At 41.7% G+C, this 72,089-nt stretch overlaps 1 long non-coding RNA gene across 1 annotated transcript; it reads right to left on the reverse strand.

Annotated features, from left to right (window-relative positions):
* Positions 1–26,474: 26,474 nt before the first annotated feature.
* On the reverse strand, positions 26,475–56,775 carry LOC144578867 (uncharacterized). The gene is made up of 2 exons (XR_013525318.1): positions 56,668–56,775; positions 26,475–27,629 (listed from the first exon to the last, which is right to left on the reverse strand). It is a non-coding gene; the product is annotated as an uncharacterized LOC144578867 (long non-coding RNA).
* Between the last annotated feature and the right edge of the window lie 15,314 nt (positions 56,776–72,089).

Raw genomic sequence — 72,089 nt, forward strand, 5'->3', positions numbered from 1 at the left:
ACCTATGCAACTATCTTGCATGTTCTTCACGTGTACCCCAAAACCTAAAATGCAATTAAAAAATAAATAAATAAAAATAAATAAAAATTTCTGATACAAAATAAAATAAAACAAATATCCACATCTATTTAGCATAAAAAAAATAAAAATTTAGTCATGAAACACATATTCATTGAAGGGCAATGGTGTGCAAATCACTGAACTGGGTGCTTAGTCTGTGCTCTCCTGACTTACTATCCAACAGGAAATAAAAAGACATAGCTTATCACTATACAGGCTGATCACTGCAAATAAGGGTAGAGAATCCCATGGGAGAGGATTCATATGGGAGATGCCTCATCCAGTCTTAAGGCATAAGACAGGCTTCCCAGAGAAATCATATCAAATGATATCTAAACTGGTAGCTGATGGACTAGTAAAAGTCAACCAGGGGAAAGAATGGGACTTGGTAAGGATGCAGTGGACATGATCTGCCATTTTAAAACTGCAGAGGAGAGAATGGATGCAGAGTGTTAGTAAGATCAGACAGCTCAGTTGATTTAAGTCAACTGTATCTCGGTGAAAGCTGCCCTGTTATCTCTCCACATCTTTAGAAATGAGATCTCCGTGCAGAGATACTTCCCTTGAAAGAAGAAAGAGCGAGAAGGAAAGAGAAAGAAAGAAAGAAAGAAAGAAAGAGAGAAGAGAGATGGAGAGAGAGAGAGAAGGAAAAAAGAAAGAAAGGAGAGAAAGAAAGAAAGAGAGGAGAGAAAGAGAATGAAAGAGAGAAAGAGAGAAAGGAGAGAAAGAAAGGAGAGAAAGAAAGAAAGAGAAAGAAAGACAGACAGAAAGAAAGAAAGAGAAAAAAGAAAGAAAGAAAGAGGGAGGGAGGGAGGGAGGGAAGAAACGATAAGAAAATTAAGGATTGGCAAGAATTCACAACCAGGTTCATAGGTAACATGTTGCCTCAAACTTGGTAAGATAGTTTGAGGAAAACGTTTCTGAAGGAAGATTGACTCAATATGCATTTTTATACTGATTCACTGTTTATTATTTCAACTTTCTCTTTAGTTTATTAGGCCATAGTTTGTGGGAAAAAATTAGTAGTCATCCAACAAAAGCAAATATTATTTTTCTTAGTTACAAACAAGCAATGTCAGACTCAAGGAAATGAAGTGGCGTTTTTAATCTCATTCGGGCCTATTCTGGGGAAAGGTGGCAAGGTAGACACAAAGAGATGACAATACCTGTTTCATCCTGAACCTAATGAAATGGAATGAACAATAAATAAAGCCAACAAATGATTTAGAAGCAGTGCTTTAATTTTGGAAGTATCTAGAGATGGAAGACTCTAGAAATGGATGTCTGGTTCAACATAAAATTCCTCCAAAAGAGTTCTGTGGATATGATACATAGATAAAATCCAGGAAAAAACCCTTAATCTTGCAATCCTCACCTAACTTCAGTTCTGGGAGTGAGATGTGCTACCCAGTGGTGAAATAATAGAGGTCTTCTCTGATTAGAAGTTCTTCCCTGTTATCTTGGATAAATAGTATTCAACAGTGAAGGAAGAAACCACTAGGTTTACCACTCTAGTTTTTTTCCTCGCTGGAAGGAAGGCAAGATATCTAGTATAAAAAAAATCACCAGGCTGGTCCGAGTGCAGTGGTGTTTATAACTAATTGATCACAACCAGTTACAGATTTCCTTGTTCCTTCTCCATTCCCACTGCTTCACTTGACTAACCTTAAAAAAAAAATCACCAGGAGTTAAATTTTCCACTAGCAAATAGAGCTTTAACAGAATAGGAGGAAAAAAGACATAAAGTCACCGAGGATAGTGATGGTTCAAAGGAAGATGGAAAATGTATAGGAAGCCCCAGTGTACAATAAGGGCACATCATATCCTAAATCCTTACTTTTCTCTTATTTTATTACATTCAAGCAGAGACTGGAGTGGCATTAAGTGCTTGGGGAGGCATGTGAGCCAGGATATTTTTTGTAAAAATGAAGGCAGGTTGTCCTCAAAAGAAGCAATGGCTTGGTGCCCAGCTTGCATGAAGGACTAATCCAGAATTTGAGGGCATCTCTCAGGGAACAAGACATATTTAACCTTTTAACAGAATTCCAGAGAAGAGAGCTGAATCAGAGATCAAATTCACCAGCTGCAATTAAACACAATCTTAGGTTTCCTCCTTCCTCTTGCAGCAGCAAGAGAAAAGCAGAATATAAAACTAAAACTATTAGATCACCAACAGAGGTAAAGGTTGGGAAAGAAGGAAAACTTGATCTATATAATTCTGGGGCAAGTAAAAAGTCTGGATAGAGTTGTCCCTACCAAATAAAAAAAGAGGACATGAAATCTACAAGACAGGAGTTCCAAAATAGATCTTGGTTTAAAGTGAAATTTCTTTTTTTTTTTTTTTTTTTTTGAGATGGAGTTTCGCTCTTGTTACCCAGGCTGGAGTGCAATGGTGAGATCTCGGCTCACCACAACCTCCTCCTCCTGGGTTCAGGCAATTCTCCTGCCTCAGCCTCCTGAGTAGCTGGGATTACAGGCACGCACCACCATGCCCAGCTAATTTTTTGTATTTTTAGTAGAGACGGGGTTTCACCATGTTGACCAGGATGGTCTCGATCTCTTGACCTTGTGATCCACCTGCCTTGGCCTCCCAAAGTGCTGGGATTACAGGTGTGAGCCACTGTGCCCGGCCTAAAGTGAAATATTCTAATAGTTACATAGTATTCTACCTTCCCATTTATGCATATTTATATAGTTCTTATATTTTCATTATTATAAGACAACATGAAGACTGCATTAAAATTTAAAGACCTCTGGATGACAAAACCATTATAAGCAAAGACAAAAACAAGTAACAGACTTGGAAAATATATGCAACATATATAAACTGACAAAGAAATAATATTCAGAATATATAAAGAACTGGGCTAGGTGCAGTGGCTCGCACCTGTAATCCCAGCACTTTGGGACGTCAAGGCAGGATGATCACTTGAAGTCAGGAGTTCAAGACTAGCCTGACCAACATGGTGAAACCACATCTCTACTAAAAATCCAAAAAGTAGCTAGCTGGGTGTGGTGGTGGATGCTTGTAATCCCAACTACCCATGAGGCTGAGGCAGGAGAATCTCTTAAACCCAGGAGGCAGAGGTTGCAGTGAGCTGAGATCATATCACTGCACTCTAGCCTGGGTGACAGAATGTGAATTTGTCTGAAAAGAAAAAAAAACTACAAATCATTAAGAAAAATATGGTCAATTGAGTAGAAACAGTAGACAAAGGTATGTATGAAGAGACAGGCAATTCTAGAAGAGGAAAATCAAATGTCCAGTGAACACATAAAATGATAATCAACCTTACTAGCTAAAAACAACAAATTAGAACAATGGGGTATGCATTCTACTTCTGGAAAGACGAAGTAGGAGTACTTCCTCCCATTTCTCCTGTTAAGTACAGCTAAAAACCCTAGACAGTAGATATCAAACAACATGAGAAGACTGGACAGTGGAGAGAAGAAGGCAGGCAAGCTAGCGATCTCAAAATCCAATAAACAATAGAACAGTTCCCTGGGTTTTATTTTTGCCTCAAAGACCAGATGCTAGAGAAGCAGGTAATCAGGAAATGCCATAGACATAGACCTGGGAAAGCCTGTCTCTCTGGTCAGAAAAGACCATAAGAGGGGCAGCCTAGCAAGACAGAAAACTCTTAGGCATGAGCTGATCTTTCCCAGCAGATACCACAGAAAAAAACTGTGGCCCACTCCACCTCTGCCAGCAAAGTCCAAGAGGGCAACTTAAACTTCCATTCCAAACAAGTTCTACTGAGCACCTCTTGGTTTCCCACAGCTCCTCCCCCTCTGATATGGTTTGGCTGTGTCCCCATTCAAATCTCATCTTGCACTGCAGTCCCCACTGGAGGGAATCCAGTGGGAGGTAATTAGATCATGGGGGCAGTTACTCCCATGCTGTTCTTGTGACAGTGCATTCTCATGAGATCTGATGGTTTCATAAAAGACTTTCACTCTTTGTTCAGCATTTCTACTTCCTGCTGCCATGTGAAGAAGTACGTGTTTGCTTTCCCTTCCACCATGATTGTAAGTTTCCTGAGGCTTCTCCATCCATACTGAATTGTGAGTCAATTAAACCTCTTTCCTTTATAAATTACCACCCCAGGTATGTATTCATTAGCAGTGTGAGAACAGACTAATACACCTTGTTGGGGTGATATCAGAGAAGACCAAGGGAGGAGTCTGGTTTGGACTTTGTCCCCTCCTGGTGGTAATGAACCACTCTCATGTCCATCATCGGGACCACTTAGGGAGCCTGAACTCTCACCCTCTATGTAAGGACTCATATTTAGAATATCAAGATTTATAAAGGACACTCAAATCTCAACTGTGAAACAAACACAAACAATCCAATTATAAAATGGGCAAAAGATATGAAAAGACACTTTATAGAAGTAGACATACAGATGGCAAACAAGCTCATGAAAAGTTGTTCAGCATCAATGGCATTTAGGGAAATGTGATTTAAGACCAGCAAACAATACTACCACACGCCAATTAGAATAACCAAAATAAGACATAGTGCCTACACCAAATGATGGCAAAAATGTGGAGGAATTGATTTCTCACACATCACTGGAAGGAATATAAAATAATACAACCACTCTGGAAAATAGTGTGTCAATTTCTTAAAAAACTAAATGTGTTTATGATGTGACCTAAGCCCTCATTGCACCCCTGGCCATTTCCCAGAGAAGCAAAAACTTATTTCCCCACAAAAACCTGCACATGTTGCTCATAGCACCTTTATTTGTGATACCTCCAAACTAAAAACAACCAAAATGTCCTATAATAGGTGAAGGATTGGACAAAGCGCAGTACTGCCTACCATGAAGTACTACTCGACAATAAAAAGGAACAAATTATCGGTAAACGCAACAACACCTTGGATGGAACTCAAAGGTATTATGCAGCGTCAAAAAAGCCAGTCTCAAAAGGTCACATGCTGTCTGATTGTGTTTCTATAATCGTATGAAAATGACACAATTACAGAAATGGAGAACAGATAAGTAGTTAGAGTTGGTGGGGACAGGTAGGTCTGACGATCCAGGGTGGCATGAGGAAGATCTTTGGGGGGATGAGATAGCTCCATATCTTGATTATGGTTATGTTTACATGGATCTGCACATATAGTAAAATGACATAGAACTATACATACTTTATACCAGTGTTGACTTTCTGGTGTGATACTGTACTATAATTATATTAGATGTAGCCATTGAAAGAAACTGAGTCAAAGGGACCAGGGACCTCACTGAACTATCTTTGAACTTCCTATTAATCAATAATTATTTCAAAATTTAAAAAAACCAGGCAGTCTGATTCTTTATCCATCAAATTGGAAAACACTTTAAAACCTGATTCAATTAAGTTTTGGCAAAGTTCTAGAGAACAAGGATAGTTGTTTTGAAGGAAAATTGATAGTGTTTATTACAACTCAACACATGCACAATCTTCCAAGAGATTGTAGTTCTGTCTGAAAAAAACGTCCATGTGCACTGGAGAGACACATGCAAGACTAGGCATTGTGGCATTGCTTGTAAGAGTGAAAAAATTAAAATAGCCTAAATGTCCATCAAAAGTAGAATAAACAAATTATGATATATTCATATAATAAAATATGGCAATTAAAAGGAATTAATTAGATACACATAGCAGCAAGACAGGATTTCAAAAACAGTGTTGCATGAAAAAAGCAAGATGTAGAATGATGCATGAGAGGTAGTACTTTTAGAACAAACACATAAAGCAGCAGTCTTCTATAGATAAATATATACAAATTATAGAAATGTCAAGATCAATAGTGTAAATACTTCACACAAAAGCCTAACCATGCTCACATCTGGTCAGAAGAAGAGGGGACCGGTGGGGACGACTCAAGATGGCGCTGTGAGAACAACCCAGGATTGAGGCTCTCGCTGGATGCGCGGAGTAGGTGAGTCAGGGATGCATTTCCAGATGGACCTTTGTTGCCCACAGAACGGGGAAATTCCCAGATATAAAACAAACGCGGGACGCCAGCCAGAGATCTTGACTGGTGTAGCCAGCAGCCGGTGCGGCTGCGGCCCGCGCTGGAGCGCAGAGGTGCTCCACAGAGGTCCGCACAAAAGCGCACTGTTCCGGGTGCCCTGTTGAACTGGCAACCTGAGACCTGAGAGGGCTGAACTTGAGACTGAACGGGACTTGAACAGTGAGCCAGCCCAGGACAAAGCGTTAGGGGTAGCGCAGTGCAACAAACAAAACGGGATTCCAAACACTCGCAGTTAGGAGGTTACCTTAAGGCGCAGCTCCCTGCGGGAGGGGTGTCTGCCATTACCGAGGCAATCAGCCCCTACTGAGGTACACGCCCATTGCTGACGCAGCCTGCCGTTGCCGAGGCAACCCGGTACAACAGAGAGACTCCGGCAGCAGAGCCCGCGGCTGCAGGGCGGAGACCACAGAAACAGGGTAAACCTCACACCAGCAGGGCGGAGCCCCGGCAGGACAAGACTGCCTCCTAGCTGGGCAGGACAACCCGGCAGACACTCAAAGATAAAGCACCAACCCCTTCAGAAAGAGCAGCTGAGAAAAAAAGGGCTTTTTTTGAGTTCTGTTGCAGCAGAACTAAACATAGCAGCCTAACAGCCCTGAATGAACATCAGAGCTCACAGCTCAGCACTTGAGCTACTATAAAGTACGGACTGTCTCCTCAAGCAGCTCCCTGACCCCTCTATATCCAAAAGACTGACATTTGGCAGACATCATTCTGGGACAAAAATAGCAGAAAAAGAAACTGGTAGCATCCCTACTGTTCCGCAGCTGCTATAGGTGTACCCCAGACAAGCAGGGCCTGGAGTGGACCTCTGCAGTCGTACAGCAAAGGGGCTAGACTGGTAGAAGGAAAACCAAGTAACAGAAATACTTCATCATCAACAATCTGGGGGTCCACCCAGAGACCCAATCGAAAAGTCAGCAACTACACAGACGACAGGTGGATAAATCCACAAAGATGGGAAGAAACCAGCGCAAAAAGGAGGAAAACACCCGAAACCAGAACACCTCGCCTCCTAGAAAGGAACAAAACTCCTCACCAGCAAGGGAACAAAGCTGGACGGAGAATGACTGTGACGAAATGACGGGATTAGACTTCAGAATGTGGATAGTGAGAAACTTTTGTGAGCTAAAAGAACATGTTTCAAATCAATGCAAAGAAACTAAGAACCTTGAAAAAAGATTTGAGGAAATGATAACAAGAATGGATAACTTAGAGAGGAATATGAATGAAATAAAGGAGATGAAAAACACAATACAAGAACTTCGCGAAGCATGCACAAGTTTCAATAGCCGAACTGACCAAGCAGAAGAAAGAATTTCAGAAGTCGAAGATCAACTCAATGAAATAAAACAAGAAACCAAGATCAGAGAAAAAAGCGCAAAAAGGAATGAACAAAGTCTCCAAGAAATGTGGGACTATGTGAAGAGACCTAACCTACGATTGATAGGGGTACCAGAATGTGACGAAGAGAATGAATCCAAGTTGGAAAATACTCTTCAGGACATTATCCAGGAAAATTTCCCCCACCTAGCAAGACAGGCCAACACTCAACTGCAGGAAATACAGAGAACGCCACATAGATATTCCGCAAGAAGAGCAACCCCAAGGCACATAATCGTCAGATTCAACAAGGTTGAAATAAAGGAGAAAATACTAAGGGCAGCCAGAGAGAAAGGTCAGGTCACCCACAAAGGAAAGCCCATCAGACTCACAGCAGATCTCTCGGCAGAAACTCTACAAGCCAGAAGAGAGTGGGGGCCAATATTCAACATCCTTAAAGAAAAGAACTTTCAACCCAGAATTTCATATCCAGCCAAACTGAGCTTCAGAAGTGAAGGAAAAATAAAATCCTTTGTGAACAAGCAAGTACTCAGAGATTTTGTCACCACCAGGCCTGCTTTACAAGAGCTCCTGAAAGAGGCACTACACATAGAAAGGAACAACCAGTACCAGCCATTCCAAAATCACACTGAATGCTAAAGAGTATCAACATAATGAAGAATCTACAACAACTAACAGGCAAAACAGCCAGCTAGCATCAAAATGGCAGTATCAAATTCACACATAACAATACTAACCCTAAATGTAAATGGACTAAATGCACCAATCAAAAGACACAGACTGGCAAATTGGATAAAAATCCAAAACCCATCAGTGTGCTGTATCCAGGAAACCCATCTCGCATGCAAGGATACACAAAGGCTCAAAATAAAGGGATGTAGGAAGATTTACGAAGCAAATGGAGAGCAAAAAAAAGCAGGAGTTGCAATTCTCATCTCTGATAAAATAGACTTTAAAGCAACAAAGATCAAAAGAGACAAAGACGGCCATTACATAATGATAAAAGGATCGATACAACAAGAAGAGCTAACGATCCTAAACATATATGGAACCAACAGAGGAGCACCCAGATACATAAGGCAAGTTCTTAAAGACTTACAAAGAGACTTAGACTCCCACACAATTATAGTTGGAGACTTTAACACCCCACTGTCAATATTAGACAGATCAACCAGACAGAAAATCAACAAGGATATCCAGGGCTTGAACTCAGACCTGGAGCAAGCAAACCTGATAGACATTTACAGAACTCTCCACCCCAAATCCACAGAATATACATTCTTCTCAGCACCACATCACACCTACTCTAAAATTGACCACATAATTGGAAGTAAAGCACTGCTCAGAAAATGCAAAACAACTGAAATCATAACAAACAGCCTCTCAGACCATAGTGCAATCAAGTTAGAACTCAGAATTCAGAAACCAACCCAGAACCGCACAGCTTCATGGAAACTGAACAACTGGCTCTTGAATGTTGACTGGATAAACAACGAAGTGAAGGCAGAAATAAAGAAGTTCTTCGAAACCAACGAGAATGAAGACACAACGTGCCAGAATCTCTGGGACACATTTAAAGCAGTCTCTAGAGGAAAGTATATAGCAATAACTGCCCATATGAGAAGAATGGAGAGATCCAAAATTGACACCCTATCATCAAAATTGAAAGAGCTAGAGGAGCAAGATCAAAAAAACTCAAAACCAAGCAGAAGACAAGAAATAACTAAGATCAGAGCTGAACTGAAGGAGATTGAGACACGAAAAACCCTCCAAAAAATCAATAAATCCAAGAGCTGGTTTTTTGAAAAGATCAACAAAATAGACAGACCACTAGCTAGATTGATTAAAAATAAAAGAGAGAACAACCAAATAGATGCAATAAAAAATGATAAAGGGGAAATCACCACAGATTCCACAGAAATTCAAACCATCATAAGAGAATATTACAAACAACTCTACGCACATAAGCTAGCAAACCTGGAAGAAATGGATAAATTCCTGGACTCCTGTGTCCTCCCAAGCCTAAACCAGGAGGAAGCTGAAACTATGAATAGACCAATAACAAGGGCAGAAGTCGAGGCAGCAATTAAGAGCCTACCACACAAAAAAAGCCCAGGTCCAGACGGGTTCACAGCCAAATTCTACCAGACACACAAAGAGGAGCTGGTACCATTCCTTCTGAAACTATTCCAAATAATCCAAAAAGAAGGAATCCTTCCCAAATCATTCTATGAGACCAATATCATCCTGATACCAAAACCCGGCAGAGACCCAACAAGAAAAGAAAACTTCAGGCCAATATCCATGATGAACATAGATGTGAAAATCTTCAATAAAATATTGGCAAGCCGATTGCAACAGCAAATCAAGAAACTTATCCATCATGATCAACTAGGATTCATCCCGGGGATGCAAGGCTGGTTCAACATACGCAAGTCTATCAACATAATTCACCACATAAACAGAACCAAAAACAAAAACCACAGGATTATCTCAATTGACGCAGAGAAGGCATTTGACAAAATTCAACAGTCCTTTATGCTAAAAACCCTCAATAAACTCGGTATTGATGGAACATATCTCAAAGTAATAAAAGCTATTTATGACAAACCAACAGCCAATATCATACTGAATGGGCAAAAACTGGAAGCATTCCCTTTGAAATCTGGCACTAGACAAGGATGCCCTCTTTCACCACTCCTATTCAATATAGTACTGGAAGTTCTAGCCATAGCAATCAGGCAAGAAAAAGAAATAAAGGGTATTCAAATAGGAAAAGAGGAAGCCAAATTGTCTCTATTTGCAGACGACATGATAGTATACCTAGAAGACCCCATCACCTCAGCCCAAAAACTCCTGAAACTGATAAGCAACTTCAGCAAAGTCTCAGGATATAAAATCAATGTGCAAAAATCACAAGCCTTCCTCTACACCAATAACAGACTTAAAGAAAGCCAAATCAAGAACGAACTGCCATTCACAATTGCTACAAAAAGAATAAAATACCTTGGAATACAACTCACAAGGAACATAAGGGACCTCTTCAAGGAAAACTACAAACCACTGCTCAACGAAATCAGAGAGGACACAAACAGATGGAGAAACATTCCATGTTCATGGTTAGGAAGAATTAATATCGTGAAAATGGCTATACTGCCCAAAGTAATTTACAGAATCAATGCTATACCCATCAAGCTACCATCTACTTTCTTCACAGAACTGGAGAAAACCACCACGAACTTCATATGGAACCAAAAGAGAGCCCGCATAGCCAAGTCAATTCTAAGCAAAAACACTACCGGATTTCAAACTATACTACAAGGCTACAGTAATCAAAACAGCATGGTACTGGTACCAAAACAGAGATATAGACCAATGGAACAGAACAGAGGCAACAGAGGCAACACAACATATCTACAACCACACAATCTTTCATAAACCTGTCAAAAACAAGCAATGGGGAAAGGATTCCCTGTTCAACAAATGGTGTTGGGAAAACTGGCTAGCCATGTGCAGAAAGCAGAAACTGGACCCCTTCCTGACACCTTACACTAAAATTAACTCCATATGGATTAAAGACTTAAACATAAGACCTGGCACGATAAAAACCCTAGAAGGAAATCTAGGCAAAACTATCCAGGACATAGGAGTAGGCAAGGACTTTATGAACAAAACACCAAAAGCATTGGCAACAAAAGCCAAAATAGACAAATGGGACCTAATGAAACTCCACAGCTTCTGCACGGCAAAAGAAACAGTCACTAGAGTGGATCGGCAACCAACAGAATGGGAAAAACTTTTTGCAGTTTACCCATCTGACAAAGGGCTGATATCCAGAATTTACAAAGAACTCAAATGGATTTACAGGAAAAAAACAAACAAGCCCATTCAAAAGTGGGCAAAGGATATGAACAGACACTTTACAAAAGAAGACATATATGAGGCCAACAATCATATGAAAAAATGCTCATCGTCACTGGTCATCAGAGAGATGCAAATCAAAACCACATTGAGATACCATCTCACGCCAGTTAGAATGGCGATCATTAAAAAATCTGGAGACAACAGAGCCTGGAGAGGATGTGGAGAAAAAGGAACACTTTTACACTGTTGGTGGGAGTGTAAATTAGTTCAACCACTGTGGAAGTCAGTGTGGCGATTCCTCAAGGCCTTAGACATAGAAATTCCATTGGACCCAGCAATCCCATTACTGGGTATATATCCAAAAGGCTATAAGTCGTTCTACTATAAGGACACATGCACACGAATGTTCATTGCAGCACTGTTTACAATAACAAAGACTTGGAATCAACCCAAATGCCCATTGATGATAGACTGGATTGGAAAAATGTGGCACATATACACCATGGAATATTATGCAGCAATCAGAAATGATGAGTTTGTGTCATTTGTAGGGACATGGATGAATCTGGAGAACATCATCCTCAGCAAACTGACACAAAAACAGAAAATGAAACACCGCATATTCTCACTCATAGGTGGGTGATGAAAAATGAGAATGCATGGACACAGAGAGAAGAGTACTAAACACTGGGGTCTATTGGGGGGGAAAGGGGAGGGCCAGTGGGAGGGGGAGGTGGGGAGGGATAGCCTGGGGAGAAATGCCAAATGTGGGTGAAGGGGAGAAAGAAAGCAAAACACACTGCCATGTGTGTACCTACGCAACTGTCTTGCATGTTCTGCACATGTACCCCCAAAGCTAAAATGCAATAAAAAATTAAAAAAAAAAAAGAAAAGACGAGTGGACCATGAGATGAATATATTCATTAGGTATTATTTTGATGTTAAAAATTATTATGATCCTGCAGTTATTTTTAAAAGTTTATTTTATTTTTTATATGTACAAGTGGTTCATTTGAAACTAGCAATTATTAATATGTTGATATTTTCTCTTTGCTTTTCTTTCTGTTCACATTTTGATGTGTGTGTGTGAATGTTTGAATGCAACATTTTTAGAAACTTAAAGGTACAAAAGTTGAAAAGATATCATAATAACATCTCCATTTATTGAGCACCTACTGTTTGCCAGGCTAGTGTCCTATGTGTATTACAGACGTTACTCCTAAATCTCACTACAATCCTGTAAGTTGCTGTACCCTCCATTTTACATGGACAAACTGAAGATAAAACTAAGAATAGAAGAGGTGAAGCAATTTGCTCAAGGTCACAAGTTTGGCCAGAGCAAAGAGCCTGGACCCGTCTCCAGGTGAGGTGCCTTCACAGCTCATGCCACTGCTCCAGCTGAGTCTAGCAGCCTTCGCCCTGTGCTGATATTTTGACAAACATTAAAGCTGGAAAATTTCCACAAAGCAAATTGCAGAAATTCCCATGATTCCCTGCCAATTAGACAATAAGGCTGGACGAATAGCATTCTCCTAAAGCATCCATGAGTGCACAGCTCACCTCAGGACAGAGCTGAAGGAAATGGCGGATGCTTCCTGAGAGGAGCCCTTGTTTAAGAGAGAATCTGGAAGAGCTTCCATTGACAGTCACCACTCAGAGATGCTTAATGAGTAGTCTTGTGTTACTGTCCAAGTCCTTGGCTTAATGACAGCAGTGGCAGCAGCAACGATCCAGTGAATACTCACACACTGCCCACATGTGCCAAGCAGCGTTGAAAACAGTTACGTCAACTCATTTAATTCTCCATCATCCGACTTAGAGATAGCATTAAAAGAGACAAAATGAGGCAATAATTCATATGTAGTGCGGTATTGTCAGAAACAAGAACTCAATCTCCAGATGCAGGCTTAATTTTTTTTTTTTTTTTTTTTGAGATGGAGTCTCACTCTGTCATTCAAGCAGGAGTGCAAAAGCAGGATCTCTGCTCATTGCAACCTCTGCCTCCTGGGTTCAAGCTATTTTGCTGCCTCAGCCTCCTGAGTAGCTGGGATTACAAGCATCCGCCACCACAGCCTGCTAATGTTTGTATTTTTAGTAGAGATGGGGTTTCACTCCTGACCTTGTGATCTGCCTGCCTCAGTCTCCCAAAGTAGTGGGATTACAGGTGTGAGCCACTGTGCCCAGTCTGGCATAAATTTTAAAAATGGGCAGATTCTTTCTTTCTTTTCTTTCTTTCCTTCTCTCTCTCTCTCTTTCTTTCTTTCTTTCTTTCTTTTTCTTTCTTTCTTTCTTTCTTTTTTGAGATGTTGTCTTGCTCTGTTGCCCAGGCTGGAGTGCAGTGGTGCAATCTCGGTTCATTGCAACTTCCACCTCCTGGGTTCAGGTGATTCTCCTGCCTCAGCCTCCCGAGTAGCTGGGATACAGTCGCCCACCACCACGCCCAGCTAATTTTTTGTATTTTTGGTAGAGACGGGGTTTCACCATGTTGGCCAGGCTGGTCTCAAACTCCTGGCCTCAAGTGATCTGCCTGCCTCGGTCTCCCAAAGTGCTGGGATTACAGGCATGAGCCACTGTGCCCGACTGACCACATTCTTTTATTAGCTCAGTGACTCTGTCCAGAGTTCTACACAGCCAACAGTGATCCACAGCTCTATGAAGGTTGGGGGAGCTGGTGGGAGAAATGATGACACTGGTTTTTGAATGTGTGACTGCAATGGTGTCATCACTGCCTGACAGGGGCCTGTGCTGAGTCCCAGTCTGTGGAGGCTGACAAGCAACCATGATATTAATATTTACTGCCCCACTTGCCATTTCAGCCTGGATGGCAATTCTGAATGATCTTTAACTGGGACACAGATAAATTGCTGATCTTCAGGCAGGGTTCAGTCCTGTGGGTACATGTGGTGCTTCTACACTGAGTGGGGGAAACTGGCCAGTCTAATACTGCATGTCTTATCTACTGTATTTATGATTCAACTCCACACAAGTGCTGACTATTAGCAATGTGCTCCTTGCCCTGAAGAAATAATTATGCAAAAAGAGAGAGAAGGAAAAAGCAAAAGTACTCTTTCCATCGCTCCTGTCGTCCTTTCTATGCTTTGGGGGTAATTTTCTGAGAAGCAAAAACTCTATTTCCCAAAGGTAGTTGACCCATAGACCCCTCCATTTATTTGGAGGGAATGTTAATATTATGTGTTTTTCCCACTTAACAAATGAGAATCTTACTAGTATGACCTCCCTTACACAATGAAAAGTCAGCTTGAGTAGGTCATTGACCCCAAAACCAGACCTTTTCAGCTAGTTACGTGCAAAGTTAAGCAACGATCTAGCTTGAATTGGTACTATACAGGGAGCCAGTACAGGTTACTGGGGCCAGAAATCCATCAGGATCAGAATTCCACCGGAACCTCAATCCTTCCGCATCCCTCTAAATGCTCCAGAAGAGTGATTTGCACTCCAGAAGATTGCTTACTTTGGGGACTAGGTATGTCAGAATCTCTGGGAAAGGGAGAAAGTTTGAAAATGTAAGTCAATTTCATGATGCAATTTTATACATGAAAACGGAAAGAAAATGCCTATTGATTTCATACATAAAGATAAGTAATCAAAGTCAAAATCTCTTTGAGGATAGCAGGACATTTTTGTTTTTTCAAAAGGGGGAGTTTCTGATTTGAGAAATCTTGCTATAAAGTTTAAACTTTCCAGTCTAGATTGAACGCAGTGTGTAGGAAGCATGGAGATTAAGCGTGCACACTTTGGAGCCAGGCTGTCTGGGTTCAAGTCCTGGCTCTACTGTCTGTGACATTGGCAGTTTGCCTTAAACTCTCTAAACCTCCATTTCCTCACTTGTAAAGTAAAGATGTTGTAATAAGACCTCATTATAAGGTATCATGGGAATTAAATGATATAATTTATGTTAAGTAGAAAAGTGTTGGACACACAGGAAATGTGATGATGGTAGCTATTGTTGAACACCATTCTTGATTTTCCACTTTTTCCTTGTTCTATTAAATCTTTCTAGGAACTTCAGGTTATTAGCACTTCACGGTCTTATAAAATGTTCAGTGATATTCAAAATGTGTTTTCTCTAGCTTTTCTTTCTTTCTTTTTTTAAGAGATGGGGTTTCTATGTTGCCCAGGATGATCTTGAACTCTTGGACTCAAGCAATCAATCCTCTCACTTCTGCCTCCCAAGTAGCTGTAACTATGGACTCATGGCACCAAATTGGCCTTAATTCTAATGAATAGTTAAGATAGTAAAGTCCCTCAGACAAAATTCTGGAGATATAATAATATATCTTATATTCTCTGAACCCCCTCCCTATTTATAATGAACAAATATTTGGACCAAAAAAATGTTTAGTTCATCACTATGGAGTACATACTGTTAGTTGCCTATCCAACATGCATCCAATCCTTACCCTTCTTAATAGAACCTCTGATCATCCTCCCACTGTTGTGTTCTTCAGGGAAAACTGAACCTCATCCTCAGCTATAGGGAATGAATTCTGGGTAGTTTAAGCCAACCATGGTAAACCCATTTCCCATGCTGATTATTGGTTTAGAAACAGACATGTAACATGCTAAGAAGTCATCTGGATCTTCTACTTCCTTCACTTCTAAGAAAGATACATTGGATGGGACACCATTTCTTCATTGCTTTATTTGTGCGTGACACCTGGAACTGCTGTTGCCATCTTGAAACCATGAAGATAGACCATGTTGTCAGGGCAAAACTGAGGGAGGCATAGTGGGAGGATGTCACAAACCTGGATCCTTGGTGACATATGAAGCTCCCGATTACTCCAGCATAAAGCCCATGCCCACTGCCAGAATGATTCTTGTTCTAGATCACAAACTTCCAACTATTTAAGCCAGCTTGAGTTGGGGCTTTGTATTTTTTATAGCCCAAAGTGTACTAACACACAGCATTTAAAATCCACATTAAAATGCCTTGAAGTAAAATAGGAAAAGACATGTCTCTTTTATGGTCCCAACATCACCCTTAATTTCCCTCAAAACTGCCTCTCTTTACCACAACTCTAAAGTAATCTTATCAGCTCTACTTCCAAAATATCTCTGAATCCAAATATTTCTTTCTATTCCTACTGCTGTCACTCAAATCCAAGCCACCATCATTCATTCTCTCCTGCACCAAGCAATAGCCTCACAGCTAAACGACCTGCCTTCATGCTTGCCTGAACTTCTACAGTCTATTCTTAATCTAAATTAAGACATTTACATAAGATAAAATTTACCATTTAAATCACTGTAAGATGGACAATTCAGTGGTTATTAGCACACGGCCAGTGTTCCACAACCATCACCACTACCTACTTCCAGAACATTATCATCACCCCTGCAAACCCCTATATCCAGTAAATGATCACTTCTCATTTCCTCCTCTCTTCAGCCTCAGACAACCAGTAATATAATCTATTCTGAACGCAGTAGCTGAAGGAATATTTTTCAAAGATACATCATGCCACTTTTCTGCTTAAAACTCTCCAATGACTTTGAATAACATTTAATTTCCTTAGCCTGACCTAGAAAACCCCCCACAATTTAGTCCCTGTCTACCTCTTCTGTGCCGTCTTGTACCATTCTCCCATTTGCTTTCAAGGTTCTGTCCACACCAGACTTCTGTGTGTCTCTTGGACACAACAGCTCATTCCCCCTTCAGGATCTTTGCCATGTGTTTCCATTCCTCAGATGCTGGTTCCTGCTTGGCAGATTGGTGCCTTCTCATCATTCAACTTGCACCTCAGCTGTCCGCTCCTCAGTGAGACGTCCCTGGCCAAGACAGCCCTCCCCGACGTTGTTGCTCCTTAGCCGACTCCTTCTCACTTTCTTACCACAGTGATCACTATCTGACACATTCAGTTTTTAAAATTTAATGAAAGTCCGTAGTTTACTCAGATTTCCTTTGTTTCAACCCAATGTCCTTTTCTTTTCCAGAATCCCATCCAGGATACTATATTACACGCACTCATCTTGGCTCCTTAGGACCCTCTGGGCTGTGACAGTTTCTCCAACTTTCTTCGTTTTTCATGACCTTGATGGTTTTGAGGAGTACTAGTCAAATATTTTGTGGGATGCTCCTCTATTGGAATTCGTCTGATATTTTTTCATGATTACGCAGGAGCTGTGTGTTTCTTGGAGACAGAGAACAGAGATAAAGTGCCATTTCCCTGCATCATATCAAGGGGAAACATTCATTTTTTATTGGTTGCTTACCTGTCTCTCCTACTTTTAAAATATTAAGTTCCATGAAAGTAGGAACATTGTGTGCTCTGCTCATAGCTTTATTCCCAGAACCTAGAATAGCGTCCAGCACAGAGCGTCATTAATTATCAGTTGATTGAAATCATGAATAAACTAGAAAACAAATGACCAACATACTGCCTACTCTTTTTTGCATGTGAAATGAAATATGGGTCAAAAGGATTCATTGAGCATAGGTCAAAGGCACTAAAACCCTTTCAAATAATCTGGCCTATCCGTGAGATAAATGTAAACCCTCATGCAAATAAATAATTAACCCAAGGCCAATAGCACATTCAAAATCATTAATGAAAATTGATTTTCCTTCTCTTTGGGGCTGCGTCTGTCTGCTACAACACAATCCCATTTGCAGACTCAGCCAGGATTCATTGTGTTTCATTTTATTTCTACCCAGGGTCTTCTATTTCCTGAATGGGGCTAGCCTCTATGAACTTTGTTTCTTTTTAAATATTTGGCTTGGTCAGCCCATGCACGAAAAGGGTACAAGTGACTTTATGTAGGTAAGCTTTGGAAGATAGCAAGCCCCCTCAGAACAAGGAGTTCACACACGAGGAGAAGCCAGGCTTGTCCAGGAGAGAATGCAGGGAGGGTGACCAGGCCCTGGGGCTGAATGGAGGGCTCTGCCAACTGACTTCAGGGTACAGGGGACCAGGAGGAGGAGTCTGCTCGCAGCTGGCTAAATGCCTTTCCAGGAACGTGGTGGAAACTGATTAAATATAGATGCAATCACATGAATTGAAAGAGGGAACCTAGGGGATGTCTGCAGCCATTAGAACACCAAACACCAATGGGAGCTCCCTAGTGGTCATGGAGGAAGTTCGTTTTCTGGCATGAGCTCCAAGAGAATGAAGTCCCTGAAAGGAAGAACTATTTGTATTCCACTCAGATTTCATGTAACCTTTTCTTTTGGAAGCTTCAGTAAGCAGAGGCACATTTGTCAAGGCTTCAGGATGAATGCGGAAGGCTTTTCAGCACTGAACTTGGAGATATTCAGAAAGCCTTACTGGAACGCCTCCCTGGGCTGGGAGCAGGGAGACATCCACTCCAGCTGGTCAGGCAGTGTGACTCAGCTGTGATCACCTCCAATGAGCCAATTTCCTGACTGTGTGTAACCTCCAAATCAGTGTATTTGAACATGAGTTTCCCTAGGTAATGAGCTGCATTGTATATCATTGGTCAGAGTATTTACCTTTCCTAGCATGCATCAGGGTAAGTGTCTTACAGGTCAAATACCATAAGGTTACATAAGAAGTTTAACCAACATGTCTCATTTCATTCATCAATACTATCATGACACATTTTGTGTTTTTTGAGTCTATGGTGCCATTAACGGCAGCACTATGGATTGAATGCATGGAGTTTTGTGGACAAAGAAAACAATCACAACAAGACATGTTCTAATTTCAGAAAAGGAATGTGTGGAAAATTTTACAAGATGGAGCTGAGGAAATGCGGCATGTCAAACACCAAGTGAGTGCTGGTAGACACTGAGAACTCCCTGGTGACTTCATGGGACAGAGCCCATTAATCTCACGGGTCCCTACAATGCTTCGTGGACGCTGGCATTCGTGTTTCGAGTTCCAGCTTTCCCAGGACTCCTCCACATGAGCTGGTTTGAGGAAGCTGGAAAGACTCCTGGGCTTCACCCTGCCTCTGGCCCCTCTGCTTGTTCAGTCTGGGAAGTGGTGATGGTCCACTACCCACTCCTCCCTTCCGAGATAGGGTTTTGAGAGGACACATGAATTCCATCCTGCTGCCCTGCTGGGCAAACATTTCTGTTCCCATCTATCAGGGTTGCCATCTGGGCCAACATCAGTTCCCACCCCCGTGAATTCCCAAAGGTCCCCTGGGCCTGTTCAGTCCTCAATCCCCACCGTTCTTTTTTTTTTTTTTTTTTTTTTTTTTGAGACAAAGTCTTGCTCTGTCACCAGGCTGGAATGTGGTGGTATGATCTCAGCTCACTACAACCTCCTCTCCTGGGTTCAAGCGATTCTCCTGCCTCAGCCTCCTCAGTAGCTGGAACTACAGGCATATGCCACCATGCCCAGCTAATTTTTGTATTTTTAGTACAGACAAGGTTTCACCATGTTGGCCAGGATGGTCTCGATCTCTTGACCTTTTGATTCATCCACCTCAGCCACCCAAAGTGTTGGGATTACAGGCGTGAGCCATTGTGCCCAGCCCGCACCATTCTTTATATTCAGTCCTGTACTGTCCTCTTACTACTCTTAATATTGACTTGAGATATGCATTGTTACTGTTACCACCAAAGAACTGGGTTTTTTCTGTGTTTGGTCCTGTATTCTAAAACACCACTAACACCACCTCATCAACAACTAGCACTTTGTGAGCACTTCCTGTATGCCAGGCTGTGCCACACTAACACACAATGCCATGTTCGTGTAATCTCATAATCTGCCACAACCACCTCTCAGGCAAGTATGATTATTATCCTCTCTTACAAGTGAGGCAGATGAAGCCCAATGCTTGGGTCACCGGCCCTCATTGACCAAGCTACAAAAGGAAGAGCCAAGACTCCGCAAGGCCTGCACGGCCTCAGCACATAAGCTCACAGCCAGTGCTGGTGAGTCCTCTCCTTTGGTGAGAAGTACAGAGCTGCTATATAAGTAACCACCACGAGTGGCCTCCTTGGTGGATGGAGGGGTGAAAGGGAGGGAGAAAATGAGGATGAATCCCAGGTTCCCAGCTTGGATCACTGGGTAGACAGTGGTACCTCTCACCCATGTTGGCAACTCGAGAGAAGAAGCTGTGGCGGCTCTGGCAGCAGCCTTCTGCACCTTGTGTCCTGTCATCTTGAAGAACATCAAAGGCCAATGCACAGCGGACCCAACACTCCAGCCAGTATTTTGTTGGCTCCCTTTACGCCAGTGGCCTTTGCTTGGATTCCATATCAGCCAGCCACCCTCTTGGCTATGCTTGTTCCACGCATTCCCCAAATCTCCTCCATATGAGAATTCTCATGTTCAAATTACCACTTTCTGTCTGCAAGGGGCCTGTTGGACTCTTGCTCCAGTTATTTGCACCGTGTGTTTTCCTGCCTCTATAAGACTCCCAAGCCTTCAGCCTGTCTTCCCAGCCACCAATGTATAAACTCTATCCTGTTCTTGCTCTTTTCCAAGCCTGCTTGCCCCCATGAATTATGACCTGTGTTTGCCTCTGCAGCCCCCTCTCCTGCCACAGCCTGGTCTCTCTTTGCTCCTTGTTCCAGGAAAAACCATGACAAGATATTTCCCTGATTTTAAGATCCCATTGGCTGAAGATTCTAAGATCCCATTTTGTTGAAGAGGCAATAATGTTTAATAACAGGTTTCTAGAAGAAAGAAAACACTACCACATTAAATGTATGCAGTTATTGGGAGAAATATTTGTATTTAAGAAATGATAAAAATGCAGACAAGTCTGTTTTAGGATGGTGCAATTACGCCACTATCAGTTCTTCAGTCCCCAGGACGTGGGCACACAGTTTCCTCTGACCGGAATAGAAATCGTATCCCATTTAACTTGAAACAATGCTGCAACCTAGGTATTCTCATCGCCCTTTTATAAACTGGAAAACTTTTCAAAATGTGAAGTTACTTTCTCTAAGAAGGTTACACAGGTAATAAGGGAGAAAAATTATATTAGTCTTCTTAGGCAATCATAACAAAATGCCATGGCCTGGGGAGCTTACGCAACATACGTTTGTTTTCTCACGGTTCTGGGGGCTGGAAGTTTGAGATCTGGGTGCCCTCAGGGTTGGATGCTGGGGAGGGCTCTTTCCCAGGCTTGCAGATGGCCACCTTCTTGCTGTGTCCTCAAACGACCCTTCCTCAGTGGGTGCTTCCTCTTCTTGTAAAGCCACAAATCCCATCACGCAGTACCCAGCCTCAAGACCTAATGTAACTCTAATTACCTCCCTGAGGTCCCATCTCCAAGGAGTCATTACCTCTCAATTTCTCCTCACATTGGTGGTTAGGGCTTCAACATATGAATTTGATGAGTGAGGGACACAAACGTTCAGTCCATAATAATAATCAATTCTTAAACATAGCTCTTCTCACTTCAATTTCCATTTTCCTTTTATCCTGCTATATTATAGCTGGATTCATGAATTCCCACTTGCCCTCTGAAACACAGTCAGGGTGGCCACCGTGAAAAGCCCTGCCTGACCCTGTCTTCCAGGGCTGGGCTGGGCTCAGTGCTCTCATCTGGGCTTCCCTCTGGTTCTGTGCATTCCTTTAGTCCTTCTCACCATGTTAGGGAACAACGGACAGGTCAGGCCTTAGTAACTTTCTATCTGTAGAACCAACGAGACTTGTTCCATGGTGGCCCTTCCAACAATACTTGTTCCCTTTCCCCAGAGCAATTTGACATAGCCCACTGGGCACTGGAAACAGCTTTATCTGTTTTTGGACTATTAGAATTTCAAGAATCACACAAATGTTATTGGTTTTTTTTAATACCTTCAGAAACTCCCAAGCCCATGCTTTCAGGAGGTCTTAGATATTCATCTTAGAAAACTCTAATTAGTATTGAAAATTAAATGTATGCTTTTCCGGTCTGCTATAATACAAATGGAGGTGTTTTCTTCAGTTGTTTTAAGACAGGGTCTCACTTTGTCATCCAGGCTGGAGCGCAGTGGTGTGATCATGCCTTACTGCAGCCTCGACCTCCTGGGCTCAAGCGATCCTCCCACCTCAGCCTCTGGAGTAGCTGGGACCACAGGCATGCACCACCACACCCCAAATGGAGACGTTTGTTTGTTTGTTTAGATGGAGCCTTGCTCTACCGCCCAGGCTGGAGTGCAGTGATACCATCTTGGCTCATTGCAACCTCTGCCTTTTGGGTTCAAACAATTCTCCCATCTCAGTCTCCTGAGTAGCTGGGATTACAGCCATGCACCATCATGCCAAGCTAATTTTTGTATTTTTAGTAGAGACGGGGTTTCGTCATATTGGCCAGACTGGTCTCAAACTCCTGACCTCAGGTGATCCGCCTGCCTTAGCCTCCCAAAGTGCTGGGATTACAGGTGGGGGCCATCGTGCCTGGCCCCAAATGGAGGTTGTTTTTTTTTCACACCAGACCCGAAAACCCATTTTTTGGGGAGGATCGGAACATCTAAGTTGTTTGATGTTTGGCCCAGACTTTTAGAAAATCATACAAGTAAATTTTACTTGGTAGGAGCAGTGGGAATCAAACTCATCTCTTTGAAAGGCTTGGTGATAGCAAAGTCTCCTGAGACACAAGTAGTGATATGGGAGATGGAACAAAAGAACTTACTCTGTATCTTTCTTCCTTAAAAGAGTTGGCCGAGGAACGGCTTGGATGACTCATTGATCTCTGCCTGTGACCTGTGCCAGAGCCTTGCCTGCTGGGTTCTCTGGGTTTCTGGTGAAGCATTCCGGACTCCATGCAGGAAGTGAGGTCATGATTGTTTTGGCAGTTTGGGTGGCGTTTATCCTTTGGTAGCGGCTGAAGTTTATCAGTAGGTTTAGCCTTTGCACTTTGAGAAACCAACTATTATCTCACTCACAATTTAGAATAATAAAAAGTCCATGGCAGAAAAACGTGCAGTAAGTACAGATAAAGAACAAATGAGGGAGAACCTGGTGTTCCTGTCCACATCAGCCCCCAGGGCACACAGTCTATCCACGCTCTGATAGAGTCAGTGAGAAGGCGCCACCAGCGTTCTTGCTTTTCCTAGCTGGTATTAGCTGCAAGTGAAGACATTTCTTGGAGAGCGGTTGGGAGTAGAGAAAACACGTTAGATCTTCAGTTAATAATTTGGATTCAGTTGCATCCTGAAATGACCTGTAAGGGGGACACTTAGGTTTAGGAGGATGACACATTCCTCATCTTAAAGGTTTGTCTCCTCCCTGGAAGCTGTAATTAGAGCAGTTAAAAGATGGGCTAGGCTAAGCCTCCGCAGTTTGTTCTCAGAAGCTGCTGAGAAGGATCTGGTGACTGCTGTCAGGAACCCTGCCTGGAGGCTTCCTGCACCCCATGGGACACCGACCAGATTTCCAGTGTGGTTCTAAGTCAGAGACGCTACAAGTTTATGCATTTACAATTACACAGAGAAACAGGGTTCTTCTGTAATACTTTGGCCATGAGGACCATCCCAAAGGCTAAAAAGTACGGAACTGCAAAAACAAAAAACTTTGCAAATCTTGCTTTAAATATCCAAAGCAGGAGAAAAGCAACACGTCACCACTAAAATGATCTTAGCTTATATCTGAGCTGCTATACTATTACTAACTGGAAAAAAAACACCTGGATGAAGATGTTGAATAATTTCATAATTCACTATCCTTCATCAAGCAAGTAAGAGACTTTTTATGCAAATACAAATTCTGGCTTGACGTCTTCAAATGTTTTTCTTAAGTTTTGTTTCTTATATCTGGAATGTGCTGTAGGATTTTGAACAGATAGCTATAATCCCAAAGCATATATATATATATATATATATATGCATTTATAGTTTTTAGGAGCTAAAAACGATAATTAAAAATGATTGCATGCACACAGTGCTGAAAGATTTTTAAAACAGAAAGAAATGTGGACCTTCTAAGCCAACCTGTTACTTGACACTCTGTAGACATGCTCAGGGTGAGAGGATCATACCTCACAGTGGGATCGGGATACCCCAAAGGGAGACTAAGTCTTGTAGTTGGATCAGTTCGGCCTGGTCCACACTTGGAACGCTCCCTGCTGGTTTCAGTTACAGTAGACTGGAGTTCGCACATTACCCAGAGGTAAAAGGGAAGCTACAGTGTCTGTGGATATGTATAGTGGTGCCTGAAGCGCTAGATTTGGAGTCAGACAAAGCAAGTTGAAATCTCCAATCTGCTTCTTATTAGCTAATAGACCTTGGGCAAGTTAATCTCTTTAATCCCTGGTTACAATGTGGGATAATTGTGAGTTTTAAATGTACCCATGGATGGCCGCTTCACTAACTCCCTAACTTTCTTATTACCCATCAGTTCCCACATTCTCTCATCCTTCCTTTTATGGCTTAATTTGGTAGACTCCATCTTTACAAACAGCCTTAAAGCTCTCTTCCTTCTCTCCCTCCATTGTACTGGCCTGGAAAACCTGCAGCCTAAGATGGATCCACTAAGCCACTCTCGGAGAGAAATCATTCATGCCAACAAGATCCCAAAACACACTTTTCCACCCACATCTGCTTTGCGCTCACAGTGCCATTTGACCGAGTTGGCCACCATCTTCTTGGCTTCCTAACACCACCACCACTTCTTAACACCACCGCAACTTCTTAGCATTTCTTGGCTTTTTTTTTTAGTCTTTGGTAAATGAAAAGCAAACTTCTTTATTAATGCAGCTTAGAAGGATGCACACAGCCCTGCCCAGGGGAAAGTATTTCAAATCAACTGGCAGGTTAAAGTTTTGCACTGTAGACTTTCCACATTCTGGAAGAGTAGACAAACCCCAAAGAACCCCCCAAAAAAAAACAAAAACCATCCGGGAGGTGCATGAGTCCAATGGGAATGCAACGGTGATGCCACTGTCCTGTGCCTGGTGACAGCACAGGCCACATAGCTACAGCAGGGGAGGGGTAGCTCAGGCTACAGAGGATCATTCTTATATTGCTAAGTCAGCATAAATCTATTTAAAAAAAAAAATCCAAACCAGGATAAGTAAAGAAAGAAAAACCAAATCTACACAGTATTTACAACAGCTAAATCTCTAGCCAGCTGGGGGTAAAATATGCATCTATGTATAGACTGTAGGTTAAGGAAGCTATAAATATGGTTTAGAAAGTCCTTTGATTTGCATACTCTAATCAAAACACTTCTTGGCTTTTTAACACTGCTTTGAGATGTACCTTAAAGTTCTTTGCTTTATTGTTTAAATTAAAACTTGAGAGTTTTTTTCTAGTTCAAAGGACTGTAATAATACTTTTTATAGAAGCTGGACACACTGATTTTACTGAAGAGACTCCAATGCTGTCTCTAATCAGAGGACCTAAATGATCACCGCAAATCCTGGAGCCCTAGAGCTGTGTTCCCTGAACACCTAAAGGCAGAGGGGAGAGGCCGGAAGTCTCCTTAACGCTTTGGGTTAGCCTCAGAGATGGCCATCAGCTGACTCCTCTTTTTTATTCTTTAAGGGTTGAGAGTTGAAGAGAGAAGTCAATTGATGCCACCGCTGAGTTTCAGGACTTCAAAAAGAAATGTATAAATAGCTGTTTGGTTTTCTTCTAGTTTCCACTGAGATCTAAGTGGTTAGGGGTGAGGCAGGGTGTTGATGGACAGGGAGCAGCCATGATTCAGGGGCCTCTCCCTTTGGGTAGAGAAGCTCACCGGGCTATCTCTGGCCTGCACTTTCACAAATGCTCCTCTGGTGCACTTTCCCGCAGTAAATGACTGCCTTCACTCGGAGAGTTATCTTTTCTCAGTGTCTTTCACAGCTTTTGTAACTTCTAGCTCTAGGAAAGGGTATGAGGAGTTCATGTCTTTGTCAGTCATCCTGGAAGAAAGCAAACCAGTCCTCAAAAATGAGTTACTCACCATGTGAATTCACTGGGTAAATAAAGGCTGAATAATGGGAAGAGTTACTCATATACCGTAACAGACACTCACGGCCATCTGGCTGTCTGGCCTCCTCTTCATGCCCACATTACTCCTTACTCTAAATGAGGTTAATGGGAATTAATACATATGTATTAGGGAAAAGAGACATCCTTGGGGACCTGAGCTCGTGCTCATCAGTATAGTGCTCCTCTCTAGGTAGCCAACAGGGTATTTGGGGAAACACTTAGTAATGGTTGAAAGATAAATTACATATAGCCTAGTCAATATCTTGCCAATTAAGCTTACTGTATTCCTGAATATAACATTTCTGAGAAAAACACTGGCATCTAAGCAGTTTAAACAGTTGCATTTTATTGTCCTGTTTCATGGGGCAATCTTTCTACATTGACTTTCATACACATAGACAGTGGAAACAGTTTTTTCTAAACTTACAAATAAAACACTTCAAAATTGTATATGTATGACTAGCAGTCACTGAGAAGAAAAATTCGCCATTCCACAAGACAATGCTTGATAAAAAGAATCCCTAAAACATGTGATGTGCTTGGTGAAACGTTTCTATCCCACTCGTTAGAGTGGAGTATTCGAGCAGACTTTCTCTAATGCTGTCTCTCTCCTTCCTATCAGTGCTATCTCTAGTCCACACTATTAATTATTTATATAATGCCCATATTGTGAAATATATAGCATGCATTATGAACATTAGACAGTGCTTCTCTGTGGCTTGTATTATGGTATTCTATCAGCCCACTGCATAAACAACCTCTCTCACATGTAGGCTGCATGATTGTCCTGATGAATTGATCTTGTTCAGACCCTGTGTACACATTACGGCAGTGTTTTATCACTACATAGATATACACACACACTCAATAGTCACTGGCGTTAAAATAAATATTGTGACTTTGTGGAGAGAATGACCTCGCTGAATAACTGGCGGCATCAGATGGTCTTTATCAGTCATGCAGATAGGAGCGTGCCGGCTCATAGCTTGGTTGTCTTGTTGTTTGGGGTGATTCTCCTTTTCATCCATCCCAGGGAAGCGTTCTGTTCTTCATCATAGCAATCCCATGGGATGGTCTAATTCTGTGTGTACAGGATAAATCTAAAAACACCCTGTTGAATCAGTCAGTCCAGTTTCACTGAAGGTTTTACTCAATTGAGTAGCATTTATTGACTACTTAGCAGTGTATTCTGAGCACTATGGGAAATAAAAAAGAATAATAAATCTCACACCTGTAATCCCAGCACTTTGGGAGGCTGAGGCAGGTGGATCATGAGATCAGGAGTTTAAGACCAGCCTGGCCAGGATGGCAAAACACCGTCTCTACTAAAAATACAAAAAATTAGCCTGGTGTGGTGGTGGGCACCTGTTATCCCAGCAACTTAGGAGGCTGAGGCAGAGAATTGCTTGAACCAGAGAGGCAGAGTTTTGTGATGAGCCGAGATCTTGCCACTGCACTCCAGCCTGGTGACAGAGCCGGAATCTGTCTCAAAAAGAAAAGAAGAATTCTTTAAAGAATGTAAGCATGAATGGCTTAAGATCAAAATTGTTCTTTTTTAGCAGCTTTAATAAGTTATAATTCACATATCATACAATTCATGCATTTAAAGTGTACAATTCAATGGTGTTTAGTGTATTCATAGTTGTACAATCAATCTGTTTTCTGTCTTATGGATTTGCATAATCTGTACATTGCCTATAAATGAGATTATACAATATGTGGCCATTCATGACTGGCTTCTTTCACTGGACATAATGTTTTGTTCATTGATGATAAAGCATGTATCAGTATTTTATTCCGTGTTATTGCTGAATAACATTTCATTGCATGGATACACAACAATTTATCCATTCATCAGTTGATGGTCATTTGGGTTGTGTGCTATTATGAATAACGGGGCTGTAAACATTTATGTATAAATTTTGTGTACATGTATGTTTTCATTTTTCTTGCACGTGTATTCAGGAGTAGAATTGCTGGGTCACATGGTAATTCTATGCTTAACACGTTCCAAAGTGGCTGCACTATTTTTCATTATCATTAGTCATGTATACAAGAGCTCTAATTTCTCTACATCCTTATCAACATTTGCTATTATTTGTATTTTTTATTTAATTATAGCCATTTCTGTGGATATGAAGTGTTAGTTTATTGTGGTTTGGATTTGCATTTCCCTTATGACTAAGAATGTTGAGTATCTTTTCATGTATTTAATAGCCATTTGTATATCACCTTTGAAGGGGGATTTCTACTCAGATTCATTGTCCATTTTTCAATTGGGTTATTTTTTCTTTCTATTATTGAGTTGTAAGTGTTCTTTACGTATTCTAAATACAAGTCCTTTATCAGTTATATGATTTGCAAATATTTTCTCCCATTGTGCAGGTTATCTTTTCACTTTCTTGATGGTTTTCTTGAAACAATAAAGTTTTTAATTTTTATGAAACCTAATTTGCCTTTTTTTTTGGCATAGTCCTATTTATTTTTCTTCTTCTTCTTCTTTTAAACATATATATTTTATTACACTTTAGGTTCTGGGGTACATGTGAAGAACATGCAGGATTGTGGCATAGCTACATACATGGCAATATGGTTTGCTGCCTCTATCCCCATCACCTATATCTGGCTTTCTCCCCATGCTATCCCTTCCCAACCTCCCTACCCCCTGTGGGCCCTCCCCTAGTCTGCCACAATAGACTCCCAGTGTGTGATGCTCCCCTGCATGTGTCCATGTGTTCTCATTGTTCAACACCCACCTATGGGTGAGAAAATGTGGTGTTTGATTTTCAGTTCTTGTGTCAGTTTGCTGAGAATGATGGTTTCCAGGTTCATCCATGTCCCTACAAAGGACAGGAACTCATTGGTTTTTATGGCTGCAAGTATTCCATGGGGTATATGTGCCACATTTTCCCTGTCCAGTCTATTATTAATGGGCATTTGGGTTGGTTCCAGGTCTTTGCTCTTGTAAACAGTGCCGCAATGAACATAAGTGTTCATGTGTCTTTATAATAGAACAACGTATAAACCTTTGGATATATAACCAGTAATGGGATTGCTGGGTCAAATGGAATTTCTATTTCTAGGTCCTTGAGGAATCGCCACACTGTCTTCCACAATGGTTGAACTAATTTACACTTCCACCAGCAGTGTAAAAGTGTTCCTATTTCTCCACATCCTCTCCAGCATCTGTTGTCTCCAGATTTTTAAATGATCACCATTCTAACTGGCATGAAATGGTATCTCAATGTAGTTTTGATTTGCATCTCTCTAATGACCAGTGATGATGAGCATTTTTTCATGTTTGTTGGCCTCATATATGTCTTTTTTTGAAAAGTGTCTGTTCATATCCTTCACCCACTTTTAAATGGGTTTGTTTATTTCTTGTAAATCGGTTTTAGTTCTTTGTAGATTCTGGATATTAGCCCTTTGTCAGATGGGTAGATTGCAAAATTTTTTTCCCTTTCTGTTGGTTACCGGTTCACTCTAATGATTGTTTCTTTTGCTGTGCAGAAGCTCTGGAGTTTAATTAGATCCCATTTGTCTATTTTGGCTTTTGTTACCAATGCTTTTGGTGTTTTAGTCATGAAGTCCTTGCCTATGCCTATGTCCTGAATGGTTTTGCCTAGGTTTTCTTCTAGGGTGCCTTTTTTTTGGTCACTTGTGGTTTTAGTGTCTTAAATAAAAAGGTTTTGCTTAACCTCAAGTCATTAAGATTCACTCCTATGTGACTCTATTCCTTTTTGATCTTCTTTCTAGTTTTTCTATTACTGAAGGTGGGGTATACAAGTCTCCAATTATGACTTGTGAATTATCTATTTTTCCTTCTGTCCATTCTGTCAATAATTGCTTTGTATATCTGAGGGCTCTGTTGTTAGGTGCACATATGTTTAAAACTGTCACATCTTCCTGATAAAGTGACACTTTTGTTGTTATAAAACGTTCTTCTTTGTCTCTAGTAACAATTTTTGTTTTAAAGTCTGTCTTGTCTAATACTAGCATAGCCACTCTAGCTTTTTTATGGTTACTGTTTGTATGATACATTATGATATATCTTTTTTCATCCTTTTACTTTGCATCCTAAATATATACAATACTTCTACAAAACAATCAGAAAATGGCAAACAACCAATATGCATTGGTTAAGAGCAATTCTATTCCTAAGTATATACCCAACAGAGATATGTGCATACATTTAAAGAAAAAGCATGTACAAGAATGTTCATAGAAGTAGCATTTGTAATAGCCTCATACTGAAAACAACCCAAATGCCCATTAATAGCAGAATGAAGAAGTAATTTTGTATGTTCACACAATAGGACATTATATTTCAAAGAGAATGAATTATATACAATCACACACAATAATATGACTGAATCTCACAAACATAATATTGATTTAAAGAAAACCACAGGAAAATATATATGTATGAGTCCTTTTAGATAAAGTATAAAAGGACTAAATTAGCCTATGCTGTTGAAAATAAGAGTAGTGGTTACCTTTTCAGGGGATAGGTAGCAAAAGAGGGAGTGTTGGTGATACTTGTTACTCAGCTGTGTTTACTTTATGAAAATAGTTGATATAAAAACTTTTCTATACATATATTAGACTTCAACTAAAAACTTGTAAAGAGGGCTATAATTTAAGTAAAATATGGAATTCTTTACATTTTCTTCAAAAAGTTAGCATGTAGTGAAACCTGACAAAGATGGCATAAAACATTTTTGACCAAGCCTGCTTATGACTACAGATACAAAACATTTTTAAAAAACACTAGCAAATCTAATTTTGCATTATGTTAAAAGATTAATGCTCTAGAAAACCATGAATGACTCAATACTAGAAAATCTAGAAATGTCATTGATTACATCAATAGGCCAAAAGAAACAAATTTTACGTTCACTTTAATAAACATTAAAAGACATTTAACAAATTCAACATCCATTTCTGATAAAAGTTAAACAAATTACATATAGAATAGTCCCTCAAAATGATTAAAAATGATCTCAATCCAGCTTACATCATATTTAAAAGCAAAACAATAGAGTAGTGTTTTCCAAATTTAGTTTGTCAAGGTACATAAATTATAATGTGCTGAACAGCTACCAGTAGGACCTCATGACATATATATAATACTATGTTAAGATGGGACTTTCCTGTTGACTCAGAGTTTCAACTGAGGCCCCAAAATCTGAGGACAAATACAATAGTTGTTTAATATCTCCACATCCTGTACCTCTTGGTAGGTACTAGTCTGTCTATGCAGGACAGGCTAACAAATTGTGAAACCCTCTGACACAATTGGCCCATCACTCCCCTCTAGGATATGAAAGAGAACACAAAGAATTCATTGTAATTGAAGAGGTCTGTGTTGAGGTTTTTTCTTTTCTTTTTAAAGAATGGCTAATGAGCCATGTATTTCACCCATGGAAGAGAGTCTTCGAATTAAGAACTAGGGTTTTAAGAGTACCATTTGAAAAGCTTGACATGGGTCCTCTGGTTAGAGAGAGACAGGACTGGTATCTGATCCATCCCTGAAAAGTTAAAAGCAAGAGGCTATGACCAGCCAGGAAATCCAAGATAACAAAGCCAAGGGAAGAAGTTGGTTAGAAAAGCTTTGACTTCCTCAGTTGGGTGGGGGAAAGAATGTGTAAATTTCCTATGGGTCAAATATTGGATCAAAGAATGAAGCTGGATTACATCATTTTGACGGGGGACTCTGACCAATGTGACTCATAACAGAGAGATAAACTCTTGGAAATCATGTTGCTAGTCATTAGCAGCCAGAAGGAGCATAGCCTATATGAAGGTAGCTGTAGGTGAGGGATCCTAGCCAATAGCCAAGGAGGATTACAGAGGAAAGGACACTAAGGACCTAATGGAAATACCCCCCAAAAGAGTGCATCTTCTTAAGAAGTCTACCATATGCAGAGGGCATCTACTCCAGGTCACAACTGCACCAACCAGGTAAGACCTTTCTGTCCTTTAGCTGTCCTTGCTATTCCTATTTTCCCACCAACTCCCAGCTGGTGCCCAACTTTGGAGATGTTTAAAACAATAGCTTGCAAATAGGTGAGTTGGTGGAGCCAGACATAGGAAAAGAAGTTGGCCAAAACACTTATTTCCACTGCAGGTTTCCAAACCATGGGGAAGGAGATGTGTGTTAGGCCATTCTTGCATTGCTATAAATACCGAAGCTGGGGTAATTTATTCAGAAAAGAGGTTTAATTGGCTCATGGTTCTGTAAGTTCTATAGAAAGCATTGTGACAGCACTTGCTCAACTTCTGGGGAGGGCTTAGGGAGCTTTCACTCATGGTGGAAGCCAAAAGGAGAGCCAGTAGTACCTCACAAAGCAGAGCAGGAGCCAGAGAGAGAGAGTGGGGGGTGGGACACACACTTTTATACCACCAGATCTCATGTGAACTCAGAGCAAGAGCTCACTCATTATCAAGGGGATGGCTCAAGCTATTCATGAAAATACACCCCCATGATCTAAACACTTCCTACAATGGGGATGTGGGAGTTGGGGCACCACCTCCAACATTGAAGATTACATTTCAACATCAGATTTGGGCAAGGACAAATAATCAAACTATATCAACATGTTTTTGATTAGGCAACAAATTGAAGCTTTGCAATTATTATATAGGGCTGAATTTTTATTATCTAAAAAATGACAAGATAAACTATAGACATGCTTGTAATTAAGCTAGCAATGGGGAAAAGCAAGTCAAAAGAATAGATCTGAAGGGCCTGTTGTGGGAAAGAATAAGGTGGCATTCTAACTCATTTGACAAATTAAACACATATACATGTACATATTTATGCACAAACAAGGCCACAGCCTCATTAATGCCACATCTATTCATGCCACCCCTGATTATTTTTCACCCACCAGCAAAGTGAACTTTTTTGAAAAGCAAATCTTATCAAGTGATCTCTGCCTAAAATCCCCCAATGACTCCTTATCATTCCTAGATTAAATACCCAGACCCAGACCCTATGTGGTTAGACCATCCTTACCAAGTTCAACCTGTATCATGCTCCTTCTCATTCTGTGTGCTCACATTCTTTTTCCACAAACTTGTACTGTTTTCCTACCTCACCTTTGCATATAACTCTTTCCTCTGCCTGGAATATAGTTTTCTCTCTTCTTTGAAGTCTGATTCTTCAGATGTCAATTGTCCTTTCCTCAGAGAAATCTGTCTTTAACTTCCTAGATCAAATTTCCTTATTATATATCTTATAGTACTATTTACTTCTCCTTTACAGCTTATATCACAGTTAAGTTTTACATTATGTGATGTCTGTTGGCATGTACATCCTCCACTTGACTGTAAATGCTATAAGAGCAGTTACCAAATCTATTTTTGTTTCCCATAGAATTACCAATACCTGCTACCAATAGAAGGCCTGCTGCCAAGTAGACTATTAAGTATTTGAAGAGTGAATGTGTGGCAGCCAAAATATATAATGCACCTATGAGTAAGTAAAGAAATGTGTTCATATGAGAAAACCCTCAAGAATTTGCTGAGGAAAATAAAAGAAATGCTTAGGTATGAATTTAGCAAAGATATTTGTTATGTATATGAGAAAAAAAACTTTGATGAAAGAAATTAAAGAACTTAATAAATAGAGAGATATCCCATATTCATGGATAGGAAGATGCACTATTAGCAAGATGTTGATTCTTTCCAACTAGATCTACAAATTTAACCCAATCTCAATCAAAATCTCAGCAAATTTTTTTTGTGTCTATCAAAAAACTAATTCTAAAGTTTATATGGAGAGTAAAAAGATCCAGAATAAACAATGCAATACTGAAGGAGAACAAAATTGGAGGACTAACTACCAAATATCAAGACTTATTATAAAGTTACAGTAATCATCACAGTGTGGTGTTGGTGAAAGATGAGACAAATAGATCAACGGAACAGAATAGAGAGCCCAGAAATAGATGCACACAAATGTATTTAACTGATCTTTGACAAAGGAACAAAGACAATACAATGCAGAAAAGATAGTTTTTTCAACAAATCCTGCTGGAACAACTGGAAATCCTCTTTAGAGAAAAAAGAATAGGGGAGAGAAGGGGGAAATTTTTAAAAATTAAAAAATTTTTAGAAGAATCTAGACACAGACCTCATAAACTTCATAACAATGAACTCAAAATAAATCATAGATCTAACTGTAAAATACAAAACTATAAAACTCTAAGAAGATAACATAGGAGAAAATCTAAATGATACTGAGTTTGAAGATAACTTTTTAGATACAACACCAAGGCCATGATTCATGGGGAAAAAAAACTGTTAAGGTAAACTTTATTCAAATTAAAAACTTCTGCTCTGCAAAAGACACCGTCAAGAGAATAAGAAGACAAGCCACAGACCAGGGGGAAATATTTGCAAAAGGCATATCTGGTAAAGAACTATTATCCAAAATATGCAAAAACTCTTAAAACAACCATAAGAAAACACAGAACCTTATTTAAAATGGGCAAAAGATCTGAACAAACATTACAGCAAAGAAGATATATACATGGTAAATAAACATCTGAAAAGATGCTCCACATCACATGCTGTTAGAGAATTGTGAATTAAGGCAAAAATGGATACTTCTACACACCTATCAGAATGGCAAGAATCCAACATACTGACATCAAATGATGGTGAGGATATGGAGCAACTGGAACCTGCATTTATTGGTGGTGAGAATGCAAGATAGTAGAGTCACTTTGGAAGACAGATTGGCAGTTTCTTACACAACTAAATATACTCTTACCATAAAATTCAGCAATCATGCTCTTTGGTATTTATTCAAATGAGTTGAAAACTTACATCCACCCAAAAATCCGGACACGGATGTTTATAACAGCTTTATTCTTAATTGCCAGAAAATAGAAGCAACCAATATGTTCCTATATAAGTGAACAGATGAACAAACTGTGGTACATCCATATGATGAAATACTATTCAGTGTTAAAAGGAAATGAGGTATCAAGCCATGATAACACATGAGGGAAACTTAAATGCATATTTCTCAGTGAAAGAAGCCAGTCTGAAAAGGTTACATACTGTATGATTGTATATACATTATAAAATGTATAATGTATGTAAAACCATAGAGCCAGTAAAAAGATCAGTAGTTACAAGGGGATTGGGTGGGGTAGGAAGGGGAAAAAGGAGAGGAATGAGTGAGTATAGCACAGGGGATTTTTAGGGCAGTGAAATTTCTCTGGTTATGATACTTCAATGGTGGATGCATGCCATTACGTATTTGTCCAAATATAAAAAGCTGTGCAATACAACCAGTGAACCCTGATGGGCTTTGGGTAGTGATGTGTCAGTGAATGTTCCTCCATTATAACACATGTACCACTCTAGTGGAGATGTTGATACAAGGAGGGCAGGCAGGGACAGGGGGGAAGGCTGAACATGTGTGTATATGGGAACTGTGTACTTTCTGATAAACTTTGCAGAATCTAAAACTGATCTAAAATAATAATGCTTTTTAAAAAAATTTATGTTTGAAGAAAATTTTCCAGTAAGATCAGTGTACAAGGCTTAGTATCAGATTCCTCTTACTGGTACCATTACCTTTTCGGAGTAACTAATCTTCTCTGAGCCTTTTTACCATCTCTCTGTATAATTGAATCAAATGGAACAATGTGGATAAAAGTGTTCTGTAAATATTATAAAAATTAATATAATCACAATAATCACAGAATCATTTGTACTCTACTGTTCGTTTGGTATACTCTTACCTAGATGAATACATACTAAGCTGAATTCAGAAGACCTCACGTGGCCATTTTGTTTTGTTTTTTCATCCTTTTCGTTAAAAATTTGTTTTGGTGAATATTTCAGCACTTTCTTTTCTCTTTTTCTTTTTTTTTGAGATTGAGTCTTACTCTTGTTGCCCAGGCTGGAGTGCAATGGTACCATCTCAGCTCACCGCAACTTTTGCCTCCCAGGTTGTGGCAGTTCTCCTGCCCTAGACTCCCAAGTAACTGGGATTACAGAAGCCCATCACCATGCCCAGCTAATTTTTTGTATTTTTAGTAGAGATGGGGTTTCACCATGTTGGTCAGGCTTGTCTTGAACTCCTGATCTCAGGCAATCCACTCATGTTGGCCTCCCAAAATATTGGTATTGTAATACCACACCCAGCCAGTACATTCTTATTCCCCAAAATCATAATCAGAATATATTAATGTGCATTTTTATGTGACATATTTTAAGGTGATTCTCTATTTTACTAGTTAAAAGATTATTTAAGTGCCTTACTGACATGATTATAGTAACTGTCATGACAAATCTGTTACCTTATGACTCAATCAAATATAGAGCTCTTTAATTATCTAAAATCATAAAATTTTCAGATTTTTATATTAAAAGTAATTTATATGCTCATTTTAATTGACATCAGACTGATCTGTGTTGAAATTTTGGCTCTGAAAATACCGGCTATGTGATCTCTAGCAAGAAGTAATTTTAACTCTCTGAGGTTCGGTTAATTCATCTAAAAAATAGATATCTATATATTAGATGAATAAATGCACATGTTTATATTATGTATTTAATTTGATGTCCATAAAACTATATTGATACCTCATGAAATTGCAGGAGAAACTTGCAGAAATAATTTTAAAGTTAACCTGAAAGAAAAAGTATGCAATAATGCTAAACATTAAAAATAATGTGAAATACAATAGTAAAATATTATTTCAGAGAACCACTTTATATTTTCAGTAATCAATAAGAAAACCAGCAACTTCCAAAACTTTTTTGAAGGTGAGAAGAACGAGGAGAAGAGAGATAATGGGAATGAAGAAAATAAATGAGAATAGGTACAGAAAATCTTTTTCAGACTGGCATTATATGACTGTGTGGGACATTTCTGGGTAGATGTGCCATCGTGCTAGACAGCCTGGGTTTGGAGATGCAGTCAGTTCTCAGGCTAGCTTTCTGTGAATGGCCATTGATAGCCCTGTTTGGCTATGGCTCAATTAATTTCCTTTCCAGTAGCAATTTTTTGCTGCTTTTCTCCAAGATGCTTTATAATAAGCTAATGAACCCACTAGGTATTCATGTTACTACAAGGCGAATCTCATTCTGCTCTTCTATAAGGATTATTATAAAATTCCTCAAAATTCAGATGTGCCTCACTCCTCACTCCTTAGTACCAGTTGTTTATATTCACAGATTGTCTCACCTTGAAAATTAAATTCAGCCTTGAAAAGAAGTATTATTTCTTTTTAATAAGGGTTCATGTTATAGGGACATCAACTTGTTTATAGCAATGGCTTAAAGACAAATTGTTGCTACACTTAGAAATTATTCTGACTTTAACAGTTTAGTAAGAATGTGTTAGTGACATTAAGGTACTCGCCCTGCCCTCCATTCCTAAGATTTATAAGGAAAACCCAATGAGGCCGTGACTCTCCAGACCCAGCACGGCAACACTGAATGATTGCTAAAGAGCAATTTCAAAAGCACAGTCTTGCAGAAACATTCCTACTTTCATAACATCTACATAATCACCTTGAAGATTAAGAACAAATCTTGCTCTTCTGTGGCTTTTTATTACTTTACAAGAATGTTGGGGTGCTCATTGATTTCCCAAAGTATGGGGGTGCTTCTTTCCCAGGGCAGTTCTCAAGTCCTCAGATGCAGTTTGATGAATTGGTGGAACATTTTTGCAACTTTTGTAATCTGGTACTGATTTACTTTCTTCATCTCAAACCCTTCCAAATTGTTATTTTATTGGGGAGGGAAATAGGGATACCACAAAGTGACACATATCCTTAAGAAGCCTTGGCAGGCAGCCCTTTCCAACCAGAAAGTGCAGTGGCCCCCACCTGTTTCTCTCAGAGGGACAGCATGTACCAGGGTTTCCTTGCAGGGATACGTTACAATCAAAGAATGATTGTTCTTACTTTTTTTTAATGTTAATTTTTAAAAATCTAATGCTCAAAGCTTTCGTGGTGACATAGGTCTGAAAGCCTGTGGGGTTTTCCTGCCATCCATTCTGTGATAGTGACAAGGGGCTATCCTAACATAGTGTATGGTGACTGTGTGGTTGGGTCACCCATGGCAACAGGGTGAGGAGGAACATTTAGACTGAGCTCTAGTGAGAAGTAGAGCCCCAGAGGATGATGAAGTGGTGAGTGATTTTCAAAGCAAATGAATTTATAACAATTCCCATCATGGTTGCTGTAAACAAAATGAAGGGTGGCCTTCAAATACTAGCTGGGAGGAGAACCAAGAATGGTGATTCTGCAAGACTTTCTTTTGAAGCTCCCAAGGAAGACACTCACAATCTCCCCTGCAGGTGCTGGGGTGTTGCTAACAATTGTGGGGAACAGCATCACAGGCGGCAAAGGAATCACACCATTAGCAGACTCTCATGGCGCTGGGAGCACTGAGAGAAGGAGGGAAAAGATGTTCTGATCAGAAAACCCAAATGGGCTCTGGGAGTAGAAGACTCCGGAAGAAAAATCTGTCTTGAGACAAGGGTAATGGGGCAGCTATGGAAAGGTCTTTGAACTTAGGATCAGGGAGCCTCACTCACAGTTTCCAGTGCCTCTAACTGGCTGTGTGCATTTTGGCAAGCCTTGACCCTGCTGAGCCCCAGTTACAGCTTGAGGAAGCTGATAATGTCAAGGTCCTCAGGAATGGTAACACCATGACGTCACTGGGACTGACTGGAAGCTCTCACTGCAAGGGCGTGGCATTGGTGGAACTACCCAAGAGGTTCTGATTGCTTGTAGAGTTCACAAAGTTATTGTTATCTCCAGCTGTAGAAATAAAATACTATTCCTGCTACTGTCAAGTCAGTGGCCCAATGGCCTTCTTTCAGTATCTTAATACATGCCAAATGCTTTTTCTACCTCAGGGGCTTTATCCATGCTAGTACCTGGAGTGCTGTTTTCCAAAGCCTGGGCCTGGTTAACAGATCCTTGAGTTACTTAAATGTCATTTTCTCAGATTAGATTTGGCACCCCACTAGACAGTCCCAGGGCACCCAGCACTCTACTTCAAAGCACTTATCACAATTATAATTCCATCCCTATTTGTGTCATTATATAATACTCTCTTTTCCACTAGACTGGAACTCCATGAGGATAGTAGCCATTTTCTGACTGTTTCAATGTAATTTACTTCAATGGCCAATAGCCCAGACAAGCCTCTATTAAGCATGCAAAACATTCATTATAGATTGAACCAAGGGGAACAATAATCACTTTTCTTGAGTACCTGCATATTTCAGGCCAAGTGACATTTTAGATTTATCCACTTTCTTCCACCAAAAACAAAACAAAACAAAACCAGCCACTGTAGTAAGACGTTTGCATTAATAGCATCATTTGATGTTTTAGTTTGCCTAGCACTTCCACTCTGTCAGTGAACTCTGCAACAGAAGCGCCTCATAATGTTTTCCAGAGGACCAAACATTTTCAAACATAGAGGATTAAGTCTGATGGATTGTAAGCTACTCCCAAAAGTTAGTTAGAACTTTGCGGAATTTCTTTATTAACAGTGTTGAAATCACTCTTGGTCAACTTCAAAGTGCATTTCCTTTTTCTGAACAGCCAGCAACAGATTACTCATTAGATTTGGAATAAACTAATGAGATATGACATGGAAGTAAAGTATAAAAAATAAAGCAGCATGACTAATTGAAAATGTTGATTTTATGAATTTTTAGATGTCAGTGGTTTAAAATAATTGCTGTGACTGTGCAAGGTTGGCATTGGTAGTTTCTTCCCTACTGTAAAAAAAAAAACTGTGTAAAAAACACAACAAACAATACTCTTTTCATTAATGAAGCAACAAAGCTCACAAATACCAGAAGCTTAAGGTGACTAACTGTCCTGATTTGCCAGAGACTAAGGGGTTTTCTGAGAAGAGGGACTTTCAGTGTTAAAACTGTGAGAGACCCCAGCAAACCCAGATGGCTGGGCACCCCAGAACACAGCATTGTTTGAAAACCCCACCCTTGGGGTCTACTCCCAGCCCTGCCTGTAGGTTAGTCCTGCCTTGGGCAACTTTATGAGATCCTCTTCCCTGATCCGCACAATAAGGCCAGTCAAGGGATGTTTGATGTTCTTGTCAGGTCTGGAATGAATGACATTCAATATTCTATGAAATGAAGAATATGGCCGCTCAATAGCAGGGATGGTGGGGAAACTAGTGGAGATGACAATCTTCACATTAGCATTTGTGCAATTCAAAACCACTGTGAGTTGCCACCTCACATCCATCAGAATAGCTATTACTAAAATGTCAGAAAACAACAGATGCTGGTGAGGCTGAGGAGAAAAGGGAACACTTATACACTCTTGGTGAGAATGTGCATTAGTTCAGCCTCTGTAGAAAGCAGTTTGGAGATTTTTCAAAGAACTGAAAACAGACTACCATTTGACCCAGCAATCTCATTACTGAGTATATATTCAAAAGAAAATAAAGTGTTCTACCAAAAAGACACATGTACTCCTATGTTCATTGGACAATAGGAAAGACATAAAATAAACCTAGGTGCCCATCAATGGTAGATTGAATAAAGAAAATGTGATGCAATCAGACAGCTTATCCATCACAATTAAATTGGCTTCATCCCTAGGATGCAAGATTGGTTCAACATACGCAAATTGATAAATGTGAATCATCAAATAAACAGAATTAAAGGAAAAAACCATGTAATTATCTCAATAGATGCAGAAAAGGTTTTTAATAAAATTCAATATCCCTTCATGTTAAAAACTCTCAATAAACAAAATGTTGAAGAAACATACCTAAAAATAATAAGAGCCATCTATAACAAACTCACAGCCAACATCATACTGAATGGGCAAAAGCTAGAAGCACTCTCCCTTGAAAACAGGCACAAGACAAGGATGCTCTCTCTCACCACTCCTATTCAACATAGTACTGGAAGAGGAAGTCAAGCTATCCCTGTTTGCAGATGACATAATTCTGTATCTAGAAAGCCTCACTGTCTCAGCCTCAAAGCTTCGTAAGCTGATTAAACAACTTCAACAAAGCTTCAGGATACAAAATCATGAACAAAAATACTAGCACTCCTATATACCAACAACGATCAAGCCAAGAGCCAAATCAGAAGTTAACACTCATTCACAATTTCCACAAAAAGATTAAAATACCTAGAAATATGGCTAACAAGAGTGGTGAAAAATTTCTACGTGGAGAACTACAAACCTTTGCTCAAAGAAATCAGAGATAACACAAATAAACAGAAACACATTCCACGCTCACAGATAGGAAGAATCAATATCAGTAAAATGACCATATTGCCCAAAGCAATTTACACATTCAATACTATTTCCATTAAACTACCATTGATATTCTTTATAGAATTAGTAAAGACTATTTTAAAAGTCATGTGGAACCAAAAAAAGAGTCTGAATAGCCAAGGCAATCCTAAGCAAACAGAGCAAAGCTAGAGGCATCACGCTATCTGACTTCAAACTATCCTATAGGGCTATAGTAACCAAAACAGCCTGGTACTTGTACAAGAACAGACATCTAGACCAATAGAACAAAATAGAGAACCCAGAAATAAGACTGCACACCTAAAATGATCTCATCTTCAACAAACCTGACAAATAAGCAATGGGGAAATGATTCCCTATTCAATTACATGGTGCTGGGATAACTGGCTAGCCATATGCAGAAGATTCAAACTGGACCCCTTCCTCACACCATATAAAAAAATTAACTCAGGATGAATTAAAGACATAAATGTAAAACCCCAAACTATAAAAACCCTGTGAGACAGCTTAGGCAATACCATTCAGGACATAGGCATGGGCAAAGATTTCATGATGTAGACGCCAAAAGCAATTGCAACAAAAGCTAAAACTGAGAAATGGGATCTAATTAAAATAAAGCACTTCTGCACAGCAAAAGAAACTGTCAACAGATTAAACACACAACCTACAGAATGAGAGAAAAGTTTTGCAAACTATGCATTCAACAAAGGTCTAATATCCAGCATCTTGAAGGAACTTAAACAAATTTAAAATAAAAAAACAACCCTATTAAAAAGTGGGCAAAGGACATGAACAGACATTTCTCAAAAGAAAACATACACATGGCCAACAAACGTATGGAAAAAAACTCAACATCACTAATCATTATAGAAATGAAAATCAAAACCACAATGAGATACCATCTCACACCAGTCATAATAGCTATTAAAAAGTCAAAAAATAACAGACGCTGGCAAAGTTGTGGAGAAAAATGAACACTATACACTGTTGGTGGGAGTGTAAATTAGTTCAGCCACTGTGAAAGACAGTGTGGTGATTCCTCAAAGACCTAAAGACAGAAATACCACTTGACCCAGTAATCCCATTACTGGGTGTATATACCCAAAGGAATACAAATCATTCTATTATAAAGACACATGCACATGCATGTTCATTGTAGCACCATTCACAATAGCAAAGACATGCAATCAACCTAAGTGTTCATCAGAGATAGACTGGATATAGAAAATATGGTACATATACACCATGGAATACTATGCAACTATAAAAAAAGAACAAGATCATGTCCTTTGCAGGGACATGGATGGAGCTGGAGGCCATTGTCCCTAGCAAACTAACACAAGAACAGAAAATGGAATGCTGCACATTTTCACTTATAAGTGGGAGCTAAATGATGACAACACATGACAGATAGAGGGGAACAACACACACTGGGACTTTTCAGAGGGGGAGTGTGGAAGGAGGAAGAGGAGCAAGAAAAATAGCTAATGGGTACTAGGCTTAATACCTGGGTGATGAAATAGTCTGTACAACAAACCCTATGACACAAGATTATCTATATAATAAACCTGCGCTTGTATACCTAAACTTAAAAGTGAAAAAAAAATGTGGTGCATATACGCAAGGGAATACTACAAAGCCATAAAAAAGGACAAAATCATGTCCTTTGCAGCAACATGGAGGCAGCAGGAGGCCATTATCCTGAGCAAATTAACACAGGAACAGAGAACCCAACACAGCATGTTCTCACTTATAAGTGGGAGCTAAACATTGGGTACTCATGGACCTAAAGATGGCAATAAAGATGCTGGGGACTATTAGAGGGGGGACAAAGGAAGAGGGGGCAAGGGTTGGAAAATTCCTTGGTACCATGCTTACTTTTGGGTGACAGGATACCTCAAACTTCAGCATCACCCCGTATTCTCATAACAAACCTGCACATGCACCCTCTGTAACTAAAATGAAAGTTGAAATTATAACAAAACAAACAAAGCAACAAAACCACTAGCATTTGTAAGCCTAGCAGCACCCCATTGTAAGCCTTAGTGGAGTTACGACTTCACGTTGCAGCACCAAAGCTCTGCGTCCGGAGCAGAGACCATGAGCAGTCAGGGATTCGCTCAGCTAATTCACTTCCTCCACAGACGGACTCCATGGGAGTATTCCCACGGCTCCCATTTTATAGGTGAGGACAGGAAGAAAAAAGAGGGTAAGTGAAAGTTTGCTTGAAGGTCGCTCAGAGGGGGAGCCGATGGTCAGACCAGGTCAGCTCTCCTCTTGGCCAAAGTCTCCTGACTGCTGAGATGAAAACACGGGGAGGTTGGGGGGCTCCTCCAGGGAGGGTTTGGAGAGCAGAAGCTAAGTCAGCCACAGGTTCCTTTTATGTTGAAGGAGTCAAAAGGCCGCGAGGAGCTGCCAAGTGGCACAAGAACCTGCACTAGGTTTGGAATAAGAAGACCCCCCAGCCCCAGCCCGCAAAGGGTGTGCGACACGGCTCTGCCCTCTGCAAAAAGGCGAAATGTAAGAGGCAATTCAAGACGGTTCTTCCACACAGAGCTGGAACATTTAAAACCCAGACTGTGACTTCCCTGCAGCCCTGGCCCAGGCCCTCTCACTGGGAGGTGGCCAGGAGCACAGGCTGTGAAGCCAGTCGGGCGCAGAACCCCGGGGGTGGAAGGCTCCCCTGTGAAAACGCAGGAGGAAAGGCGCAAAGGTTAGTCCCGCTGGCAGGGAGAAGATAAGGTTGGGGGTGGAGAAGGAGAAAGGTGGAGTCAGCCAAAGGCAACAACAGGCCTTTCACAAATGCCTCAGAGCGGCAGTGGGGAGGAGGAAGAAATAAGCCCATTAATAAAGGAGAAGGGAAGGAAATGACTGCTTCAAGAATGTCTGGGGCACTAAACGATTTTGAAAATAAAACTAGAGAGGCCCTGCTTAAATGGCAGGGGATCCACGTCCACCTGACAGCCCTTGGAGCTAACGCTAAGGAAAGACAGCTTGCACCAAGTGGCCTGGGACCTGAGATACAGGAAGCCATCACCTGGAGGGAGAGGCCATCTGTCAAGCCAGTTAGTTCTTTCCACCTCCCCCACTCCCTTCCCCTCCACACCCTTTCTCTTCTTTTCTTTTCTTTTGTCTTTCTACAGTCTCACTGTTTCCCAGGCTGGAGTGCAGTGGTGTGATCATAGCTCACTGCAGCCTCGGAATCCTGGGTTTAAGTGATCCTCCCACCTCAGCCTCCCCAGTAGCTGATACTACAAGCATGTGCCACCAGAGTCAGCAATTTTTAATTTTTTATGTTTTGTAGAAACTGGGTCTCTTTGTTGCCCAGGCTGGTAGTAAACTACTGGGCTCAAGGGGTCCTCTCACCTCAGCCTTCCCAAGGGCTGGGATTATAGGAGTGAACCACTGTGTCCAGCCAAGCTCACTATTTTCTTAGGGAGAAGACATCATAGTGGCAAGAGCATGTGTCTTGCATTGGTTTCCACCAGATTTGAACTCGTCCTACCTCTGTGCCCTCAGGTTATCTTCCTAGCCCCCCTACATGGAAGCATCCTCATCTCTGACATGCAGCAAAGAACAGGCTGTTTTGGGGATTACACCAGAACGTAAGCATGCTCAATAAATGGCAGCTATTTGCATTTACAGGCTCACAATCTCTTCTCTATAAAATCCCAGATCCCAAAAAAATTGAAAACCGAAAGGGTTTCGATAACTCATTTGATAGCAAAGACTGGTCGATCTAAACTCATTTGACAGTTAAAGCTAAACTGCATTGAGAGTAGACTATTTATGTTGTATACTTATAGTTAAATACTGAGCTGCAGAAATACAACTATGTTTGATTAGGGGATGCTACTCCAGACCCCAATAGGGGATGTTATCTAATATGCAGTACAGGCACATTTCTTCTCTGTAATCTGGACAATTCTAAATCATGTTGGTTCAGGGGGTTTCAGAAAACGATTATAGACCTATACCATGGCAAATCTCAGGCCCGCATTCCTCGTCAGGAGCAGCATGGCTCTTGCATGGAATCCTGACCTTAGAACCCAAGAAGAGGATGAGCATCAGAATAAGGCTCCCCTGTATTCCGCAGGGCCTTGGCTCCATCAACCCCACTCAGAAAAATGGCAAGGAGGAGCCCAATTTATTAGCTGTTAATGCTGCTGTGCAATAATCTTGATCTCCAAGTTGCAAAAACCCAGTTGGAAGAGAGAGAAATGTAAAGCGATCATAATGACTACAATACCAAGCACAGAAAATATGAGTTTCATTTAAGTTTCAGGAGTCAGACTGACACTAAAATTCATGAAATTTTAAGAAAAAGGATGCTGCTTTTATTTAGCATTAAGTTTCTTTTTTCTATTGTCGTTTAATTTTGGTCATATCTGAAGAAAAGCTGGATGTGAAGCCAGGATTTAGGGCATCAGGACATGATACAAGTGAGCCCCTGTGTCAGCAGCTTTCGCAGAACAAGGAGAAAGTAAGATCAAGTTGCAATTGGAAATCTGGGGGTACAGGCACCAGGAAAGAAGATGCTCTAACTGGGAGTCAGGATTTGGGGGATGAGGTCAGTGGGGAGGGCAAGTGGGGAGGTAAGAATGTTTAACCATGAAATTGGGAAGAGGTGAACTTGGTAAAGAGAAAAGAGCTGTGTAGGGATAGGCAGGGCCATCCCTGTTGGAGTGGGTGGGTGTCTGTGCTACACACATACCTTACCGGTCCATATTCCCCCCATCTCCAAATCTCTCTCTCTCTCCCCAGGAACCCACTGGAATATCCACATCTGCAGCTGCCATGCTGAAGCAGGACATGTACTCTCCCCAACCTTGGTATATCTTGGGCCCAGGACAGGGCACAGGTAACTATTGCCCCAGCTCACTTTCAACACATCCCTGTGCCCTCTTTCCGGGTTGCAGAGGTCCACCTGCAGGAGGCTCGCTAGCACAGTGGCCAGGAGTGTGACCCCAGAGTTCCCGTGCTAGAATGTGAATCCCAGCCCTACATGACCCTGGTCAGGTTACTTAATATCCCTGAGTTCAGTTTCCCGTTTCATAAAATGGGATGACAGTCACTGTGCCTGACTCCTGTGTTCTGTGAGGGTCAAATGTGACAGATTCTGTCAAGCTGATGTGGGACCCAGAACGGGGTGATTTCCCAATCTGTGGACCCAGTGCCCACTGCTTGGTGGCAGCTCCAGGGCGCCCAGCCATGCCAAGTAGCCCATCATGAGCAGATACCCACAATCCCAGGGAAGATGACTGAACCTGAAGTAAATACAGCATTTTATATTAGGGTCTCCCTGGCCAGCAGCTGTTAATTTGGAGACTCATTATTTTCTTGATCACAGTAAGCCCTCAGTCCCCAGATCTCTCGGCCAAGTAGCTTTGCTACTTCCTTCTCTTCTACCCACAGCAAACTCACGCCTGGCTCCTTTTGCCAGCCTTCAGATGTGGCAGTATCTGTAAATCCCGGCTGGGCATTTTGCTTTGACAGCATTAACAGAGCGGGACAGGGACTGTAGTTACAGGCAACAAAGCGGGAGCACATCTAAGATGCCTGCTCTTTTGGGACTCTTTTGATGCTTCCAAGTTTCATTGGTATAAAGAATTTTAAGAACCTTCTTCAACTTCAGATTAGAAGTTCTAGAAGAGAGGTCATTCGAAAACACCCTTTAGGATTCAAAAAATGGTCACTTTGCCTTTTCCCCCATTCTTAGTTACATCTTGCTTCTTATTTATGTAGAGAGATGTTTCTTTGACTCTCTGAGCACTTGCCTTTATTTCCTGCTTTCAGTGCAGCTGCCTCATCCAAAACGAGTAAGGGCTGCAATCAATGGAAGAGAACTCAGGAGGGCTGGAGGCAGCATCTCTATACCTGGGTCTTAGAAGCTGCCCTCCAAAGACTGGCCCATACACAGCCAAGGGATGACTTCACATGGCCTTATCCCTTCCGGGGCATGTGGAGCGCTGGATCCTAATTCTGAAATGAGTCCTGAGACTGCTTCAGTAAACTTCAACAGTAAGAACTTAAAAAACAGAAGATAAGAAGTAGGAGATATGAAAGAATACATCTATGGAACACACATCACAGATTTAGCAAAAATTAAAAACTTCTTCACTTTGACACTTACCTGAATGCCATCCAGAGAAAATTCAGCACTTTGTGCCAGGCACAATGGCAAGCACTGTATGGCGTCATTCCATTGTGAATCCCACAAGGTGCCTGCTATGGCTGTGGGGACCTGCCTCAGACAGAAGAGAAAGCTGAGGCTCAGAGCTTAGGGAGGCAGGTCTGTGTCGGAGCCAGGTTGTGAACTCAGGACTGTCTGTCCCCACAGCCTGCACCTCACTGTGTGCCTCCCTCAGTCAGCACAATTTTATGGGACCAAGTGTTTTAGTCATGGCACAGAGCAACAGTGAATTTCGAAATATAACTAGACTTCCTTTCTTCTCTTTAAATTAAACTATCTCATAATTGCTTCTGTTTGATCCATTTTGCAATTTTTATTCATTTATTCTCTTATTCAGTCGCTTCCTCATTTGGCGCTCTCTCTCTCTCTCTCACACACACACACACATGCACACACACACGCACACACACACACACATACACACGCATACACACAGAGGAATAACTACTAAAGTCACAGTTCTTGAAAAATTTAAAGTGGAATCTGTTTAAAGTTTGCTTCAAGGTGTAGATTCATGCATTTTACCAGAAGATAAGAGCAAAAAGCAAAAGCGGAGAAAAAAGCGGTTTACAGACACAAGGAAGAGATGGCATCTTACAAGTATAAAGCCTGTTCAATAAAATGTGATTTCATGACGGTCATTTGACATCCCCGGTGTTTTCTTTCCTCTGTTAAGAAAGGAAACGCATGACCGTATCCCTTTTGTTTGTGTGCTGCACTGTGAATTCCTTCGGAGAACTGTGTACAAACTTCTCCATTTACAGGGCGGAGACGAATTTACTTTCCATTTCGGAGAACAACGGAGTCAGACTTCCTTGCTCCCAAGACTTTTGAAAGGAGCGTGAATACTGCTCCTTTGCATTTCTGAGAGAGGGCAGAACCGGGTCATTGTGGTGCTTGACAGGGGCCCACGATAACTGTCTACAGATATTTAAAGGGTGTAAATGAAGACTTGATTGCTTTAAGACATCTTGGTACTAACTTCGTTTATTAAAGATGCAGAAGAGTCAGATGAGGTATTTCAGAGCCCCAAGCCCCCAGAAACATTTTACGGGGCTGGGGGTATGACCCGCCTAGTGAGTGGAACTTGAGCACTGAGTGGAGAGGGCCTTTGGGGACTGTATCCCGGACGAGGACACAGGACCATGGATGAGACCAGTCTCATTGTGGCCTCTGCAAAGACCTGGAAAGTGAGAACAATCACAACTTAATGGCATTCTGGAGCAGGGGAAGATATTCATTAGCACTCCAGTGAGGAGAGAGAAAAAGCAGAAAGAAGCTCGAAGGAGAACAGACTTGAGCTCAGGGAAATGGAGAGTATCCAGCCTGTAGACAGAGACTTCATTCCGCTTCGTTCTTGAGTCTGGCTGTCCACCTTTCTTGTGCCTCTCTGTTCTTTGTGTCTTCCTTGGAAACGGGATGAGAACAGGGTGAAGGCTCTCAGAGCAGTTACACTGTATTCCTTTTTGGCAACTCCAGTGAAACCCTCTGATGAATTTGGAACTATTGATTGTGATAAAGTTATTAAGGTTAAAGTTTCTTGGAACACTGATGGACATCACATATCCAGATAGCAGGCCCCCATTAATATGGATAATTGAATTTGGGAGATAAAGACACTATTTCGGGGGGCAGCTGTTGCAGAAGAAAATGAAAACACATGGAAAGGAATCATGTCAAGCTTTACATCCAAGTTGAAGAGCAACTATACAGAACTTCGATTTTTTAATAACCTGTAAATGGTCTCAGAGAAATGGTGAATTGATGAAGTCTTTTGACTGGAGTAAGTCACATAATTAAGAGATTATTTGTAATAGACCCAGTCCACTATGGGGTATTATCCGAAGCAAAAACCAAACCAAACCCTCCAGATCAGATGGCATGAAGATGTAGACAGCGTCTCTTATGCCTTATGGAAGAAGTGCCTGATGATTTCTTTGCAAACTCTGACTAGCGTAAGCCCTAAGCAAGAGGCAAATGTCTTAGTGTTGCCCAAGTGCTATAAATGAAGTTAAATGGGAACATACGGTTGACATTTCTATAGGAGTACATGTCTGCCAGAAGATTAATAATCACTTGTTCCTTAATATTCATAACATCCCTCTGAAGCAGAATTTCCCACACTGGGACTGGGAGGCCTCAGGAATGGTGGAGGAATTTCAAGAGAGTCATGGGGATTGGAGCTGTAGTATTTCAAACAGCTCTCTGGTAGTGATGGAAAATTGCAGGCTGGATGAGGGAGTATCGTGCTCCCTGTACCCTGTGTTCACTGGGCTTCTCCCCCTCTGAGGCCTGGGGCCTCTTGTCCGGACCAGACCTGCTTCGTTGCAGGAATCCTAGGATTCTTTTTCCACTCTCCTGTCCTTGAGTCAGTGCCAGTTTCTACTCTCTGTTCTGCAGGTTTCAGGCCTGTATTTGAATCCCAGATTTGGTCCTTGCTTCCTGGATGACCCTGGCAAGTTTCTTACCCTCTTTGAGCCCTGAGTACAACACTGAAAATGTTGGATGATCATTTCCGTGGCGCAGTTGTGAATAAGATACCACCTTTAGCACATCATCAGCGTCCAGTGATTAGTAGCAGTAGTTATTCGTTCCCTTTGTCTTTCCAGGTACTTCTTGGATGGTTCAAAAAACAAGTACAAGAATCTTTTCGTTTTGACAACTGTCTTCTGAATCTCTGATGAAAGCAAATGGAAGATACATACCCGTGGAATAGTAAAAATAGATAACATTACAAAGATTTCAATACAGAGTACATTGATATCATCAGGCTTACTCACCCTTGCACAGTTTATTGCTTTGGAATGTCTTGCAGACATAGGTCACTGAAAACTGTATTTGACCTGTGTCCCTGATTTTACCCCCAAAGACTTCTGTTTTAGCAGAGGCTGGACTTTTATTTTCCAGGACAGTCTATTTTCCTGGATAATATAATCAAAGTATGATAAGATTTTTTGGGGGGAGGGGAGCAGGACAGTAGGGACTCCTTGTCCCAAAAAGAAAACCTACACCTTCAGGTGTGCTGGTGGCCATTGCATCAGGACCCTGCCCTTCACACAGGTTGTCCCATCCTGAAATGTCTTCACATTTTCTTATTTCCCATATTTTAGTCTTTAAACTGGATCGAAGGAGGAGGTTGAAGTTACAGCATTCGATGAGAGTGATAATGAGGGTGGCATGTGCAGTTCAACTGTAGTCTTTTACTATAGAGTATCCCTGTGCTAAAGGAAAGCCTTGTGTGATTACAGTTCCAGAAGACTGAGGAATTCAACGACTCAGATACTCAGTAACAATTAAAAGCTTCATTATTTAGCATTTCAGCAAAGCAGGGAGGAGAGTGATTTCCTCATGTGCAGCCCTGCTTGCCTCTGTCTGTCCCTGCAGGAGGAGAAGCAAAACTAAAAGTTGTCCCTCATCCATACAATATTATATTTAAGGAAAATTCCTGCCTGCTTAGAATGTAACCCTGGCCACCACCCTCTTCCCCATTCAAATGTCTTGCAGACAGCTACTTCAGAAAGCACTGACCTGACTTAGAGATGAGTAGTATTCAAAAAGGAACACACACAGTATCTATAGATGAAAAGAGGATAAATGAAACAAGAAAACAAATTCAGTTTAAAAAAGCTTCACTAGAAAAATATTGCCACAAAACAGATGACATTTATGACCCAACATACTGTCATGAATGTAAAAATTAAAAAAAAAACTTAATGAAACAATCACCTTAAGAAACAGGAGCTAAAACAAAAACCAGATATACAATAGTTCAGGAAATATTTAGCAAGACAATAGGAGGTGAAATACAAATTGGCAGAACTTAGCAAAAATGACAGCCTAGAAACCAAGACCACAGTGGAAGTAGCAGAATGGAGACCCGGATTCTGCTGGAAACTGACCATATCCAAGTCCACAAAGAACATGTTACTAAACTTCAAAAATTAGACTGAGTCCAAGAAAGCTTCTCTGATCACAATGGAATTCATCTAAAAACTAATAATAAAAAGAGTAAAAAAGAAAAAAATTCTACCACCTGGAAATGCTAAAACATTCTTTCATGTGCAACTCTTCCATTAGGGATATATTTTTAAAAATAAAACAAATTAAGGGATATATTTTTATAAATGAAAATAATTAAGCTAGTAAGTATCAGAACCCATGGGACAGAGCTAGGGCAGAATTCTGGGGAAAACTTAAAGGTTTAATATTTATATTATTATAATGGAAAGAAAGAAAACATCTAGGCATAGTTTTTTTAAAGTACACATTTTGGTAGAAAGGAATGTGAGATGTGAGCAAAAAAGAGATAAAAAAATAATTTTTTAAAGTATAAGAGTAAAAATTTAACACAAAATATAAATTATATAAAATGCAACTTCAAAATGTTATTGAGGAAAAAAATTAAAGAAATGGGAAGGCGTACCAAGTAGGAAGAATTAAAGCAAAAACTGTAACTCTCCCAGAGATATCTAGAAATGGAATGCTAAGCCAATAAAAATACGGGATTTAAAAAACTAGATAAGCTGTTACTAAAACTTATAAGAAAAATCAACAGACATTACTCCATGTCTGATCATAATGGACTCAGTTATTTAGATTAATTCTTCCACTTAAAACCATGAATATGTGGATAAAATATTAAACGAAGTTGATTTTAAAAGCACTGAAAAGCTGACAAGATAATCAGGACTTGCCATGCAATTAGGTTTTGTCCTGATTGGATTTTGCCCATGGCTGATCATGTTAAGTTGAGTTGGCTGTGGTTTTCACGGATTCTCAGAATGAAGAAGACAGAAGTCAAAGGCCAGGACTCACCCAGGGCAGGAAGGAGGGCCTTATAGGAGGCCTTTGCCCCATGTTAAGCTGTGACTCCCAAGGGCTTCACCCTCAGGGTAAGGGCAAACCAAAGGTAAACCTGCTCCCCTTCCCTCCCCTCCCTTTTACTTAGTGCCGAGGTAACTCTCTCATGGTCGGGGGACCATGAGAAGAGGAAAGGAAAACAGAGAAAAGGAAAAGAAAACCTGTCCCTGATAGGATGTCATCACTCAGTCATTGGCCGGCAGCATTTGCCCATATGCTGGCCAAATACATGTCTTTGAAATGAGCCAAGAAACTTTGAGCCGTTAATTTAAAGTGATACGCAACTGTAGCATCCCCAAGCACCTGGCAGAAGCAAATGCTAATCATCTCTAGAGGCAGATAGTTTCATCCTACACCTCAGGGATGTTGTATGAATGACTTTTCAAGGGCAGTAGGCAGTACAGTTGAAGACTGCCAAACACTAGAAAACAAAGAACCCATACCTAATGCCAAGAAAACAGACAGCAGAGGGGAGTTAGACAACTGCAGCTGTTTGAATAATCAGACACAGTGTACAAAAAACTATGTTAATTTTATTTAAATAAATGAAAGATAAGATTTAAAATATCTACAAGACATAGAAAACAATAAAAATTGACATTGTGGGTTCGGAAAAGATCAACTAGCACTTCTAAAATTAGAAATAGAGTAACAGAAAATGAAAAGTCAATGAATGGTTGTGGTGGCAGATTAGACACTGTGGAAGAGAGAATTAGAGAACTGAAGAAAATGTGAATAAATTGTAAAAATTACAGTGCAGAGAGGCAAAGAAATGAAAAATATAGCAGAGTGGTAAAGAGACATAGAGAACAGAGAAAGAAGGTCTGTTTTCTCCAAGAAAGTCTTTCTTCCCTTTCAAAAGTGTAATTATTGTTTCAGAAGATGAGAAAAAAATGAGGTGGTAAGTTATTAAGAGAATAATAGTAACTATTAAAGATAAGTGAAAAGAAATTTGTAGCAAGACACATCACAAAGAAACTGCAGAATATGTAAACAAAGAGAAAATCTTAAAAGCAGCTAGCTAGAGTTGGGGTGCAGTGGAGTCTGATAATTAATGAAGAAGACTACCATACCAGGTGTCAGAATGCATTGTAAAGTGGTATTGGCGTGTGGGTAAGTAGATAGAAATACATATGGGAAATTAGCATATAACAAAAGTTGGTAGTTTGAATCAGTAGAGAAAAGGCAGCTTGAGTCAATGAATGATATTAAAATATGTAGACCTCTGAAAAAATATGTATATACTGAGATTCCAATGGACCCAAAGTTTAGAAAGAAAAAACCTCATAAGAGTACTAGAAGAAAAAATAGAATATACTTTAAAAATAAATTCAGAATAGTAAAGGCTTTTCTACATATAATAAAAAACTGGGACCATAAAATAATATATTGATAACTTTCACTACCAAAAAAATGTTGTATGTCTTGTATAATAATATTATGTACACTTGTATAATAATATACATGAATAAAAAACAATGAACTAGAAAAAAACTTGTGTAACTCATTCACTAATTAAAGATAAATTCTCTTTAGATGTGTGAAGGACTTGTACAAATCACTGTGCAAATACTAATCAAAGGTAAGATGGCCAAAAGCTATAAAGCATTTCACCAAAAAAAAAAAAAAGTGAAACTATATTTTAACCATATAAAAAGATACTCAACTCTGTTCATAAAAAGGGAAATGCAAATTTAAACTAAATGTGGTACAACTGCTCAATTATCAAACTGGAAAAGATGAAAACATTTGACAGTACCTGTGCTGGCTGTGATGTAAGGAAGTGAGTTCTCTCATGCATCACTGGTGAGGATGTAACTTGGTACTATCTTCTTAGATCAAGGTTTTAAATCATGTGCCCTTTAGCCCAGAAACTTTGCTTCTAGAAATTTATCTTACAGTTATATTCACAAATACATGAAATGAACTCACAATCATTCATTACAACATTGTAAGAAAGGAAAGCTTAGAAGTAACCTAAATCTTTGTCTGTGGGGTCTTATTAGCCTTCTGCCACAGTGCATTTTTCATTTTCCTGTCGTACCACTCACATCCACATTACATGGCACACTTATTCTACCCCTTGGTTCTGAACAGTCCCAGGTTTCCAGGCTTGTAGGAAATGAGGAGAGGAGATGCTGCTGAAAGTAGAACCATTGACAACGGGCAGCTGTTGGCTTGATGACGAAAAGACAAACTACAGAAACAGCCAAAGAACTTCAAAACTCCTCTTCATTCCACTCAAACAGCCCATCAGAGACTCATTCCTGAGCTTTGATCTGTCACAGTGACCGACCCTGTCAGCCCTTCTGCTGTGGCCACCACTACCCCTTCTCTCTCAGGGCTCTCTCCTTACGGTGTGAGGCTGCCATTCAGGGCCCCTTCCCCTCGGGATGCCCTGTCTCCACCATGCTGACAGCACTCCTGGTGGCCCCCAGGCTCTGCCCTCCTTTTCTGTCTTCTTCCTGGAGTCCATCTCTCCTAGTGCTGTAGCCTGCTCCTATGGCTTCACATGTCATTTGCAATGCACCCATATCCCCAAATCCAAAGCACCCCCTCTCTTGTAAATTTTACCTCTAATTTTAGTTTTCAATTAAAAACTGTTTTTAACCCAATCTTTAAAGTGCCTTGCAAATGCTCTTCCTCTGCATGAAGACTTCCTTATTCTCACTGGTGGGATTGTGGCAGCCCACTTCCCAATCCCTGCCCATGCTTTATGGGTGTAATACTAACCCTCGGGGGGCAAAAATGGGTTATTGGAAGAGGGAGCAAAAAATTTGATTCCTTTAATGTGTAATCACAGACTGTACACCCCTCAGAGTATGTATATCAACAGATATATAGTATATCTGTAATGTCAAAGTCTCCTGGGGGCAGGGCAATTAGGAAAAAAAAGTTTTGAAAGGCTCCTTATGAAGGGGTGAGCATGAAAGGAAGGTTGGGAAACATTACTCTTGACATTTGCACCAAGATGTCAAGGAGACACGCCAAGTCCAGCTTGTTCAAAACCTAATGAGCTCCCCTCCCTCATCTCACTCCTGATTCCCCAACCCACACCTCCTCCTATACCCTCATCACAGTTAATGTCATGGTCAGTCAGCCAGTGCCCATACCAGGGTCATCAGTGATAGTTGATGTACTTTCTGTCCTCACATTCTATATCTAATCATAGTGTATTATTAGTCCTTTTTCACACTGCTGATATATACCTGAGACTTAGTAATTTATAAAGAAAAATAGGTTTAATGGACTTATACACAGTTCCACATGGCTGGGGAGACCTCGAAATCATGGCTGAAGGTGAAAGGCACATCTTACAAAGGTGGCCAGCAAAGAGACAATGAGAGCCAAGCGAAAGGGTTTCCCCTTGTAAAAGCTCAGATATCATGAGACCTATTCACTACCACAAGAACAGTGAGAGGGAAACCATCCCCATGATTCACTTGTCTCCCACTTGGTCCCTCCCACAACACATGGGAATTTTGGGAGCTACAATTCAAGATGAGATTTGGGTGGGGACACAGCCAAACCATAACACATACTAAGCCTTCCAGGTTGTACTGCCACCATTTCTCTTGCATCTGTCCCTTGCGCCATGCCAGCCATCTGCCTGAGTTTAGGGCCAGGTCACCTCTTGCCAGGAGCACTGCAGGTGGCCTTCCAAACTATTTTCATAAACTCCTCACTCCAATCTATCTGTCATTCTGCCACTAGAGAGAACTTTCTAGATCACAAACTCATGATTTGATGTTCGTGTATTTGAAGTTTGATTTCAGTTTGCTTCAAATAGAAAGTCTCTAGAATAAAAGATATCAGCATTTTTTCAGATCCCTTTCCTGTACTTCTCTACAGTCATGCTCTGTTCTACCACATTTGACTGCTGTGCCTTCCCTGGAATTCATTCTATGTGTTCATATCTGTCCTTTTTGTATCAAATCTTCTCAGAATTCCTTTTTCCAGTCTTTTCACCTGAACTCCTATTCCTACTTCAAGGCCCACTCAAATGTTCCATTTCTGTTGAGGTTCACCTTATGTGATTCCTGGCAGAAACACTTGCTGCTCTCCTTCTGCTTCTGCAGTACAACACACATGTTTATATAACAGGGAATGGACCACACTGCTTTTTAGTTGACCCCTTTCCCATGTGAATTTGAAGGAGAAGGATACTTACCAAATCGACACAGGTTTTGAGAAAAATACTCCTACATGCAAAGTGTTGTGCTGGACATTGGAACAGCAGACACGAGTAAAGAAGGCTTGCCTTCATGAAGTTTGAAATCTGGTGGGAAAGACAGGTATTCAGCAAGTCAGTTTAACAAATGATCATTTAAATACTGCTGTGACAAGGGCTACAGTGGAACAATACAGGATGCTGTGAAAGAAAAAAACAGAGAAATCCACCTTCCCCCAAAGGGACTGACAGAGCTTCTCTGGAGAAAAGACCTTTAACCTAAGACCAGAATGAGTTAGCCGGTGAAGAATATATTCCAGGGTGAATATATTTCAGGCAGAGGGAATGGCACTTGAGGATACGTTGTGATGAGACAGAGCCTGAGATCACTGAAGGCCAGAAGTAACAAAACAAACAAACCGATATACAAACAAAAAGTGGGTGTCCAGGCAGTAGGAGAGGGCTGTGGCATGACACCACCGAATGGATTTATGACCAAAGGAGTCACTCACTGAATCTGAAAGGGAATCTTCATCTCTCACTCCTGGTGCCACATAGATAGACCACTGACCTGGGTCCATGTGGCAGTGCTTTTGTCCTTTCTGTCATATTGCCTGAAATATAGGTTCAGAAATATTTTTTTCTATGACCAAAAAAAAAGCACCACAAATTCTGATTGAATTGGATGATCCAACACCTTCTAGAAATACTCCAATTTCATTATGCGCTGTTTTGAGATCCCACTTCTTACACAAGTGTCTAACAGCCAATGCAAGGTGCAATTTTTCAGGATATCACCTTGATGCATGGTAACACGGCCCCAAAATGTATAAGAGCATTTTACTGTACCTGGAACTCTGGGGTCCAGTCATATGGATATGAATGTGGAGCAAAGCAATATGGAAGCAATATGTTCAATTTTATGACTGGTAACTCAGTGGCTCATGGACAGCTTTCTCCTGGCTTCTTTGGGAGTAGTTTTCCTGCAGCAATGCACATATTTGAGGAGCACTGGAAGTCCCACAGTTTTTCCACACTACAGTATTCTAAGTGTAGCAAGTAGAGATGGAATGGAGAGTGAGTTTGTCAAAATAAGCCAGCCCCACATTGAAAAAGCCACGTGTGCATGGTGCTATCCACAAACATGAGTCACCCAGGGAGGTATGTAGATGCTCATGACAAGAGAGGAGAGGCTTAAAAATAACAGTTCTACTGAAGGGTGGAGCTACAGGCTGGTGTTGTGTCATGCTTGGCTGCTGTTTCTGAAAATTCCTCCAATTAAAGTAGCAAGTGGGATGACGGCTGCAGATACCTGCTCACAGGAGAGAAGTATAGCAGGTATCCATTGAGGGAGGAATTTCAGGGTCATGAAAGCCTCCTCATTACTTATTCTGTGAAGCTGATGCCTAAAACTCCATGCAAGAACCCCACATCTTTAGTTAAAGACTTTGACGCCCAATCAATCAGAAGCACAGCACATTAGGCTATTCTCAGTGACATATTTGAAGGTTGCTGGAGCTATAAGGATGTTCAGAGTGTCTTCTTTTACTTTCTTTTAACTTCCTCCTGCTGTTCCATATACTCCATGAGGGCAAGGACCTTGTTTGTCCTGTTTCAGTGTCTAGCACAGAGTAGGAGCTAAATAAATATTTGCTTAAGGAAGAATGGAAGGAATGTGTAGCCCAGCCCTCTTAGTTTGCAGGCAAGGGTACCTAGCAGGGAGCAGAACCTTGCCCAGGGTCATGCAACCAATCAGCAGGGGTAGGAGGGAAGCCAGCCTCTGATCTCCTCCCAGTGCTCTCACCTCTCCAGCAGGCTAGCAGTGCTTCAGTGTGGCTAGGGTCTTGCTGAGGACAAAGAAGACCAAACACAAGGTCTCTGGCCACTAGGCTGAGGAAGACAGTATGAGGCAGGAGTTCTGAGGGGGTCAAAAGATAGTGAACTCCACTGGGAGGAGGTGCAGACAAAGCTTGCCACTGGAGACTGCTGAGCAAGGTTTCAAGGAAACAGTGGTGCTCCTTTCTTAGCCTGTTGTGTTTGCCTACATTTGTTTTTTATAAAACCTAGGAAAAAAGCACAAGTTCCTGGAGCAGGAGGGGCTGATGGCTTGTGGTCTGCTCAAGACCACAGACCTCACCTTATGCAGACAGCTCTAGGGTCATTAATACTGATGGTGTGTGTGCTTTTTTGTGTTTTATTTTTTTCTTTTAATAATCAGACAATAGTTTACATCTGTACATTGGCGAGGAGCTACGAAGAAGAGCATCCAAAGATGGAAGAAGCCAGACTGGCAAGTGGGCCTGCTAGAAAAGAAAAGAGAAGCCAGACATGGTAATTTGTCTTCAATCTCTGTGGATAAAAGTGCTTAAAGTTTACCGTAGAGAGAAGGGAGGGAAGGGAAAGGTCTTTAAGGATTCCCAGCGGATGTAAACAATGGTCATTTTTGAAGCCAGTTTGCATTTAGTCTCACACTGTCTTGTCTTAAAACTTTTCAGAAGTGCGAGGCTTCTGAGAGAGTGAGGCAGTTGTAAGGGCAGCAGGAGAAGGCTGCGGAGGGAGTGGGGTGTAGGGAGAGGCATGAAGGTCCCTCCTGCCCCATTCCTCAATGGTGACCCCACATTCCTCAAGGCACCTAATAAAGAAGCAAAGCCCTACCTGGCTAGAGGTCCATGTTCCAGAATAGATGGGTTCTACCTTTGTGCCCGGTCAATGGGATACCCAAGCTTTGACTTTGGGTCACTAGAGATTGTTCCTAGACAAGGGTCCTAGTTCACAAGTCTGGGGGAAGCTTGGGACTTTGTTTAGGCCAGGTTTACCAGCTTGGTGTGAGAATAGCATCAGATATTGGTTATAGTGGTGCCTCTTTTCCAAAGGGGATACGTTCCAAGACCTCCAGTGGATGCCTGAACCTGGAGTACTACTGACCCTCCATATACAACTTTTTCCACGTGAGAACTGAGATGAATACTAAGTGACTAAGGGTGGAGAGTGTCTACAGTGTGGATATTCTAGACAAAGGCATGATTCACCTCCTGGGCAGGATGGTGGGAGATTTCATCACGCTGCTCAGAATAGCATGTAATTTAAAATTTATGGATTGTTTATTTCTGGAATTTTTCATTTAATATTTTTGGACCATGGATGACTGAAGATAACTGCAACCTAGGAAAGTGAAACTGCAGATAAGGGAGACTACTATACAGGTTTACATTGAATCAGTCTTCCTACTATGGCTTGAATGTTTGTGTCCCTTCCAAAACTCATGTTGAAATGTTATCCCCGAGGCAACCGCATTAAGAGGTGGGCCCTTTAGGAGGTGACTAGGCCATGAGGGCTCTGCCCTTATAGATGGGATTAGTACCTTATAAAAGGGCTGGAGAAAACCAGCTAGGTCCCTTTTGCCCCTCCATCTCTTTCACCAGGTGAGGACACTGCAACAAGATGCCATCTTGGAAGCAGAGAGCAGCCCTTACCAGACACAGAATCTGCCAGCACTTCAGTCTTGGGCTTCCCAGCCTCCAGAACTGTGGGAAATAAATTTCTGTTGTTTATAAATTAGTCTGTGGCATTTTGCTATAGCAGCATGAACAGACTAAGACACCACCCCAGTCTGTGTATTTGGGCATAGAATTAACAATTATTTGATTCTCAATCCTTGCTACACAGCTGCTGCCAGGGGATGGGGACAGGGTGGTGTCAGTGATTCAACAGTGTCTTTCCTTCTCCCTTTGGTGCTTCTTTCCTTGCTATGATGTTAAACACAGGTACTGTGGTCGCTCACCTGACTTTTGGTTCTTATGGAGGTGTTTTCTTGCTGGATGGTGGCTCGATTTGGTGTTCCTTTGGCCAGGGTTGGGTGGGAACCAGTAGCTATGATCAAGCTATTGCATGGGAAAACCCACAGGGATCAACTTACTTCATGTTATAGCCAGAGTAGATTCTAGAAACTAGCGCTCAAGCAGCTTGTAGGATTTCAATTTAGAGGTTAGGGAAGCTCCATCTGCTGAAGTGGGGTGAGGCTGGTTAAGGAACAGCAATAAAATGAAAGTTGTTCAGATCATTTCTCACTTTTTAAACTTTTAATTAAAACAAATGAACAATCTTCATATTGTCAAGGATGTGTTGGAGTCTGAGAGGCATATTTATTTTGAATCTGGGTTGTAAAAAACAGACATCCAAACCAACAGAACTCCCACGCACACTTCAGGAATGCAGATATATATTTTTTTAATTTTAGTAAGAATGTTTTCTAAACGTAAACTGAATAAGGTTGTACTTGATAGTCCTGGTAATGGTAATAATGATGACTGAGAAAAAGTAAAGAAGTAAAGGAAGCAGAAAAAATTAAGGCAATCCTGACAGCAGTTCAGATGGGCAACCTACATAAATTAGTCAGTTTCCTTATCAGAGATTTACATGTTAAACCACTTGATATAACCCAGCAGGAAATCAAACAAGTGATTCTATGTCCAGACTTGGAAACAAAAATAACCACTCAGGATCTGCACATATTAGCTCGTTCAAACTTGTGCTGATAAAAGTCTTTTTGGCTAGAGCTGTAGTATGCAGTTTTAAGAGGGGAGAGTTTGGTTGGAGGATGATTGACACAGAAACAATTGCAAATGCATAATACAGGAAAACAGATTGGATGTAAGTTTCAGCGAGTACCTGGAAGCCACTGAGATGATGCAGATGCAGAGGACGAGATGCTGCACAGGACTTAACATTGTTCACTGTGAATCCAAAAGAAAACCCACCCCATCAGCTCTGTAAAACACATCCAATCTCTTAGGCGGACTGACATCCTACATCTAACTCACTCATACAAAGATATTTCACATTCTCATTTTAAATTTGTACCCATTCCAGTGTTCCTTAGTGTTTCCCAGAGAATAAGAATGGTTTTGAAATTTGTGACTTGTCACTTTGGGGACAAACAGACACTGCCTGTCAAACTCTTCAGGCCAAGACCCCAAGGTTCCCCCAGCAGCCCTCAGACGCCTGTCCAAACAGTCTCTCTCTGGTCTCCAAGAGTTCCCGTGCATACCACATGCATGTTCTATTTATATGTTTCTTTGTCCTGAACAAGATTTGGCCCCATTGTGTGGGAGCAACACCAGAAAAGAAAAACAAAATCCATCCACCAAGAGAAAATGGAGCTTGTGAGAGCTTGGAGAAATTTACATACTTTGCTCATTTCATTTTCCTGTGATGTCAGAGTCAAAGAATATGCCTTTTTTAAAAAAAATCACAGACATACACATTTCAAAATGCTGGGACTCACAGCTCTGTCTGTCAAGTAGATTGTCATTAAAAGGAGAAATGTAAACACTTCTTTGCTTGTTCCTCTACCCCCTTCTATATCCCCCATCAGCCCCTAAAAAAACTAAGTCCAGACTCCACTGGACAGAATTAAGGGCCTGTCTGCAAAAGAGCACCGGGTATTAATGGAGATGCCGGGGCTGGGGCCTGGGCCAGGGCTGGGGCTGGGGCGGGGACAGTGTGGAAGTGGGAGGCCGGAATGTGGTACTTGAATCTGGGTGACCAGCTCTGGCATTTTATGGAGGCACAGAAAAGGGCCGGCTGACACTTTACAGATTGGGTGTAATGTTCAGGGAATTTGGCATTTCTGCCACGGGGCTCTGGCTGCCCTGCTAACTGCTTTCCTTCTCCCTGCTGGTAAAAGTGCAAGAGAAAAGGGTTAAATAAATGTTTGTGATATGATAAGGTGCTTGTTTATTCAAGGAATGACAGATTATTGGCTCCAAAGGCAGCCCTGAAAAATAGTACAAAGGAACTGGCTCTCCCCTTGTGGATGATGTGATTTCCTCCTGAGATTCTGCTCTTTCCTAGGAACAATTTGCCCTGGGAATTAAGAAGGATGATTTCCCTGCCATCGGAGATGAACATGGAGTTGGCGCTGAGGGCTGGAGCCCCAGAAGCTGGCTGGGAACTGGGATGGGCTTGTCTTGGGGAATGACTTTCCTGCAGGGATTTTTCCTCTCACTGCCCTTGGGCTGGCCCTGCACAGAGCTCAGCTTCCAGCATCCGCGAGCCTTGCTCGCTACCCAGAGAGGCTGCAGGGCAGCAGCCTGTTGCTACTTCCCAGAGCCTGGGAAAAGAAGTTACTCACTCAAGAGGGGGACTTCTTCCTCAGGAAATCCTGGTGCCAGGTCTGTCTCTAGTGCCAGACTGCTGCGTTCATCCCATGACCATTCCCATGTAGAATGGACACGTGCCCAGGATGGCATGCACATCTGTCCATTTTTAACCAACACACACAGCACCCCATGAGCTCTCTCCTGTTGTCCTCCAGTGATTTCATAGCTAGTCCTGGAGGAGAATTCAGTTCCGGATCCCCAAACAATGAAGCATTCACCTAAAGTCTGCACACTTTTCTGAAAATCATAGAGATCTGTCTGAGGTGGCCTGGCCAGTGATCCTAGAAGAGCTGTGACACCTTGCTGTGCCCTGTGAGTTGTTCTGTCCATGGCCAGCTTCCAGATGCTGCTCTGAGCTGTCTCATTCCTGCAGAGCAAGAGTTCTGAGCCCAGCATGCTTCGGCCACAACTCTTCCTCTCCTGTCTCCTGGCATGTCATAGAGAGGTCATTCACATACTTGCTGACTCGAAGTGTTCATACAAAATGTTTGGCATAGTTCTCATTTGAAAAGAATGCATTGCCAAAACCAAACACCAAGGGAAAAATAAGTTGTGGTTTAACGGCTGTTTTTCCAGCATTGTAGGAACTACTGTATGATTTTCACAATGGCCCAGTCACCTTATCAGCTGATGTGCTGCTCGTTTGCAAGACATAAGGCATCAGCCTGGGGAACCCAGTGCCCTTCAGACACAGTGACTCAGGTTTGAGCCCACGGCAGGGATGTTATCAAAGGTCCATGGCTGGGCTATTTTTATGATTGCATTCGGTACTAACAGGGCTGTCTGTGAGTGTACACAGCCATGTGCTCACTCTTGAACTACACAAGATAAGATCCTTGTCCCAAAGAGCTTACTGCCTGACTTTTGCAAAAACCAGATGGCAGAAAATGGTTTCCCTCTGCCCATCAGCAATGATTGAGGGGGTGGAGATGAGAAGCGGTGCAGTCAATTCATAACTCTCCTGGGTGGGACCTCTACTTTGACATTTATCCCATGTGATGTTTTAATCATCGCCCACCCTTCCCCGTCATCTGCTGTTCCATAAGCTGCATCTCCAGGGAGCTCTGAGCATTGACGCTTATCTGAATATCAGCTTAATTAAAGCATCATTAGATCATAAAGCACCATACACAGACGCACACATTATGCACATACACATTTGCAAAAATATCATGGATTTTGAAGCTTGCCATAGGTGACTTTTAGATTGCCAGTGGGGACGTGAGGAAGGAAGTAAAAATTGTACCTACCGTGGTTGGTCATATCTGAATCATACGCTGTGATGCTGGATTAGGAAGTGCCAGCTGCAATGCCCCAGCACATCGACTGGGTCTGCCTGGTTCTGCCTCGGCTGGGAAATGGTCCAGCAGAGCACTGGAAGAGGCCCCCTCAACCTGCACATCAGCACCACTGGCCCTAGAGGAGCTTCCTGGCATCTGGGCATGGCAGCGACCTTATATCAGGATAGCCCCCTAATTCTTCAAGGCATTTGCAACTGCATGGGCTTACTTGAAGGCCAAAATTCTATTTCTTATGACATGTGAGGAATCTTACCAAAGGTGTACACACTGGTTAAACCCCAGACGGGACAAGCGTATTTGCTCAGCACTTCCTTTGCCTTCATCTGGGCTCTCTGAAAGCAGACTCAGGCTGGGATTTGAGTGGCAGCACCAGCCGGGGAGTGGAGAGAGAAGCTTTTGTAAGGTGTAGTACACTAGCGTGGTGTAGCAGTGAAAGTCACTGCTGTGAGCAGCTGAGGCTCCATCCCACAGGGGACATCTGGGAGATGGTGTAGGACACATCCAGAGCTCTCGCTCCCTAGTGGCAAGAAAGCTGGAACATTGAACTATGAAGTCTCCTTCACCACTGGCTCATGGTTAGTCCAGGAAGATCAACCCCATGGACTGCCTGCCCCACTCTATCTGCAGGCCCAGCAGACTCCTTAACCAAAAAAGTCCCCCATGTGGAGACCTATGGTTGCTGGTGGCAAGGGTCACCAGTATGGCAATGGTGGGAGCCAAAGGACCCTGATGTAGGCAGGGACCCACAGGGTCTGCCATAGGTTTTCTTCTTTCCTTCCTTCTCTTAACTAAGGAATTTTTTAAAGAGAATTTGGAGGTATGTACAAATTTGCCCAGCAAATGGAACCAATATTGAGAAGTCTAGAAAAAGGAAAATGGAAGAAGAGGGGAGAAAAAAGGATTCAGCTCAGCTTTCCTTTCCGCTGGGAAGTCTCCAAGCCCCTCCTCTAGCTCTCTGACCAGCAGCCTGATGTAGAAGCACCCGCACTCGACACCCATCGCCCTGAATTGTAACTGTCTGTTCATGTGTCATCCTTGCAAACCAAGGCATGTTTTTACTTGTTTGTCTTTATTTCTGTTCTCCCTGTACTTACTGTGTGGCATTGACAGGTGCTTAATTAATCTCTGAAAAATGAATGAAAGGTGCTTTATTTACATTATTTCACATTTATCTCTACCAAAATTTTACAAATTCAGCACTCAGAAAAAGAAGTTCTAACCTAGTTCCTTTGGACCTTTGTTGATTGAATTTTAGAGATCTTTGTGTTATCGTCCTAAACCAGGTGCCAAATCCCTGCAGAGACTTTTCAACATCAGGATTCTTCCTATAGCAAAAAAAGACACTCCCCATGAGGAATTTGGAGCCCAGTGAAGTGGAAAACTGAGCTACTCAGGCTGAAAACCATCCTGAAAGTTAGAGGTCTAGCAGAAAGCAGTAGCTCATTAAACATTCATTTTTCACTTTTGCAAAGAGAAAAGTAGAAGGCCATTTATCATTTGTCATTCCCTGAGGAGGAGATAAAAGTACATGACAGGGCAAAAACCAGTCACCGATTCTCACCAAGCGTTTCCTCTCCCAGTATCTATGATTTGGGCTTAATGGTGGTTTTCTCTAGTACGAGACTCTATTCTGCTCTAGATGATCTGGTGACATGGTGGTGACCTTGGCCTCCACCTCTCCTTCAGAACGTTCCACCTTTTTGGTACCCAGAGCTGACCCCTTCCTCAGATGATACCTACACTGGATTTCCTACTGGATGGCCAAGATCAAAGTTGTTCAAGGTAAGACCGACCTGGGCTGTGACATGCCCAGGGGACCCTGCAGATCCCTGTGGGAGGCTCTGGGAATCTTTCCTGTCATGGGCAAATGAGGAAACTCATTCTTCCACTCCAGAGTTTTTCAACCTATGGCCTATTGACGTTTTGGAAGAGAATATTCTTTGTTGTGTGGGGCTGTCCTATGCCATGTATGATGTCTAGCAGTTTCCCTGGCCACAACCCACCAGACGACAGCATCACCTATTCCACCCATAATGACGGTCTCCAGATATTGCCACATGCCCTGTGGAGTGAAAGATTACCCTTGGTTGAGACCCACTGCTCTAGCACAAGCCTGGTGACAATTAGTAATACTTTGGCTCAAAGGCTGCATTTCTGGGGTCTCTTGGGATCTCCTTGATCTTGTGGCAGGAGTCTCTAGGGTTAGTACCTTTACTGTCACTGCTATCTTCCCAACACCTATGATATGGCAAACATTGTTTTGGCCCCTTAGATAGAGCTGTTATGTGGAGTAAATGATCCTCTTTATCAGATGAGGAAATGGAAGCCCTGTTCTCCTTCTACTTCCTTTCTCCCCAATCTCAATACACAGAGTCCATCCCCACTAGGAGCTGGCTCAAGAAAGTAATTCAGTAGAGAGTATATGTTTCCCAAAATGGCCACCTTTGTAACACCCAGTACTGAAATACGAGAAATAATACCTTCTAGAGCACACACATTTGAGTATTGACTCACTCACCAACATCTCTCATGAGTATTCTCTCTGTGCTATGGCACCGAGGAAAGAGGAGTGAGGAAGAACTCCCGTGCTGGAGAAGTTGTTAGGCCAGTGGGAGATACGGGCCTGAGAAGCTTCATTTGCAATACACTATAGAATATGCACTATTTAGAAGAGGTCTAGAAGGGCATTGCTGTTATGTGGGACTAACGGCATTGTAGTATCAGGTTGTTTGATCCCACAGGACATGGGTTCAGTGGGCCAAATATGGCCTGTAGCCTACTTTGTAAGGTGTAAACCAAGACCTGCAGGCCAAGTCTAGCCTGCAGCCCATTTTGTAAGACATAGGGTCTAAGAATGGTTCTTATATTTGTAAAGTTTCACTGAAAATAAAACAACAAACAAAGGGGAATAGGTGACAGAAACTATATGTGGATTACAAAGCCTAAAATATTTACTATCTGGCACTTTGCCAAGTCCACACTCAGAATGAAAGTAAGTATCTCTGCAGCAATTAGTGGGTGTGTACTTAGAAGACAGGTCAGGCACGGTGGCTCACGCCTGCAATCCCAGCACTTTGGGAGGCTGAGGCAGGCAGATCACTCAGGAGTTAAAGACCCTGGGCAACACGGTGAAACTTCATTTCTACAAAAATATAAAAAATTAGTCAGGCGTGGTGGCACACACCTGTGGTCCCAGCTACTCGAGAGGCTGAGGTGGCAGGGTCACTTGAACCTGGCAGGTGGAGAGTACAGTGAGTCACGATTATGCTACTGCACTCCAGCCTGGGGACAAAGCAAGAACCTGTCTCAAAAAATAAAATAAAATAAATTGTTCTCTAGGTCCACACAATAAAATGATCAATGAGGATGACTGATCGTTCTTTCTTCTTTGGAGGAACCCTACATGGATGATCACTTCATGAAGAGATCATGTTAAACACGACATTCTATGAGCCCTTCACTGCTCAGAGCACAGAAGATGTGTGGCATGGCATAAAAGTTAAGGCAATTCTAAGTGCTAACAAATCCTAAATGTCTAAGCCTTAAGATAAAGGAATTTTATTTCTTGTCCAGTCACTAACTGGCTGTGAGACTAGGAGGGCTGTATTTCACACATTCATTCAGGAACCTGGGCTGAGAAAGGCTCTTCTGTACGCACTGTGTAACTTCCCAGGTCATCCCGGTTGTCAGCAACCTGCAGGAAGACGTAGGAAGAGAGCGAGTGGTAAGTTTTCAAAGGGAGCTTTTTATGGGCCAGGCCTGGAAGTGACGTTCCTCTCTTCCTCTCCTATGTTATTGGCCAGAACTCAGTCCCATGGCCACACTGAGCTGAAAGGGAGATGGTGTAGCTCTGGGCTCAGGAAGAAGAGGAAATGGGCTCTGGTGGACACAAAGCAGTCTTTGCTACCAGAAGAAATCTCAGATAAAACTGGAAACTGGTCACTTTGTAATGACAAAGAGATTTGAGCTAGTAAGAAGAGAGCTAGTATTTGAATGTCATATTCAGAGCAGATAAAAACCCAATTGTTGGGAGGGGTTTCAGGATGGCTGACTAGAAGTTCTGGTACTCATCACCTCCACAAAGAAGAACCAAAATTGCAAGTAGATAATTACATTTTGAATAGATCATCTATGAGATAAAACTGGAACTCAACAGAAAAGTGTCGGGAAACATCTAAGGCAAGAAAAGAGAAGTTTAACCCACCAGACGCAAGAAAACAAAGGAAGGAAAAGGAAGCAAGGCAGCCTGCTCAGCTGGGATCAGCTGGGACCCAGGAGAGGCTTCCCAACACAGGTAAAAGGTAAGCAACCAACACCTCAACACTCCACATTCCCACTATGGGCTCCTGCATTCTGAACCATGGAAGAGCTCCTTGACTCTCCCATGCCCTGAGACAAACCTAGGGAGCTGCCTGGAAACTGCACAGTGGCATTGCTCCAGAGATGGAGCTCTCATTGGGCCCGACATACACCTCAAGGCCTAAGCAGCTACAGCATGGAGCCATTTTGAAAACTCAGCCAAACTGCATCCTGCCTCAACAACGCCTTCATCTTCACATTGACATCCCGTAGGTAGCTGCCATCCTTGCTGGCTGCCTCTGTTGGGGCCAGTGCATGACCACTCCCAACAGTGAGACTGCTACCCATATGCAAGTGCTCTAAGACAGGCTTTTCCACTCAAAGCCACCACCTAGGGCTGAAGTTCACGCCTCCCAGCTGCCTCCCTGTGGCTACTGCCACTGTAAACAACCCTGCCTTCTCCAACAGTGGGGCTACCACACAGTCACTGCCACCCCTACCTGAACATTCCACTAGGAGCCTGGGGATCACCCCACCCCTTCCTACTACAACTGGTACCTGCATGTATCACTGGGAGGCCTGAAGAGAAGCCCACCTGGCCACATACCATCTCTGCCAACCACATCTCCACCCTGCCGCCGCCCAGTGTTTGAGCAAGCCATCTGAGGGTTTAGGGATTGCCCTAGCCCATTCATTGCCATTGGCATGTGAGCACCCCTTCAGAAGGCAAGATGACAGGCCCACTCAATCTGCTGTTACCACTATAGCTGGCACCCACCACCTACCCACATGTGCCACCTGAGGGCCTGGGAGCTGGATGACCTAACCTATTTCCACTATCAACAGACCACTTGGGAGCCAGAGGATTGTCCCTCTGCTGCTATTGCCATTGCCAATACCATACCATCTGTCATGAAGCCTGAGGACCTACCAACCCACCTGGCCCACTGCCACTGCTGGCACCCAACCAAGCTACCAGAAGGCCCAAGAAATGGCCTGCCTGGACCCACTAATATTGGTGCCAGAATATACTATCCTGGAGCCCCAAAAAAGGCATACTTAAGCCCCCTGCTGACACAACTGGGGCCTGAGGACTGGCCCACCTTTTGTCCCCATTCCAGTAAAACTTTACCAGAATGTCCATTAATAACTGCACCCTAAGCCATTGAGGAAATCACAGATATCATTGATACCATTTACAGATGAAGGAATTTTATGGAGACTATCCTACTGCACACACCCAGAATCAAAGCCAAAGTGCCCTACCCAACCAACCCCAAAAATACGTCTTCATGAAAAAGTAAGCCTCTATGAAAGTAACTTCAAAAAATTGAGAGAAGTGACTATTACACTAGAGGTGGAGATGTCAATATTGGAACACAAGAAACATGAAAAACCAAGGAAATATGATGCCTCCAAAGAAACACAATCATTCTCCAGCAACACATAGCAACACATTCTGATAAAAGAGAAATTTATGAAATCATGGAAAAAGAATTCGAAATAATGATATTAAAGAAGATCAGTGAAATATAAGAGAACACAGATAAATGATACAAAGAAATCAGAAAAACAGGACTTCTGGGCAAGATGGCCAAATAGGAACAGCCCCAGTCTGCAGCTCCCAGTGAGATCAACACAGAAAGCAGGTCATTTCTGCATTTCCAGCTGAGGTACACAGCTCATCTTATTGGGACTGGTTAGACAGTGAATACAGCCCATGGAGGGTGAGCCAAAGCTGGGTGGGGTGTCACTTCATCTGGGAAGCACAAGGGGTCAAGGAACTCCCTCCCCTAACCAAGGGAAGCCGTGAGGGACTGTGCCACGAGGAACTGTGCACTCCAGCCCAGATACTATGCTTTTCCCACAGTCTTCACAACCCGCAGACCAGTAGATTCCCTCCAGTGCCTATGTCACCAGGGCCCTGGGTTTCAAGCACAAAATTGGGTGGCCATTTGGGCAGACACCAAGCTAGCTGCAGGAGGTTTTTTTTTTTTTCCAAACCCCAGTGGTACCTGGAGCAACAGCAAGACAGAACTGTTTACTCCCCTGGAAAGTGGGCTGAAGCCTGGAAGCCAAGTAGTCTAGCTCAGTGTACCCTACCCCCGATGGAGCCCAGAGAGCTAAGATCTACAGGCTTGAAATTCTCACTGCCAGCATAGCAGTCTGAAGTCAACCTGGGATGCTTGAGATTAATGGAGGGAGGGTGTCTGCCAATACTGAGGCTTGAGTAGGTGGTGTTCCTCTCACAGTGTAAACAAAGCTGCTGGGAAGTTTGAACTGGTTAGAGCCCACACAGCTTGGCAAAGCTGCTGTGCCAGACAGCCTCTCTGGATTCCTCCTCTCTGGGCAGGATATATCTTAAAGAAAGGCAGCAGCCCCAGTCAGGGGCTTATAGCTCAAACTCCCATCTCCCTGGGACAGAGCACCTGAGGGAAGAGGCAGTTGCAGGCACAGCTTCAGCAGACTTAAATTCCTGCTTGCTGGCTCCGAAGAGAGCAGTAGATCTCCCAACACAGCACTCGAGCTCTGATACGGGGCAGACTACCTCAAGTGGGTCCCTGGCCCCCTTGCATCCTGACTGGGAGACACCTCCCAGCAGGTGTCAACAGACACCACATACAGGAGAGCTCTGGCTGGCATCTGGCAGGTGTCCTTCTGAGACGAAACTTCCAGAGGAAAGAACAGGCAGCCATCTTTGCTGTTCTGCAGCCTCCACTGGTGATACAGGCAAACAGGTTCTGGAGTGGACCTCCAGCAAACTCTAGCAGACCTGCAGCAGAGGGGCCTGACCGCTAGAAAGAAAACTAACAAACAGAAAGGAATAGCATTAGCATCAACATCAACAAAAAGGACATCAACACAGAAACTCCATCCAAAGCTCACCAATGTCAAAGACCAAAGGTAGATAAATCCATGAAGATGAGGAAAAACCAGCACAAAAAAAGGCTGAAAATTCCAAAAACTAGAACACCTCTTCTCCAAAGGAACACAACTCCTCACCAGCAAGGGAACAAAATTGGACAATGAATGAGTTTGATGAATTGACAGAGTAGGCTTCAGAAAGTAAGAAATAACAAATTCCTTCACGCTAAAGGAACATGCTCTAACCCAATGCAAGGAAGCTAAGAACACTGAAGAAAGGTTAGAGGAATTACTAACTAGAATCACCAGTTTAGAGAAGAACATAAATGACCTGATGGAGATGAAAAACATAGCAGGAGTACTTCATGAAGCATACACAATTATCAATAGCTGAATTGATTGAGCAGAAGAAAGAATATCAATGATTGAAGATCAACCTAATAAAGTGTGAAGACAAGATTAGAGAACAAAGAATGAAAAGAAATGAACAAAGTCTCCAGGAAATATGGGACTATGTGAAAAGACCAAACCTATGTTTGGTTGAAAGTGACAGGGAGATAGGAACCAAGATGGAAAACACTTTTCAGGATATTATCCAGAAGAACTTCCCCAACCTAGCAAGACAGGCCAACATTCAAATTCAGGAAATAAAGAGAACACCACAAAGATACTCCTTGAGAAGAGCAATTCCAAGACACATAAACATCAGATTCTCCAAGGTTGAAACAAAGGAAAAAATATTAAGGGCAATCAGAGAGAAAGAGTGAGTTATCCACAAAAGGAAACTCATCAGCCT

The sequence above is a fragment of the Callithrix jacchus genome, chromosome 13, assembly GCF_049354715.1.
Source record: "Callithrix jacchus isolate 240 chromosome 13, calJac240_pri, whole genome shotgun sequence".
Lineage (NCBI taxonomy): Eukaryota > Metazoa > Chordata > Mammalia > Primates > Cebidae > Callithrix > Callithrix jacchus.